This window comes from Euphorbia lathyris, chromosome 8 (assembly GCF_963576675.1).
Source record: "Euphorbia lathyris chromosome 8, ddEupLath1.1, whole genome shotgun sequence".
NCBI classification, from domain to species: Eukaryota; Viridiplantae; Streptophyta; class Magnoliopsida; order Malpighiales; family Euphorbiaceae; genus Euphorbia; species Euphorbia lathyris.
In genome coordinates, this window is record NC_088917.1 from 56242190 (window position 1) to 56314278 (window position 72089).

The following is a 72089-nucleotide window of genomic DNA, read 5'->3' on the forward strand; positions in this document are numbered from 1 at the left end:
AATGCTAAAATCATTACTTAGGTAGATAACTTAAGAATTGAAGGCATGTGATGTTAAACTTGAGTTTGGGGAGAACTAGTAAACACAAAATTGAAACCCAAAGAATTGTGAGTTGAATTTGAGCCCAAGAGCGAACATCAAAAAGCTCTTTTTCTTGACATTTTTGTGTGAATGCTTTGACTTGTGGAAAAATTACAGATTTTGCACCTAATACTGTGTTGAACCTACATGCAATGATTTGAGATGGTAGACGATGAAATCAGCCTCATTAGAATTAACCATTTTCTTTACCTTATTTTCTCTTTTTCATCCACTCTAGGAAGCCCCTTTGAGCCGATATTTTTGTAGTTTATAGATTTTTCTTTCATTCTAACCCAATTTTTGCAAACCATCACTTGGTTTGTTACTTAACCCTAAGTTTTTGCAAAGCTCACATCGAGCCTTTGTTGTTTCTAGCGCTTTATCTTTGTTTATGGCATCATAGTAGCAAGCCAAAAGGCTAAGAAGTGAATGAGCATCACTATCCCAAAAAGAAAAAAAAAAGAAAAAGAAAAAAAAAAAAAAGAGAAAAACAGAAAAAGAAAAGAAAAGAAAAGATACGAACAAAAGAAGGAGAACTCTATCTCCCAGTTCTTAAAATCAAAACGTCTCAAAGAAAATATAACGAATAAAAAGCTCAGTCACTTCATACTCGCTAAAGCCATTTTAACTTTGTTTTTCTAGCGCTAGAACTATTAACCCTTGTTGTACCTTTAACCCTCTAACCGCATTACAACCCCAATTCGAGGCTGTTTTTGATATCATCGGAGTCATATAGCATAGTAGAGGAACTCGGATGAACGTGCAAAATCAACGTAATCCTAAGCAAGAACATAAGCCGAGAGTAAACACTTTAGCCACCAAAATTGTGTGAATGAGTTGGACTGTCTCAACTCTTATGAGAATGCTAAACTTTACAAGGAGCAGGTGAAGTGATGGCAGGACAAAAAAAAGGGTGCAAAAGAAGGTTTTTTAAAAGGGGGATCTAGTTCTTTTGTACAACTTAAGGTTGCGGTTCTTTCCTGGAAAATTGAATCGTAGATGGTTAGGACCCTTTGAGGTGGAAGAAGTTCATCCATCTGGAATGGTCAAGATTAGAGATAAAGATGGGGTAGTCCATAAGGTAAATGGTCATTATCTTAAGGTTTATTTTGGTGTTAAGGACACATATAAACACGTTCTGCACCTTCGGGACGATTGAATTAAAGCGGTAAGAAAGTCAAGCTTTTTCGATTATAAACATAGCATTTATGGGTTTTCTAAACTCACACCTTATATACTAATGTGTTCTTTTTAACGTTTTTGTGTTTTGATTCAATTTTATTTTTATTTTAGAGTCAGAATCGAGAAATTTTTTAACATTCAATTTGAGCTGGTGCAATTGAGGTAAGGAATTAGGGATGACATTTCTACCTCCTAGCTTGATGAGTTGAAATTCTAGCTCGTTGAGCTGGCGACCAGGATGCAATTGAGGCATCCTAAAAAAAGTCGGTGTTTCTCTGCCCCCCAGCTCGACGAGTTGGCAAGCATGGAATCGATACAAGGAAGTTTTGCCTCAGCTCGACGAGCTAGAATTTCCAACTCACCGGCCCGAGGTCAATCATTCACGACTATTAAAAAGTCGTGAATGACTGACATTGGCACCCAAAACCCTCCCCAAATCAATTCAAAGCCCCAAAAATCCCCAATTCCTAATATAAAACCCCTTAACCTAGATCTTTCACAAATCAATTGTTATTTTCCTCTTTCAATTTCTTCTCCAAAGGGATTCTAGGTTTTTAAGATCCAACCTCTTCTCTTCATCTCCAACCCTTACTCTTCCACCATTGTTGAAGAAGTTTGAAGCTATGGGGAAAAAGCTATCTTAAACAAGGGAAAAGGTAAGAATATGGCTATGACGAAAGGAAATGACTCTGAAGAAGAGCTAACCTTCAATCCTGCCTTGAAATAATATTATGGTACAAATTTTGACCTTATAGATGATAAGAAATGTGATTTATTTCAGTATTTTTCAACATGTTTTTTATATCGGCTGCCCATAAATACTCAAGTTAGACACTGAGACATCCTTAAATTTCAAGGATGCTCGAACTCGTAACCAAACATGTTCTGGCCTATGATTCCATAACCTTAGAGTTTCTATATACTCTAAAAAATAACCCTATCAAAATTGTCAAAATTTACTCCTTCTGTTAGAAGGCTCAATATTTTAATAACATGAAAGCTACTTGGATAGCATTTTTTATGGAGGTTGAGAAAGATAACCATGCTCAGGTAATTTGGCCCCAAGACATGAGTTGTATAAAATCATGGCTTGAGCTCATGAATAATATGGATTATCATGCTAATATGTCAAGTTGATGTGTTTTAATTGATATGATCCTTGTGCTTATTCATAAGTTTATTGCATTTAACTTAATGGGAAAGGGGGAAAGTAACAAAGTTAATAAAACTAGGTTGTTCCTGCTTTGGTGCTTGTCAAAGTGGATTAAAACTGATGGTGTATGGGAAATTTTTTACTTCATTTTATGATATGATTCCTAAGAAACGTAAACATGAGGTTTGTGCTACTTAGTAACCGATTTTATGAAAACTTTTTTCAAGAAGGTCCATTTTGAACTAAATCCCATCCCGCCTAATGTTATGACTAAGGGATTTCTTTAAAATTCCACTTTTAAAGTTGTTTTTCAGGTGACGCAAGAAGGTTCCAAATGAACCATGGAGCAAGGATAAGGAACCCAACCCTGAAAGAAGAAAAGACCCCGAAATCACCCCATGTTAGAGTAACCCGTAGAGGAGGATGATATAGAGGGAGGATATGAGGAAGAAGAAAGTCAATAAGATGAACCGGCAATGAGAGAGAGAATGAAAAAGGTAAAGAAGATGACTTTAGAGATGCATAACTTGAATTTCAATAGGACCAATTGGTCTAATCCATGAGCCTCGGAAGCTCTTCTGTTTACTTCTGTCTTAAGTAAACATTTGAGAGTGATAGATATTTGAGTGTGGAATGTAAAGAAAGGTACTTTATAGAACCATTGTATATATTGTAAAGGTTTGTGTTCTACCGTTGAAAGAGTTCATTAGTGGATTAAAACCCAGAAGAAGATATTCTGGAAACTGGATGTAGGCAAGAGGTCAAACCAGTATAAATCGCTAAGTAACTTTTTTCTAACCCTTTCCTTTACTTACTTCTGATAATTGCTTGCTCTAAAATTAATCTCATAAGTAACGTTTCCGACTATTGTGCATCAATATATTGCATAACATTAATTCTTCAATATAAGCTCTTCTGTGCGAGCTATCTTTTGTGTAGTAAAATTAAAAGCAGAATCAGGCTCTGTTAACTTACTAACTCAATAAACGGAACTTGCCTTTGATTCCGAGCTTGCCTCTGTGCTGTGCTATTGAACTAGAAGTGAGAAAATTTAAAAGGGTTAAATTAACCCAATAGCTCCATTCACCACCACCCCTTTGGAACTAATTCTATCTCACAAGAGACCAACAAGTGGTATCAGAGCCTAAGCTCTATTTATTAAGATAAAACTATCTTGCTAAATTGCATCCAATAGAACACGTTTCCTTTCTGGGAATGAGACAACTCAAATCCTCACGGAAGGATTGTCCACCACCAGACCTCCTTTCTTCTTTGAATTAAACTATACATTCTAGAAAAACAGAATGAAAAACTTCATCCAAGCACAAAACATAAGTGTTTGGTTGGCAATTATAAAAGGCCCATATGTACCATATGAAACAGTTGATGGGGATCAAATCCTAAAAATTGAGGATAAATGGTCAGAAGATGACTTAAAGAAGCTACAAAATAATGCCTTGATTATCAATATGCTTCACTATGCTCTGGATGCTATAGAGTACAATAAGATTTTAGGTTGTGAATCAGCACATGAGATATGGAACAAGCTGGAGGTCAACTATGAAGGAACCAACAAAGTCAATGAGTCAAAAGTAAATTAGAACATGAGACCCTATAAGCTGTTCGAAATGAAGGAAGGTGAAGGCATCTCTGATATGGATGCCAAATTCACCAACATAATCAAGGAGCTCAAAAGATTGGGAAAAGTCTTCTCGGAAGAGGAGCAAGTAAAGAAGATCCTCAGGAGCCTTCCGAAAGGCTGGCAGCCCAAGAAAACTGCCATTAAGAAAGCTCAGGATCTAACAAAATACAAATATGATGAGCTCATTGGATCCCTTCTGACATATGAAATCTCCATGAAAAATTTCGAAGCAAAGAAACAAAAATCAATAGTGTTGAAGGTTGTCTCTTGAGAAGAAAGCACTATTGATGATGAAGAAAAGACAATTTTCACCCACAAGATGAAGCAGATGTTTAGAAAGAACGGTCAATGCAAAAAAGCCATACAAAAGGTCTAACAGACCAAGAAGGGAACACGGTGATAATAAATTAAAAAAAGAAGTCTTCCAAGCACATCACCTGTTTTGAATGTCACCAGTCTGTGCATATCAAGTCAAACTGTCCAACGCTGAAGAAAGACAAGAAGCATCGCAAAAAGGCCATGGTAGCTACATGGAGTGATAGCGATGAATCCTCCTCCTTTGAATGTGATGTTGCTGAAACAACCAACATATGTTTTATGGCTACAGAGACAAAAGAGCGAAGTGCTGCTGAAGAAGCTGAGCCCTCAAATGCTTTTGATAATGATGGTCAAAATGTTGAGGTAATATCCCTTCTTCTCTTTCGAAACGAAATGATAAATGTCTTATGCGATAGTGTTGACCGATTGTACACTTCAGTGGGAGATTATCAAAATGTTGTGCACTTTTGTATGTAAAATTGAAGGTTGCACACCAAAATGTGAAAACATTCTCTTTCTACTTCCCCTTCTCATCGGTCTCAACCTTATTGCTACCTTTTGTGCGAAGTACACAGATCTTACAATCTCCTCACGAACCACGACTTCTCCTCCCGACACCACTTCATTTTAAAATAAATTATGGATTTATGAACATTTATCATATGAAAGAACCAGATCCATGCAGTGAAAGAACCCATGTCAATCTAATTGTTTATGTTTGTGCTCGTTTTACCACTAGTTAGGTGTCTGATAAATGAGCTTAGATTGATAGGCTTTTGGCTCTGGGAGAATTTATCAGTCATTTTTTTTTTTTTGCTCTAGGAGTCTCATAAATGAGAATAGATTGATAGACTTTTATATATTACTTTGATTAACACTTCATTATCGCTTATTAATCTGTAAATGAGGTATCTTTGATGATATTTATGGTTTTTGTGGCAACAAAAATAAAAAATAAAAAATTGATGGGTATGTTTTAATTTGTGTGAAAATGTTGATTTGGGTTTTTTTATGGTTAATCAGAGAATACAATCTTTTTTACAATTGGAGATTGCAAAACCTTCATTCCCTCAATTTATAAACTTCCAAAACAAATCAGACATTGTACAAGAAAAGAATTCAGGCTTGAAAACAACTCAAATGAGAGATAGCAGAGCCAAAATTCCTTTCTTTTTCCTTTTAGAAGCCAAACCAACTTCTGTGTCCCATGAGAAAAGATAACTATTCAATGGTGGTCGCCAACTCCCGCTTAGCCATCCCCGTTGTCTTAAATGGTGTCATCGGAAAAACACAAGAAGCTGAGTGGTGGTTTTGCATATTGAGAGAGAAGAAACGGAGGAGAAACTGTAAACTGAGTTCTTGTTATAACTCATCTAATCACTTAAATTAAAATGTTAAACATTTATTTAATTTAAGTACGATAACGATTATTTCTCCACCACTTAAATTAGTTAATTAAGTTAAAAATCACTTATTTTGATTAAGTTAAAATATTTAACTTAACATTTTAAGTTAAACTTCTTCAAAAAAAAAAAAAAAAACATTTTAAGTTAAACATTATCGACTAGTATTTTTATAAAAGTTACATTTAATATTTTTAGCACTTAAAATTCAGTACTTATTTTTTCAATACTTCATTTTCAGTTTTATCAAATAACACCCGAGTTTATCCGAAAAACTTGATTGGCCACCTGAACTTTCAAAGTGTCCCGATAGCCTCTTTAACTTGCATACAATGTTAAGTTAGCCCCTAAACTTGAGTAAATGTAATCAATTGATCATTCGATTGCAAAAAAGTAAGTTAAATGCGGAATATGTATTCCACACGTCTTAAAATGTTAATATATAATTCAAGAATAGATTAAAAATGAAGTTATTACTTGCTTAACTATTAAACATTTCTTCTCTAATATTAGAACCGCATACGCCGATCTTGGTCGTTTTACTTTTTGTAAGACGCATGCAATTCATCTTTCGGATTTATTTTTTACTTTTTTTTTTTTTTGCAACCGGGTAATCAATTGATTATATTTTACGTAAGTTCATGAGGCTAACTGAACATTTTATGCAAGTTGAAAGGTTAGCGGCACACTTTACAAGTTTAAAGGCCAATTAAGCTTTTTTAACAAAAGTTAAAGTAACGAATGATGTATTAAGCCAAAGAATAAATGTCTAAACTCATGCGAACATATCAAAGTGGAGAAAAACAATTTTAATTTCGTCAAAGGATGAACATAATGTTCTTTTATATAAAAAAGATTAGTTTAATTATAATTATATGTATAAGTGCATATATAGATTCTTCTCGGCATAAAAAAGATCAAGTAGTAGCTAGTGGGTTTTATAAGACCACTCAATTAGTATTTAGTCAATTTGAACAAATTTTACATGAGTTTAAATTGAGTAAAATTGGTGCAAACTACATTTTAAACATGTTTTGAACTCTAATATAATTTTTTATGAGATTTGATAGTTTCAATCATATTTCAGCCAATTCCAATTGATTGAAGTCAAATTCAACCGATTCAGCCAAGTCCGACCAAAAGTAAATCGGATAAAATTGGTGTGCACCTGCATTTAAACATGTTTAGATATAATTTTATGAGTATTTTAAAATAATTTCAATCAGCTTTATTTTCTTTACCATTGTTATTTTTTTCTACCACTTATCTCATTTTTTCTATTTTGTTATTGTTTTCCTTGATTTAATTATTTCAAATTATTCCTGTCCTATTTTTCATTTTTTATTTAATTTCTCCTAATTTCAATCAATTTCACCCTATTTCGGTCACTTTTTTTTGTCAAATTAATCACACATGACCTATTTTTCTTTTCTTTATTTATTTTTTGTTTTTAGCAAATTTCACTCAATTTCTCTCGATCACAGTCCATTTCACCTAATTCCAGTCACTTTATATCAAACTAGTAAATAACCATTGCTTCGCTGCGGGGGGAAATTAATTTAAATGGTATCAGATTAAAAATAGAAATTTAATTTGGATTATTTAAGTTATTTAGTAAGGCAAAGAATAAATTAAGAGGTGTTGTCATAAAGCTGTGATGAAAATCATCTTTTCAGTATATTCAATATCAAGTCATGCCTTACCTCATCTACATTCTTCTACATATATACACTCTAAAAAAGGAACAAAGAATAACACTTTTCCTATTTCTAACTTTACACGTGTATGGTTTGTATAATTAGGAAATGTTATGTGCACCCTTAGATTAATCAGACCATCATTCTTCTTTAATCACCAGGATTGATGATGTGTCTTGATCTCCTTCTTTCTCTTTTATTTCTTTTTCATTTCTGGGCTCATTGGAGATTTTGTGTGGTGTAACACCCCCCTTCAAACTCGGAGTGTATGGATCGAACAATCCGAGTTTGGATTTGAAATTGATGAAGGTTGGCAAATGCTGGGCTTTTGTAAACAGATCTGCAACTTGGTTGACTGACCGGATTGGGAGAAGACGAACTACGTTGTTTTGAACCTTTTCGCGGACCAGATGGCAATCAATGTCAATATGTTTGGTACGTTCGTGAAATACTGGATTATGCGCAATGTGGAGAGCTGCCTGGTTATCGCAAAAAAGCACCGGTGTCTTTGGGTTTTGCATGTGAAAGTCTCGAAGCAAATAGAGTAACCATTGGATTTCACACACTGCAGTGGCCATGGCGCGATACTCCGCTTCTGAAGAGCTTCGAGAAATGGTAGATTGCTTTTTGGACTTCCATGAGATAAGAGACCTCCCGATGAAAATACAAAAACCCGTAAGTGACTTCCTTGTTTCAGGGCATGACCCCCAATCTGCATCTGTAAACCCTTTTAATTCAATTGTATTATCTGCTGGATAGAATAGACCCTGGCCTGGTGACCCTTTAAGGTACCGTAATACCCTGTGTGCCCTTTGTACATCATCATCAGTGGGGGTGTTTAAATGTTGGGATAACTGTTGTACAATATAACATATTTCAGGACGAGTGTGAGTAAGGTACAAAAGTTTCCCAATTAGTTGTCTATACGCTGGTATGTTTTTGATTGGTTGATTTTGTGGTGATGGTTTGAAATTTGGTGTAGCAGGCGTTGTAACCGGTTTAGCATCGAGAAAGCCCTGATCTTGCAATAGTTCAAGACAGTACTTTCTTTGGTTTAGATGTATTCCTTTGCTGCTCCTTGCTATTTCAAAACCAAGGAAGTACTGTAATCTTCCAAGGTCCTTGATCTTGAATAGCTTGTGTAAATAATCTTTAATAGCTGTCACTTCTTTTCTGCTGTTACTAGTAACTAGCATGTCATCGACATAAACCAAAATAGCTAGGAAAGAATTACCTTTGATTAGGATGAACAGTGAAGGATCTGATGTGGTTTGACTAAACCCAAATTCTTTTAATGCAGCTGTAAGGCGAAGGTTCCACTGTCTTCCAGCCTGCTTCAGTCCATACAGGGACTTGTGGAGCCTGCACACTGCTTTGCTTTTCAAAATTGGAATGTTGCATCCCTGTGGAACTCTCATATACACCTCTTCATTGATCTGTCCATGCAGGTAAGCATTATTTATGTCTAGCTGATCTAGTATCCACCCACTCAGGCTTGCTAATGCTATAAATAATCTGATAGTGGTAATTTTGGCAACAGGCGCAAAGGTTTCAATGAAATCTATACCAGCACGTTGAGTGAATCCCTGAGCCACCAGCCTGGCTTTATATCGTTCAACGGTTCCATCTGCCTTGAATTTTGTTTTGAATATCCACCTGCACCCTATTTCTGTCTTCCCTGGAGGTAATGTTGTGATTTCCCATGTGTTGTTCAAGTGTAAAGCTTGCAATTCTGCTTGAATTGCATCCCTCCAATGTTGATACTGAATGGCTTCTTGAAAGGTGGCAGGGTCTTTGTGGCTGGAGATGTTTATTGAGAAGACCTTTTTGACGGGTGAAAGGTTCTCATAAGACAATTGCTTGGAGATTTTGTGAGGAGAACAGTTACCTTGCTTTTTCACAATGGAATTCATCAACTGGTGATGATAATCCTGCAGATAATGCGGAGCTTGTCTGACTCTGGTGGATCTCCTCAAAGGAAGAGGATTATCTTCTAATTGCTGCTCCTGATCTTGTAAGATTGCCCCCTCATTCAAATTGTTGTTTGCATTATTCTGTATCTCTTCTGTCTCTTCTATAATTGGTAAATCGTCATCTTTTGGTGTTATATGTAAACAGTCAGTATGAATTGGTGAATTGTGTTTGTTTTGGCTTTGGTCTTTGTATGGAAAATTGGATTCATAGAAGTAGACATTTCGTGATATAGAGATTTTGTTGGTTTGAAGGTCCATGACCTTGTATCCTTTTACCCCAGGTTTGTATCCTATAAAAATACACTTAGTGGCTCTGGGTGTTAGCTTTGTTTTCCCTCTATCAAGGGTGGATGCGAAACAAAGGCTTCCAAACACCTTTAAATCATTCCAATTTGGCTTGTGTTTGTAGAGAGTGGTGTAAGGTATTGAGTTGTTTGTTGCACTAGTGGGTAATCTATTCATGAGGTAGACTGCATGAGAAACTACCTCTGGCCAGAAATTTTTAGGAATATTACTTTGATATATGAGAGCCCTGGCTATGTTGAGAATATCCTGATGTTTTCTCTCTATAATACCATTCTGCTGGGGTGTCTCTGTGCAACTGGTTTGGTGTATGATTCCATATTGTGCATAGAATTCAGGCATGTTGAATTCAGCCCCATTATCAGTCCTGATTGTTTGAATTTTTGCTTTGAATTGTGTCTCCACATATGTGTTGAACATCTGTATTGCATGCCTGGTTTCTGATTTGCATTTCATTAAATATAACCAAACAAAACGGCTATGATCATCAACAATCGTCAGAAAATAATGAGTTCCATTAAATGAATTCAAAATAGGTCCCCAAATATCCATATGGATTAATTGAAAACAACACGATGCTCTACTTAAACTGAGAGAGTAATTTTTCTTTTTCTGTTTTGATAAGTGACACACATCACAAGCTATGTGCCTTTTGTTGATAGGTATTTGAGGTTGAATAGTGTGCAGAACACTGCTTCTCAGAAGAGATGGATGTCCAAGCCTCATGTGCCAGATAGTAGTACTTGCATTCACTGATGCAGTGAAATGAAAATGTTGTGTGATTGTGGGATCCAAGTAGTAAAGCCCTCCTACCATGTTAGCAGATCCAATCCTCTGGTAACTCCTCATATCCTGTATTGTGCAACTCTGTGATGTAAAACATAGACATAAGTTTGATTTTTCTGTGAGCTTGCTACTGGAGATAAGGTTGTAATTGAATTGTGGAACATATAGTGCATTGTGAAGAATGAGTTTAGGGCTAAGTTGTACAGTGCCTATGTGTGTCACAGGCACAATCTGATTATTTGGTAATTGCACTGATATATTGTCTGTTGGTTTGTAGTCCTTAAAAAACGCTAAATTGCACACAATGTGATCTGTCGCTCCTGTGTCAACAATCCAATTGTTTTGACTAGTGCTACAATTAGGTAAAGAAGAATTTATACCAGAGTATGCATTGTCTACTTTGTGGTGATTGTTTGCCGATGCAATATAGTGTCTCTTTGATGATGTAGGGGTTGCATCATGTCTTTGTGGAATGAGGCTTAGAATTTCTTGGTACTGTGCCTTTGTGAAAGTGAACGGTCCTTCATCACGATCACTTGAGCCATCTCCCTGCTCCAATTCCTGCACCTCAGAAGTATTTTGTTCATGTTGCACATGAACTTGATTAGCTTTAGAAAACCTTTGTTGATTACCCCTGTTTCCGTATCCTGGAGGAAATCCATGCTTTCTGTAGCATATATCCTCAGTGTGCCCCTCCTTGTCACAGAAGGTACAAGTCATAGATGACTTATTCCATCCCTTTTTCTGGTTATAATTTGTGTTGACCTTCTTGGTTTGGCCTTTGTAAGTGTTGTTTTGGTTTTGGGTAAAGGCGACGAATGATGTGGGTTCTGGAGAATTTGTGATACTGTTTGGCTGAACTGTGAGGTTATTTTGTCTCTCATGCTGAGTTGTGAGATTAAACACACGATTGAGATTAGGTAAGGGTTCTATCATGAGTATTTGTGAGCAAATTGCAGAATAGTCTGCATTCAAACCTCTCAGAAAAGTAATAACCTGATCTGAGTCCTGATAAGCCTTAAAACTAGCTATTGCACCACAATTACAAGCAGGTTTACAAGAGCACTTAGGTAAGGGTCTGTAATTAAGCAGTTCATCCTATAAGATCTTCATCTGAGTAAAATAGTCAGTAATATTGAGATTACCTTGCGTAAGAAACTGGATCTCTCTTTGTAGTTCTGAAATGCGCACATTATCTCCCTGAGAGAATCGATCCTTGAGATCTTGCCATACTGCCTCTGCATTATCAATCCAGATAACGCTTTGCCAGATCTGCGGTGAGACGCTATGCATTATCCAGGATAAAACCATTGTGTTACAGCGTTCCCAGTTGTCGAACAATGTTTCTCCTTGAGTGAGGGGTTTAATGGTTCCATTAACGAAACCATACTTGTTTTTGGCGATTAATGCCATCCTCATGGATCTAGACCATTGATGATAATTTGGTCCAGTTAAGATTGAATTGACAAAAACTAACGATGGATTTTTGTTTGCAGGTAAGAAATAAGGGCTGGAAGGAGTAATCGGTGAAGGAGTAATCAGTGTTGCTGCCATTTTGTTTTGGAGATCTTGAAAATAACTGTGAATGAAAGATAGATCTACGAAAAGAATTTTGCAGATGAAAGAAAAACTGAAAAAGGAGATTGTATCATTCAGATTTGTGCGGAAAAACTTAGAGGAAAATCTCTGATACCATCATAAAGCTGTGATGAAAATCATCTTTTCAGTATATTCAATATCAAGTCATGCCTTACCTCATCTACATTCTTCTACATATATACACTCTAAAAAAGGAACAAAGAATAACACTTTTCCTATTTCTAACTTTACACGTGTATGGTTTGTATAATTAGGAAATGTTATGTGCACCCTTAGATTAATCAGACCATCATTCTTCTTTAATCACCAGGATTGATGATGTGTCTTGATCTCCTTCTTTCTCTTTTATTTCTTTTTCATTTCTGGGCTCATTGGAGATTTTGTGTGGTGTAACATGTTGTGGAACTAAGTGTAGGATTTGGTTTCGATTTTGTTTAAAATTATAACATTTTTTCAAAAAAAATAAATATAACATAAAATAAAATATTAGAGAGTTAATAAAGGTTTAAATAAAATAGTGTTGGGAATAAAAAGCTTGGAGGAGTTGTGCTTGATCATTTGTGTGTATGCAAATGATTTATTTGTGTAATTGTCCAAAATTTGAGTTGGAGAGACAACGATTTTTTAGAAATTAATTGTACTCTCTGGATTAAGGTGGATGTTCGGTTACCTACTTTTTACATTCTATTTGCATTTTTACTTTAAAATGGAAAGTTTTAGGTATTTGTTTAGACACATCATATAAGTAGTTTTTTCTAACCACAAACAACAAACCGCAATAGCAAAAGTAAACAAACAACAAATAACAACAGTAAGAATAAACATCAGTAAACCAAACGACCCTAAAGAATAAAAGACAAAACATTGATTAATGCAATTTTTTTTTATTAATGTAATTTGGTTATACACATTCTTCCTCTTTTATCATTGTTTTTAGGGTAAATAATTTATTAGTTCCCGTCTTTTTACCTAACATACTATTTAGTTCCCTATTTGAAAACCACATTATAAAGTTTCTATGCTTTGTCAATATTATAAAATCTAAAAAAAATAGATAAAAGGATCAAAGAGTTAATATTAATAAAAGATAAAGATCTTATAATGTGTTTTTCAAAAATAGAACGAAGATATTGTGTGTTAGGTAAAAAGAGAGGCTAATAAATTAGTTACCGTTTTTTATATTTCTTATCATTTTAATTTTAATTCATCTTTTCCTAACAAAGTTCGGATCTTTCTGTCCTATGCTTCGCAAACTAAATGAAGCTAGACAACTGTCAAAATGTGGTATAGACACAGATAGACATATGGTAAGTTTTGGTGATTGCCTTGAGATCCACCAAGTAGTTGAAGGGCATCAACAAAATAATGGCGGTGAAACTCCGGTGACCCCTGTTTCTTGTTTGGAGACTCCGGTGGCTGCCGATACCGGTATTGATGTTGCTGCTGCTGTTGGTGGGGTGTATTTTGAACTTAATTTGATTAGTAACATTAGTTTTTGGAATCAAATTGCAAGAACCCCCAATTCAGGTAATGGAATCCTAAGAGAAAGTCCAGTAACTCGGGACACAATCTCTTCCTCCTCCCGTTTCACTCACTTCAAACCCTGAAATCGATTTATTAAACGGCACAAATGCTCCTCGTTTGCTTCTGTAATTATTGCCCAATTGAATTGGACTCTCACAGGTATTCTTCACTTCTCTGAACACAAAAACTCCATCTTTATAAAAAAAAATCTCAAAAAGAAACAAAATTGCAGTTTTTAACCAAATAAAAATTCAATTCAATTAGCATACATGTTTGGCCTCTGATTTTGAGTCTTGTCTGTTGGAATTAGAGTTGATTTTGTTAGTATTTCAAAGCTGAACAGAGCTCATCCAGTTCTTTTTATCACTGATATCATTTCCAACTTTTCCGTCTCTATCTCCATCTCCGCCGGAATTTTCCTTTTCCGATACAATCTCCTCCTCTAACTCCTTATTACACTCCATTGCCTCTTCCTTCAATCGCATAACAACTTCAAACCCACAAAACAAAAAACAAAAATTCAACGACCCAATTCCCAAAACCCCTAAATTAATCAAAAGAAAAGAAAACACATATAAAGAGGGAACTCACCTTAAAAAGCATCAATCTTGCTTATGAGAAGGATGTGGAAAGCAAGTGAAAAAGAGAGGAGAAAGGCTTGGAATGGGGAAAGAGCAGGAAACCAATCAAAGAAGAAGCCTAAAACGACGACGTTTTGCTGCTAGCTTGATAGGGGCAATCTGGAAAAGAAATTAGAATAGGAAGGATAGAAAAGGAAGCCAAATTTAAGGGTACAATTGGAAATTTTTTTCACTTGATTCACTTTTATATATATATATAATTGCTCCTACATTACCTTTTTGTTTGTTTTTGCTCTTTCAATCAATTTCACCCAATTTCTGTCACCTTCATCCACTTTCAGTCAATTGCATCCAATTTTAGTCATTTTCACAAGATATATAGTCACAAATGGGTTTGAAATTGAGATACAAAAACAGAATTTGTCCAATGTCCTTCCTTGATTACAGTAGAATTTGCTCCCGATGCTACAAATTTACAACTACAGAGAAACAATAACATTATTAACTACTTACCTAGGCTACTTTCCAATTCAATTCACATAAATACATTATGCAACTTTTCTCAACATCTCCAGGATAGAGTCTGGAATCTGAGTCTCCTGACTGTCTTGAGAATCATCGTTTCCTTGTGAAAAATCAACACTAGTATATGTTCGGACCCCCGGACCATGACCACTGCAATACATTGTCCGTCCTTGCTGCTCGCGTCTCACTTCCTTCTGGTGCTCTGTTAATTCTAACCTTTTCCTTTTTGAACTACAACACAAATCATTCTTAGCATCCTGAACTAATTCAACTCTTTTTGAGCTTCTGTTATGAGTGGCACTGGCAGTAACCCTGTACTTTTTAGCAGTCAAATCTGTGATAGAATTACATTTTACAAGAAACGGTAGGCTTTTCTTCTGGAGGTTGATTTTTTTATTTCTCGACAGCTTGTCCAAGATATCAAGTAAACTCTCCGGGTAATCCAACTTAATTTGCTGGCCGTATGTTGAATTCCAAAAGGCGGTGGTCAGTTCTGAAATGGCGAAATCTGGATGATTAAGAGTTTTTTGTAGGAGGGGTGCCTGAAGTTTGAGGAAAACTGAATCAAACACTATTGGGGGTTGACTTCTCCTAAGACAGTTGAAGATTTCAGCCAGCAGGGATTGGACTTGATCATTACATCCATCATGTGACAGCCACATAAGTAGTGGACCAGTTATGATCTGCAAAAACAATTAAAAAATGTTTTTTTTTTTTACATTTCTTAATGTTACTAATTTGAAATCAACATTGAAGAATCTTTTCACTTCTTATCTTGAAGGATAACACTTTCTACTATTGTGGTATGCTCATAACCCGTCTTCGTTACTCTCCCTTTCAGAAATTAATTTGTTTATTTGTTTAGGGGGTAATAGCATTTTCAAATAAAGAATAGAACTAGATACATGATTAATTTTGAACCTATTTGTGCTGTCAGATAAGATTACAGGATTTAAGCAAAGAGCTAAATATTTTTTCGAAGCACATAATTTCAATTACCTAGCATAACTTTGAAAGAGAGATTCATACCTCAATAACTGAAAGAATAGTTTCCTTGGAATGAAGGCAACCAACCAGACGTATCAAAACAGAAAATACCCTACAATTCTCAGAGGTCAAATACATAGGAGATCAGCACAACACAAAACAAAAAAGTAAAGCATACTCGTGAAAATGAAGATTATAACAGTTTATGTAGCCTAACCTCGAAATTACAGGAAGGTTTGTGTGAGGATCTGCTTGCATTCTTGCGCATGATAACTTCAAGAATCTGCAAAGTGGCAATAGAAATAAGTGACTGGAGAAGAGAACCTTCAAGAAAATAAAACCATTCCTATACTCGGTCATTTGCAATATCAAATCAGTTAAGTATAGTGTGAACTTTTTGGTAGACATATCACACAAACAGAAATAGAACACACAATATGGAAACTGATGTTTATTTAGGGTCACTTCCATATTACTAAGCAACTGGAGAAACCAAAATACTGAAATAACAAGATAAATAGAGTTAGAACCAAGATGAACTAGACTCTCCTCTCTTCTTCACAATGAAGAGCCCTAATTAAATAATAGTTCCCCAGGCCCATGACCATCTCTATCACTTCTCAAATCATGTTTTCAACTAATTTATTTGGCCAAAAAACTTTCCGAAGACACAATGTAGTCAATCACAAGATTACTCCTCATACTGGCAATTTTTAGTCAATGTACCCAAGAATCTTAATCTGGTTGTCAGCCTACCTATACCTGTAGTCAGATGAATCCTTGCAACCTCACAAAAATTCAATCATTCACAGACAGTTTTAAGAAGTGCAGTTCATTCGAAAATTTACTACCTCACTGACTGGGCATTTAAAAAACAATTGTTGAACGTACCTAGAAGCAAATCCCAAGATGCTTCTCATGTCGCTGAACACTTGCAATTCAGCAAGATTATTTTTATTTCCATCCGAACTAGCTGCCAAAACGTCTTCCAATATACATGACGCAACATTGCCAGATAAAGAAAGTACGTCAAGATCCATACTACTTATATCTAGTTCAGTGCCACAATCTGTGATGCCTAGATTTTCATCAATGCACCAATTTAACATTGAGCACAAATCTAGTGAAATACTTCTTTTTGCAGGACACTTTGAGGCACGAAGCGCACTATAGACCGACTTCCATAATTCAGTTACATGGTCAAGCTCAAGGTTACTATCTGCTGAAACATGAGACTCTTCCAAGGATCCACTAACATTCTCAGGGGCCAAGAAATTTTGTGGGGAAGAAAATGCAACAAATGGATGGGACAACAGATGGCATATGCCAAGATAAGAATCACTGTCTGTCTCCATTCTTAGCAGCGAACGATCATTTACACCACCAAAGCAGTCTAGGAGAGCTTCAGCTATAACTATCCAAACGTGCAAGTTCCTTTTGTCCACACACTTGTACAATAAACCAACTGCAACTCTAAGAATTTCCAGAGTATCGCATGAATGTAGGATCAGTTTGAAAAATCGGTGCGAACTACCCTGTGGAATTAACTTTGTTCGAAGCATAATGGGAGTTGACTGGATCAATATACAGATGCCAAGTACAACTAGATAAACCATTGGTGAAACCATGTCCATATGGCCAATAAAGCTGATGCCCAGAAATTTTTCATATTTAATCTCATTAACTGACTGCAGATTCTCAACAAAAGTAAGGTCTAGAGCCACCTTGTAAAGAGGAGATTCCAAAATAGAAGGTTCCAGTTCATCAATCACAGCCTGTAGAAACTGGAAGGAATCATGCTGCAAATTATTATCACCATCACCACATTTTCTGCTTCCAAACATCTCTCGTAAAAACCTCAGTATTGTGTTCAAACAGAACATAATATCAGCATATTTTATGGATGAACTCTTCAGCTCCATATTTACACCCTTCAAAATAGATTTAAATATCCTTAACGCAGCATCACAAGCTGAACTTCTATTTTCAAGGGTGATTTCTGCACTTGTAGTATGGGTAAGGATAATATTTATCATCTTTATAAAGAATTCCAACTGGCTAATTCCCCAAGGCGACCATTTAATAGAATGTTGATTCACCAAGCATTTTCCAGATATTGAAGACCCTTGTACGGAATCTCTACCAGTTTGGCTTACCTGACTGCTTTGTTCGCAGTCTATTTTTCTAGATTTTTCTATTACATAATTATCAAGAAGATCTAGGCATAGACTCCATAACCAAATAGTCTTGAGACCAGGCCCCATCCTGAAAACTGCTTCAAAGACAGGATCCAACACCAGTTCAAGCACTAATGGGTGATTGATGGAGATATCAAGCTTATGTAGAAGATAACACCACGTCTTCAAGCAGGTTAAGTGGACAGATATATCACATTTGCTTGAGATGACGCCAATTAGAGGTGTCATTAAGAGTTTTATGCTTTTTGAAAATGCCTTTACTTGGACTCGATGGCCATTCTCAATAGATGTTTGCAATTTTCTGGAACCATTTTCAACTACTTCATTAATCTCGCAGTTCATCGCTGAAGGATGAATAAGCGCATCAATAAGTCCTTCCCATGCAACCTGCTAAATCAAGATGTTACTGAAAAAACAAAATGGTGCACCTATAAGGGAAAAAAAATACTATGAATATAAACAACCAATTAAAGTGTTTGTCATTATAAACACAATGCTGATATGGCTGGTTTCTTTACAATATAAAGGAAAAAATTTAAAATATCCCAGGCTGATGGAGGAACTTTAAATGAAAATTCAATTCCCAGGCCTCTTTGTAAACTTGGATATGGTAATTTCTACAAGGTTTCATGTTAGAATCAAAACCACCCAATGGCTGGTAGCCAAGTCACCTGTGAACACTGCAATTACTATTTGTGCCACATCAATAAAATCTTTTGAAAACCAATAAAATGGATTAGATTAAATAGGGAAGTATATGTAGACATTTTCTATCTCAGAATCATCAGTCACCAGTTATGAATGGATTCTAAGATGCATTAGCTATTGCAACTAAGAGCAGATCATAGCCACATAAATTATGCAGGTATTACCTGCGAAGCAACCTGAACTTGTGGATTACAATCAGAAAATGTCTTCTCAGGAATTTTGAGCATATCATTAATTAAACGCCTATTCTCCAAAGCATGACATCCTAGCAACCGAATAAACCATCCCCATGCTTGCAATGTTTGAATCTTCAAACCCTGGTTGAGAAGATCTTTCATCCCAGTGAGCAATTTACATTTCATATCTTTGATAAGTCCCTGCCAAAAGAAAGACAAAGATGTAATCAACAATCCTACACTACAGAAGTCTACACAATATTCCTCTAAAGCTTATGACAAAGGTTTTTAGCTCCACAAGTCCAGAAAGCTAAAGTCTACATGAAAGTGAAACAGACAAAAACAAATAAAAAGTCAAGTGTACACCAATGCACTCTACTCATAACAAAGATAGGGGACAAAACCATTAGATTTACTCACCTTAGGAAGAGCTGCAGGAGGAGGGATTATGACAGATCTAATCTTCAACAGACACCTTTCTGACATATCCCTTTCTTTCTTATCCATGCTGAGCATTCTTCTATATATTGGCGGAGCCCATATGTGTGAAGATTCTCTCATCCTTTCTCTCAATTGCGCTGCTAACTTTATGACAACCTTTCAAAAAGGTATCAACATATTTGATAAGAAGCAGAATGGTTGTCATAGGTCATCTTATTACAGCTCAAACCTCAATTAGTTTTTCCAATATCAAACACATAGATGTGATGTAATTTCATACTAAAGAAAATATCTTTTTCAGGTGATGAGTAAACAAAAATTATCAATTTACAGAAACAAGAGGGATATCAATTTTCATAATTCAAATAATAATACAAAAGGCGTAAACTGTTATAACTGATTATGAATTAGAACTGCTTGCATGATATTTAAAGAAAGTTACAAAAAAAGGGAACTGGTTTATGATTATGCTAAATTCACAACCAATAAGCAACCCAAGAAGTTGTTTACATTTACCGTGCTAATTGTAACTTTAAGGATTCATATTATAACAGAGTGTAGCATCAACCTGTAGAATTACATACTGCTCTATCTGTCAAATTCAGCAGCATAAACTAATCACAAAATTGCTTGGAGCATAACAAAACAAGCTTATACATGAAATAACATGCAACATTATCAACTTACTTTTCCCTGAAAAACCTGCAGTTATGGTTGAGTAACCAGTATGTGTTCCAAAACCTTCCAAAATGTATAAGTTATTTACATATTTAGAAGTTTCAGTATGAAATTAGATCCATCAACATGTTAAGGGATTCTATTAAAGAAAAAACTATCACAACTTGCTATTGAAATTGACATGTCCCAATGAATCAACACAAGGAACCCCTTGTTCAACAGAAATAATTAGCACTATTTTATACCTGTACAGCCTCAAATGTTGCAGATATGGAACCAAACGGGTTGTCAAGCGCATGTACAACTGCCGGCAGGACAGAATGGAAGTGATTATCTACAAGTGACGCATTGAATTGTTGCATAGATATGCACCACACACCTAAATTACAAATTGACTGCAGTTACCAGGTGAACATGTTAAATTCAAAATTAAGTAGAATATACATTGAGATTTATTACAATTCATGTATTCTACCTTTATCTTTGTGGCTACAATGACCTTAGCCAGTGAATTCAAGATCATGCTGGCATCACCATCTAAAACACCAATAACAGAAAAATTAAACAATAAAGCACTTTATCTTTGCAATCAACATCTTATAATTGGAAAAAAAGCAATAAGGACCAATAACAATAAAAATTCAATTCCAGATGGCTGCATTCTGTAAACACTTGAAAGTTTAGAACCAAAGATTCACCAGTCAAATGATTGTATATATTTCTGCTGTTTTTAGTTAGAATAAGTTTTTGCCTAAACCATCCGTTTGTTGAGACTCCATAGTCAGTGTTAAAGGACGTTCTATTACAGAAATTTCGAACCTTTTGTTCCCTCCATTTCTTATGAGAATTATACTTTGTGCATATGGGACTAAATCAAGGGATTGAAAAACTAGACTGGCCAGTAAGCCCCTATTCCACCTAGATAAGAACCAAGATCTCAAATCAAATTTTGCGCAGGATTGTGAAATTGAATCGTATCTTTCCTCAAAATTAAGAGAAGTAGCAACTTATGAAGAAAATTCAGACTAAGCTAGATAACTTAGCAGGCCTTCTTTTTTTTATCAAGTTGCACAGAAGGTTTTCAATAAGTCACTCTAACTTTTGTTACAAAATTTTACATTCCTCAGCATTGACATGATGCTGTTAAATTCAATAGAAACAAGTTCCCTTCAATTGGAGATCAATAAGAAAAACCAAAACGAGGCAAAAATTGAAGTATAAAGGAATTACTGAACTACAGACTTCACTACCTGAAATTGTGGCAACAATAGAAGGATGGTAAATCATGAATCCCAGACACTTCAAAGCCTGTGCAGCACTGAAAATATAACAACTCCAAAAGAAATTAATTCCTTTCCGAATATTTAGAAAGTACTGAAGTATGGAAAATAAATAAATCATGAATATCACAATTTACATAAAATCGAAAATCAAAAAATATAACATGCAGTAAGTTTTGAGACCTACATCTCTTCATCATCATTTGAGATTCCAACTGCAATCATAGAGATCAGAGTTTGAGAATTATTAGCTAGGGATTGAATTGAAGAGGGGTGGTTATCCGACTGCTGTTGAAGGTGGAGGAGAGTAGAATAACCGAGTGATTTGCTTGATTTTGAGTTTGAATGGATTAGAGTTCTGATTTCCTCTATCTGATCAGAGAAAGTCGCCATTGTCGTCATAACTTACAGAGAGAATAGAGAACCCTAAATTAAGCACAAAGAGTTCAGTGCAATTTTCGCGCCAAGAACTGTTTAGTTTATTGAAAAATACTCGTTTTTGCGCGAACGGAGCTGAAAGCCTGAAAGGAGCCGAGCCAAGCCTGCTCCAACTACTTGTTGAGTTGTGCCAAAAAAAAAATATATATATATTTTTATTTCTAGCTAAATAATTTATGAATTAAGGAATTAAGGTGCAACAATATTTCTAACGCTTTCGGTCAGGATGAATTTTACCTCTTATATTGGTAGCTAACAGCAATTTTATTCCGATAATTTGAAATAATTTTATCTTTATTATAAAACACAGATATTTTTGTTCCTTATTTTACACCAATTGCATATCAATTCGTTATAAAAAAAAGATTTCATGTTTTTTATAATTTAATAATAGAATTGGAGATTTGGCACAAAGAAAACTATTTCGGTGCAGGTGTTGTTACCCGCGATTTTAAAGGTACATATTTAATCGGCTTATGCAAGCACAATGAAGGAAAAATCCCAGCAAAACTTGAAGAGGCGTTAGCATTGAGGGAGAGTCTAATTTGGGCTCAATCACTCGACTATCACAACATAATCTTTGAGACAGATGCAAAGGTAGTAGTTGAAGCAATTTTCTCGTCTGCAAGAGATTTGACTGAATTCGGAAACGTGATTGCAGATATTAGGTCCATCCTGTATCCTCATTCAGGTTTCTTAGTAGTCTATGTTTCAAGATTAGCGAACGAAACAACACATGCCTTAGCAAGGAATGCTCGGACCTATACTAATTTTTTTATTCATTATTTTTTCTCTATATTTATTAGAGACATCCTAATTAGGGATGCTTCTGCTTGATTTTAATGAAGTTCTATTGCCTTTCAAAAAAAAAGTGATATCATCTATTAGTAATTAAGAAATTAAATATAATTTATTTTAACTTCATTTTTTTTACAAGGAATATTTTAACTTCATTTAATTATGACTTACTAATGTTTTCAGAAAATTTATATTGATATTATTTATTCTTTGCATTTGTTATTACAAGGCATAATATATCACCATCTCCTTGAATTTGTCTAAAATAGTATATTGGCTTCCTGAAATTTGCAAATATCTCACCAGCTCTCTAAACTTGCTTATTTCGTATCACCAGGTCTTTAAACTTGTCCATAAAAGTAGATTAGCTCCCTGAACTTTGCAAGTGTCTCACCAACTCCCCAAACTTGCTTATTCTGTAACAACTAAATACAAAAACCATAACACTAACTCTCGATCCTCATCCATTCAATCTCTCAAACATGCAACGGTAACTCTTATAACAAGTTGGAAGGTAGGAGAAGCGAAAAAATTACCTCTCGAATAGATGAAGAAGTATTTTTAGAATTTAGGTTTAATAAGTTTTTGTATTTAGTTGTTATAGAATAGGCAAGTTTAGGGAGTTGGTGAGACACTTGCAAAGTTCAGGGAGCTAATATACTTTTATGGACAAGTTTAGGGAACTGGTGATACGAAATAAGCAAGTTTAGGAAGCTGGCGAGACACTTGCAAAGTTCAGGGAGCCAGTCTACTTATTTGGACAAGTTCAGGGAGCTGGTAATGTATTAAGCCTTATTATAATCGTGTCTATCTACTCTTGTGGTCTTCTTTGGTCTTTCATTCTTAATGTAACGATCCGATCCGGAGTGGATGGCACCGGGGTAGAAGGCCTGAGTAAAGAGCGACCCTAAGGGATGGCGATGGGGAAATAATGAACCAAATCCGGCATCGAAAATGGAGAAAGAGTGACTGAGGCTTATTAGTAAAATGAAAATCCAATATATGCAGATGCGTTTTAAAGCGTAAGGCCCAAGGTGTGGATTTTGGCCAAAGAAAACAAAATCTACATGGTATTGGATCAGGGTGTTACAATTGGTATTAGAGCTGACTCTCCACGTATGATATGTGGTTCGGAAATGAACCAAACGGAAGTTGGTGGGCCTGTAACGATCCAATCCAGAGTGGGTGGCGCCGAGATAAAATGCTTGAGCAAGGAGAAGCTCTAAGGGATAGCGATGAATTGAATCCCACGTCGGAAAATGGAGAAAAAATGACTGTGACTTATTAGTAAGATGATAATCCAACACATGCAGATGCGACCGTGAGGCACTGAGGCCCAAAGTGTTGGATTTGGGCCAAAATGGAAATATCTATATGGTATTAGATCATGGTGTTACACTTAGATCTCTTATGTTGTTGACTAGACCCAGCCTGTCTTTCAGCAAAAGAGATGACCATCCCACTTAACAAAGTATCTAGCCCATCGCACGAGAACTAGGAATGTTTTAGGTCGTCGAGTCGTGAGTTCTTTTGATATGTCTTTCCTCTTGTAGTTTGAGGCCATGACATCAATAGATCCATCCATATTAAGTTTCTAAATCTGAATTATCGTCCTCTAAAATCTTTCAACCCATTCCCGAAGATCTTTATGTGGTTCTTGAACCAAATAGTTCAAATGTTGCATTGTTTAGCTCTCTAGTATGGATGTAATAAATGTTGGCCAAATTCATTCGGCATTTTTTGGTTGAAATTTTGGATAGATCCGGGCAAGATTTGTTCGAACTAGTAAACTATAGCCTCCTTTATATGAGAGCATCTATGGATGCATCCTCCTTTCCATTAATGTGTGGTAGGAAAAAGCATATACATGAGAGCATTTGTAATTGTCCTAGTTTCTAAATATTTGTGGAAATTTTTCACATGGACAATGGGATCTGTCAGTCCATTATATTATTTCAACGAGGGATATTTGAATCCATTTGGCATAGGTATGTCAACATATTTGCACAAATTGGTGAGATGGTGTCCGTTATTTTAGGGATCCTAGAAGCAATATTAGCATCCATTATGGTGTTCCGGAGTTCCTTACAAATAAGGTTGTAGATCTCGAGTTTTGCCATCTCCGGGTCTTTGAGCCGACTGTTGCTCTTTAAGTTGTAATCAATCCTTAGATCTTGAACTCAAAGTTCTTCCTTAATTCTCACTTTGATCTATGTAGTGAGATTTAACGGAGTTATGCCAGACAATCCTCTTACACTTAAGAGATATTGATTCGTCGAAGTAATGACAACGTCTTTAAGGTGGTGTCCTAGAATGATGACATCTTCGATGATAAGGGATGGTCTCTCTTCCTCTAGAGTTATCCATTTCTCCTACTAAGAATCTAGGGATAAATCCCTCTTTCGTAGGCAAGTTCAGATGATGTGGTGTCCGATAGAGCAAACAATGGAATCCTTCATGTCAATGCGTTTGTTGGATTCTCTTGCCTCTTTCAATTCCTCTCTAATAGATGCCATCTCTGTTGTGTATTTGGTTTTGATAATATAAATTGATTCTTGGATCGAACCCACATGGTAGATGGGTTACTTAGTGATTTTGTCCATTAACTTCATTTGTTCCGAATCTAGAGAACCCAAATAAGCCTCCATTCGCAAGTCGAACTCTGAGGTGATCTATAGAAGTTTGAGCGAGTTTTCGTTGCGTTTACAAAGGCTCTATTTCGTAGTGGTTGGGTTCATGACCAAAGGATGTTGGATGATGTAGGGATCACAAAGTTGTTCAACTAAGTCATGGCGTTGATCATTCTGATCCACGCTCACCCCACCAATTTGATGTGTGATAATCTGTGATGAGCTTTTGGAAGCCCTTTTAGTGTAAGAGATAATACATAAAAATGATTAAGAAGGGGCGACGATCCCACCCTGATGCCTAAGTCAATTGAAGGAGAATAAATACTGAAAATTATATAGATGAAATGAGCAAGAAGAATGTTACATGTTAGTGTACTGTGTACCTCTTATTTATAGGAGAATTGTATTGTAACGCTAGAGTGTCACGTGGAAGTTGCTGAAAATGATTTGTATCAGTTTAATTGTGGTCTCGTGAATCAAGGCGCAAGATCTAGGTATGAATGTGCATGACCCCGAGCCTTTCTTGGTTGGTTCAGGTGGCATTTGGCGGTTACTATTTGAGGATAAGATTTATCATTGAGCCACGTATAGTGTTATGATATCAATCGAGGACTCAAACTAATATGTAGTGTTTGGTTCATAAAAGATACATGTTGGAATGAGAATGAGAATGATAATTAGTTATTAGATTCAATCGTGTTTGAAGAGACTATTTGAATAGTGGAATAAGAATGTGATTCCTTCAAATAAGGGAATGACTGGTTTTTATTTTTCAGTAATTAGGTGTTAATTGCTTTTGATTGTCCTTGTAATAAAAAAAAACAATGTGTTATAATAGTTTCTATTTTCTTTATCAACTTTTTTATTCGTTTACTTATATGTAGACATGTTTATAGGTCGGGCCGGATCTACCACGCTTTCACGTAAAAATGCTCAATCCAAGCCCGTTTCTGTCCACTATTAATTTAGACGGGCTCTAGTTTAAAAATCCAATCCAAAGCCCAACACATATAAACTCATCTAAAAATATATACACAATTTTTAATTATAAAAAAAAATCATACTTAAAATTAAATATTTAATATATACATTAGTAATTAATATTAATAGGCGAACCAGGTTGGACCGGCCCGTGATATTTTTATCAATCTCAAGCCTGCCCAAAAAATAGACGAGCTTTAGCAGGTCTGAGTCGGATTAGGCCTATAATCAATTTTCATTATCCAAAACCCGGTGCAAGAGAAACAGGCTTGGAAGGGCTGGGCGGATAGCCGAGCCCATAGACCAGTCTACTTATATGTAATTTTTTTTGGGTTTTTATTCTTCATCTTGTTTATTTTCTAACTTTAAAAGTAATATTTTGATGTGCATAATGAATTTCAAATCATTCTAATAACATTCAATTCAAATACGGTTACCCTCAACATTTAAAATGGTGCAATTCTACCCTTAACATTGATAGTCAAGAGCAATTTTATCTAACATTGGTAATTAGGATCAATTTTACCCCTATTATAAAACACAAATATTTTTGTTCCTTATTCTGCACCAATTGCATATCAATTCGTTCTAAAAAATGGTTTCATGTTTTTTATAATTTAATAATAGAATTGGAGATTAATATTTATAAATTCGGTGAATTTTTTAAATTTTTTTATCCAATTCGTGCAAAAGACAATATATATATATATATATATTTTTTCACATCCCAACATATGTTTGTAATTTGTACCCATAAAATGACGCACATATGAAGTGTAGATCAAAAAGATTCATGACCGAGAAGATAGTTTGATGAATTATTTCTCAAATTGACCCAATTTATCAACCTTAGGGGTAAAATTGCTCTTGGCTTCCAACGTTAAGAGTAAAATTGCATCATTTTAAACATTAGGGGTAAAATTACTCCTGATCTAAAAAGTTAAGAGTATTTTTGCACCTTAACCCATTCAAATAATGCACAATAACTTTGCATGATATTTTTATCAAAATTTATTTTGGTTAAAAATTATTATTATGACTTAATAAATTTTTATTTTATTTTGTTTTCTATCCCATTGAAGCAAATAAAATAAATAAATTTTTATTCAAATTCTGATTCAGTTACATTTTTCGAAGTTTAAAACAAAATGCACGTTTGATTTATATTATGTTTATCGTTTGTTGTTAGAAATGCTGCTTTTCTAAATAGTAGAGATTTTCAGCTTTTAAAAAAAAACTACTTTTAAGATATAAAAAGTAAATATGAGAATCTAAAACTCACCAAATAGGAAAAAATAAAATAGTAGGTATGAAACACCCTAAATGCACAGTAGATGTGACGATAATTATGATGGGTAAATTACACACATGGTCACTGAACTTTACCAATTTTAACATTATTGTTACTTAATTTTAATTTTTAACAGTATGACTACTGAACTTATATTTTTTAACACTGGTGGTCACTTAACGCGTCAAATTGACAGTTGACGGTCATTTTGAGGAGTTAGTTAAAGTTGAATGGTAATCGATGTTAAAAAGTGTAAAATTTAATAGTTATACCGTTAAAAATTGAAGTTCAATTATCATAATATTAAAATGGTTAAGATTCAGTGACCATAGGTGTAATTTACCCTAATTAGGCTGCTCATTCATTCTCAATAAACAGAAACAATATCAGCCGTTGGACGGTTTGATTGTTGACGTGGGTTGATAGTGAGGAAGCAATTTGGTTTCCTTGAAGAAAGAAACGTCAAAAAGTGAGTACGTGGACACAGATAAGAAAAAGGATAAAGCCAATTATTGCCATAAATAAAAATGAAATAATAATCGATGAGAGATAATCCAAATTAACTGAATTTTTGAACGGATTATAAACGTGTCCATTATTTTATGGAACTAATGGATGAAGTGAAAAGAAATCTCATTGTGTGTTTATTTATAAAAAAAATATATCAGAAAATTAAGAAAAGCCGCAGTTCAAATAAAAAACAGGAGTTCAAACAATTTCCTTTTTTTTTCTATAATATATCTTAACTTTCTTTCCAAAAAAAAAAAAAAACACAATACAATAATTTATAAAAACATGAATATTCACATGGATCTTAATAATTAAGTGAATTTAGTCATTTACCGTTAAATCTAGGTTTATTAAATCTAAACCGCATGATACTTTAAATCCTTACCTTATGATTCTAATAAGTCTACATCTAATGACAAATGACCAAATAGTGCATGGCCATCAGGACCGTCTTAAACATTTTTTGCTGTACTAAATGAAAAAAAATTGGACCATATTCATTAAAAAAAATTAATACTTTCATATAATAATAATGTTTCTACAAAATGAAACACCAAAATACTTTTAACTTGATTTTTAATATAATAAATATAATTAAAATAATTAAATTATATATTGAATAATAATAAAAATTTGGCCCCCTAAAACTCTCAGAGTGTTAATGGATAAATTGATATTCATATAATAATTAATAACAATAATTTATTTAGATTTATTTAAAAAAATTAGATCATTTTAAATTTGGAGTCTATACAGAAAAACTCATTATATATTTTTCTCCTACTTCTCTGATGGCCATTAAGATCATGTGATTATATATAATAATCAGTTTTAATTCAATGGATATACCATGACAATCCAATTAGCCATCCGAAGTTGACAGTTGGATAAACTTAAAAAGATTGAGAACTCAGAAACTATACACAAACAATGGTGTGTTACAGTAGTAATCCTCATTCTACTAATCCAAATTAAGAAAATATGTAGTTGAAATTACGGAGTTCAAATCAATTAAGAAACGCAATACAATTATAATTTAATCAGTTATAATAATAACGGATCATACACAGAAGGAGCAGATAATTTTGCTTACGTGCGTCCGACGTGGTATTCCAATTAGCCGTCAGAAGTTGACAGTTGGATAAACTGGATTGGGAAATTTAAAAACAATGCCAATGGCCGATTATAATTCAGAAACTGTTTCTTACACCAACAATGGTGGTGTGTTACAGCAGTAATCATCATCATCATCATCATCCCTTTTTCACTATAAATACCACCCGTTTACCTCTTTTCCCATTTCACTTCACGCGTCCAAACTATCTCTCTGTTTCGGGTAATTATTTTCCTCTCTAGCTTCTCCAGAAAATTCGATTTCATACTTCTGATTCTCTTGTTCCTTCTTGGAGTTTGTAGGTACTCTTCCAATAAACCATTATATATATCGGCATTCAAAGTAAGTGATCACTCTTTCAAAAACAATTTCATCTTCTTCTCTTTGTTTCTATAATCTGGATTTGGTTGTAATTTTGTGATTGCAGCGAAGCCAATTAAGAAAGCAGGGTATAAAGGAAGAACAGGATCAATTGGGCAAAATGACAATCAAACCGGTGGTTAGGATCTCCGACGGAAAACTGATTGTCAAGGATCGTACAATCGTCACTGGAGTACCGGACAATGTGATAGCAACGTCCGCTTCCTCTTCCGGTCCGGTGGAAGGAGTATTTCTGGGAGCGATTTTTAACGAGGAAAACAGCAGACATGTGGTTCCTTTGGGTACTTTACAGGACGTTCGATTCCTTGCCTGCTTCCGGTTCAAACTCTTCTGGATGGCTCAGAAAATGGGGGATCACGGCAAGGATATTCCATTGGAGACGCAGTTTTTGCTGCTCGAGACAAAGGACAGTTCTCATCTCGAATCAGATGATGGAAACGAAGCTACTCAGGTCATGTATACAGTTTTCCTTCCTCTGATTGAAGGTTCTTTTAGAGCTTGTTTACAGGGGAACACCAATGATGAGCTCGAGCTCTGTTTGGAGAGCGGCGACGCAGATACCAAAACGTCTTCGTTTACTCACTCAATGTTTATTCATGCCGGCACAGATCCGTTTGGAACAATTTCAGAGGCGGTAAGAGCTGTTAAGCTTCACTTGAAAACGTTCCGTCAACGGCACGAGAAGAAATTGCCGGGAGTGGTGGACTATTTCGGTTGGTGTACTTGGGATGCTTTCTATCAGGAAGTGACTCAAGAAGGAGTGGAGGCTGGGATTAAAAGTTTAGCCGCCGGCGGGACTCCTCCGAAGTTTGTGATAATCGACGACGGATGGCAATCAGTTGGCGGCGATCCACAGCCACAAGAGGAAAACGACGAGCAGAAACAGCAGCCTTTGCTTAGATTGACCGGAATAAAAGAAAATTCAAAGTTCCAAAAGAAAGATGATCCAACGGTAGGGATAAAGAACATAGTAAACATAGCAAAACAGAAGCACGGATTGAAATACGTGTACGTTTGGCACGCAATAACAGGATATTGGGGCGGAGTCCGGCCAGGAGTTAAGGAAATGGAGGGATATGGATCATCAATGAAGTATCCAATGGTATCCAAAGGAGTAATGGAGAATGAACCGACTTGGAAAACTGATGTTTTGGCAGTGCAGGGATTGGGGCTGATGAACCCTAAGGATGTATTCAAATTCTACGACGAATTGCACAATTATCTAGCATCTGCTGGTGTAGATGGGGTTAAGGTGGATGTGCAGTGCATATTAGAGACACTGGGAGCCGGTTTGGGAGGAAGGGTTCAATTGACCAGGCAATATCATCAGGCCCTTGATGCATCTGTTGCTAGGAATTTCCCTGATAATGGCTGCATTGCTTGTATGAGCCATAATACTGATGCATTATACTGGTAAAGTTTCCTTCTTTACTTCTTCGAATCCGATTTTATTTGAATTTTCTTAGTTGGTTTAGTAATTGGGGATTTTCACATGTAACAGCTCCAAACAAACTGCAATTATTAGAGCATCAGATGATTTCTTCCCGAGGGATCCAGTTTCGCACACAATCCATATAGCAGCAGTGGCTTATAATAGTGTTTTCTTGGGAGAGTTTATGCAGCCTGATTGGGATATGTTTCACTCTCTGCATCCAGCTGCTGAATATCACGCATCTGCAAGAGCCATTAGTGGTGGACCTGTCTATGTTAGGTATTTTTGTGCTACTTTTCTTTACCAATTCTGCTATTACTCGTTTATTAAATGCAATTGTCAATACTTTCATGAATAGTGATGAGCCTGGGAAGCACGATTTCAATGTACTTAAGAAGTTGGTTCTGCCAGACGGTTCGATCCTCCGAGCCCGTTTGCCTGGTCGGCCCACCCGTGATTGTTTATTCTCTGACCCGGCCCGTGATGGTGTCAGGTATGGAAATCAAATCCTTGTTGCAAGAGTTAATGCTGTTCCATGCTGCTAATGATAATGATGATTAATAGTGCATTTTACTTGGATTTCAATGTTGAACTGATTGCAGCTTGTTGAAGATATGGAACATGAACAAGTACACAGGAGTATTAGGAGTATACAATTGCCAAGGAGCAGCCTGGAACAGCATTGAAAGAAAGAACACATTTCATGAAACCAAATCGGAGGCGATAACCGGGTTCATCAGGGGTCGGGATGTCCATCTCATTGCTGAAGCTGCCATAGACTCCAACTGGAGTGGTGATTGTGCTGTCTATTGTCAAAGCACTGGTGAACTCACCACTCTTCCTTACAATGCATCCTTGCCAGTCTCACTCAAAGTCCTCCAACATCATGTCTTCACCCTCACTCCGATCAAGGTTCTAGCACCCGGATTCGGCTTTGCACCGTTGGGTCTTATAGCCATGTACAATGCTGGTGGAGCCATACAGGGGCTTAACTACAAGACAATGGATGAAGATAGTGACAGAAGTGAATTGGTAGGGAAAGTTTGCTTGGATGTTAAAGGATGTGGCAAGTTTGGTAGTTATTCATCCACTAAACCAAAGAGATGCATTGTGGACTCCATTGTTACAGAGTTTGAGTATGATTCTTCTTCTGGGTTGGTTACTTTTAGTTTGGATAGCTTGCCAGAAGAGGGTAAACTTCATGTTATTGAGGTCGAATTATAGATTTAGATACCATTAGAGTAGAAATAGAAAGGGCTTGATTGGGAGATTATTTGGGAGTGAAAACCCCTTTGATTTGCTGCTTCTGTTCTAGAAGTAGAAGTTATGATGTAATCTGGTATTTTAATAAGAGAGTATTTTAACAACTTGTTTTCACACATTTTCTTCCAAATTAATTGCGTTTTTACCAATTGCTTTTCGATATAATAAATTTTAAATAGAAAATAAATATTTATTGGCATGATTTTGTTCATTGAGTAACTTTACAGTTACACACCAGCATGCCAGAAGCAAATTAAATTGTGCTTTGCCCTTATAATTTGCAGAGATTTACAGATTTAAACCCAACGATGCAAAAGAAATGACATCGAAATTCTAAGAATACGTATAAGAAACTTAATTATCAGAAAAGAAAAAAATTGGGACAGAAGCCCTAAGAGAAGCTTTCAAAATATTTTGATGCAAGTACTTCAAATTAAATCAAAAAAACATTCTTCCCAATTTTTTAGGATAACTTACACCCGTAACCCCTAACTTTAACAATGAAAATGAAAAAGTTAGAAGAATTAAATTGTTAATAACTGCATTTTTAATGCAACAGTTTTCAAAATTTCAATGACCATTTTCAGAGTTTACTAACTCATTTCTCTCTCTTAACCAAGTAAAACTCAAATAACCTAAAAAAAAAAATTCATGAATTAAAATTATGATAAAGTAAAAAAAAAACAGATACTTTCACTTTTGTCAAACTGACAGCTGTAATTTTTTTTTATCCAAACGATTACTGAGGTTTTCATTTGCGCCCAACAGATGACTAATGTTTTTCGCTTTACTAAAAACAAAAACTCAATTAAAAAGAGCGTTCATAACCTCAAACTTAAAAAAAAAAAAAAATCAGACTTAATAACATTCTAAACATTTATTTTTCAACTTTTTAATTTCAAAATCATTTAACTGTTAGTTTGGTAAAAACAAAAAAAAAATTAATTTCATACTAAATGTAGTACTAAGCTTTAATTTTTGAAAATTTTCATTTTAAAATCGTTAACGGTCATTGTCATAATATCAAACTAAACAATCCTTGTTTTTAATAAAATGAAAACCTCAGTATTTGTTTGGACCAAAAACAAAATTACATGTACCAATTTTACAAAAAGTAAAATCACTAAGGTTTTTTTTTTACACCTTACACTTCAAATTGCTTAGAACATCATTTTTACAACTTTGCTAACTTTGCAATGAAAGGTTACCTGTGATTAGAGTCCATAATTTTAGTAAAGTACAAAGTTCAAGGGTCATAATGTCCAGTTTTAAATTTCAGAGACCACAATGAAAGTAAGAGCAAAGTTTAGAGACTACAATGAAAGTAAGAGCAAAGTTCAGGGACCATAAGTGTAATTTACCCATTTCTCTTCTATACATCCCTCTTCGTGCAACTACATTGATACCAACTCAGACCTCTCAGAAAAGAATTGAGCTTTCTTAACAGGTGTGAACACAAGCATTCATCAGAAAATTCTTCCCTGAATCAACAACCACTTCCATCAGCAAAGTGTCTTCGATCATGTTTTTGTGATCTCGAGTCTGGATTCATAATCGGTAATCCTAGTCAGCCATGCCTTTGTGAATAAATTCATCATCTTTCTCTTCATGATCTTTGCTCATTCCCATTCATGACTAAATTCCTCAACCTCTTCCTTCTGCTGTGACTCTTCTTCAAATAGTTGCATTTCTAATTCACGACCAAAATCTTCGTTATCGTCATCTTCTTTATTTTGGTCTTCATGCTGTTGAAGCTGGTGTTCTCGTTCTTGAGCTGCATTCCGGTTAGACCCAGTTTTTTTATAGAACGACTGTTTCTGGACATTCCAGTTCCCAACAGTGTTCCCTACTGACTCTCCAATCGTTTCCTTACCATTTGCTATGTGCTGTATGTTTTGGACGTCAATCTCCTTGCTCGCTTCTTTGGAATGCAAATTAAGAAGAAAAGCCGACACAAATGAAATAAGAAAAACTGAGAAAAGTTTTTACGAGGAATGAGAACAGGACGAAGCAAATATATCAGAGCTCAAATGTGGGTGTGCCATAAAAATAACTAAAGAGAAATAAGCATAGCAGATATTACAGAATAAAAAGAAAAGAATGAATAATCCTAGATCACACACAGAAAAACCAGGGGATTCAAAATTCCTGAAGTTATAGAGTAAGAACAATTTAGAAATTCACCACCAAAATAAAGCCAAATGAAATCAGAAACTATCACAAAAACAACCAACTCATAAAGCTGAGATATGTGCAACAGTTAGTAACTTTGATAGGCCACATTAACTTAACAGTGGTCTTTTTAACCTAAATCTACCATACTGGAACCAGAGTTTGAAAAGAGGGAAACATTGGGATAGGATTGAAAGAAAAAAGGATTTACCTTCGACAGCTTGCTTCTTGACCTCTGCATACTCCGTTGACATCGTTTTTAGTGCATTAAGATCCAATTCCCTACCCTGTTAAATATGCGCATGGGAAAGGAAATGAGCCACGACTGACTGCTTTACCAACAAGCTTATTTGAAGAAAAATTAGGAGGATAATCATGGGATTGACTGGTAGTATTAGAAAATCATAATTTGGTGTACTTACTATAATAAAACAGAACACAACCTCTTTACTTTTGCAGTTAGTATTCAGTTACGAGTAGTATCTATTCAAGCAGTTTATGAGCAAATTATATTGTCATGGGCATATTGACTGGAAATTGTTTTGCAAACTGAAACTTAAAGCAGACAGATTAGTTTGTAGAGGGATCAGAAAAAATACATACCAAACAATGTAAAATAAGAGCAATATTAAATTTAATCGAGAATAAGCTGACATCTTTTTTTTTTTGGTAACATTGGAATAAGCTAATATAATTTCACTTGCTGACATCAACAATTGCTACTATATTCTTAAATGCATGACAGCAGCTTGGAGGCATCTATATTGAATCGATTCTTGCTTACGTTAACACATTGTCTCTCCAAAGGAACTTAATTTCGTGTTTTTTATACAATGAAGTTATTTAACTTACCATGTCCATGTGCAGGAATTGTTCAATGCGGGTATCTGCAAATAACCTGTCAAGATGAAAGCAATAAAACAATAAGATGCAGAGACGATTAGATACAATAACTTAAGTATTCTTGCCAGGGAGTAGATATCAGAGGTTACTTCTTATTTGCTTGCTGCACACGGGCATTCTGCACCTCTGTCAGTTGGTTAACTGTCTCAGTAACAGACCCTTCATTTAAGTCTACAACCCCAAAAAGGAACATGTTCTTCTCTAGCATTCTGTTGACCAAAGTAGGAACAACTTTTATACCCTGCTCTTTTGCTTCAACAACAAGGATCTTAAGTTTTTTTAGTTCTCCTGTCAGATGAATAATTGAAATGAGATGACAAGAAAGGGAAAAAAATAGTATTATTGGTAAGCAATCAATAGACTTAGAATGTCTCTACATCTTTGAAAATAGAAATTCTATTCAATTAGATTATATTGGCTCAATTCATAAATCAGAATTACCTTTACTAGTCCAATTCATTTAGCATTGAGAAAAAACAGGAATCTAATGTAGAAAAGCTAGATATACTCATTTTATTTTTATTTATTCTAGATAACTCAATCAAATTGAAAAGTACAACATAAATAGGAAAAAAACAAAAAGCCACCGAAATGGATTTTAACATAAGAAAACCCTTCAAGTATGTATATGCAGCATTAAAGAACCTAAAATTATCCATGAAAAAGGAGTTAGCCAAATGGTGTCATAAATATGGTGAGAAGACATTGTTATTTCCCAATTAATATGCGTAACAAATTAAAAAACGGCTAAGTTGAAGTAGTCAATGTGAAGAAAATTGTTGATCAAATATGCAATATAATTCCAACATCACTGTACCAACCAAATGGCACATGAAGAATCCATAATTAAAATAACAACATTCAAGTCTAACATAAATAACCCTGAATCAATCAGAAAGCCAAATCATATTTAATTTGACCTTTCCACCAAGAGAAAGGAAATGTAAACAAATCACTTAGCGATATGCATTACACAGACTCGTACATATACAGTATTGATTCAAACTGAAGTTTGTACAAGATGAGCAGCATGAGATAATGGTCAAAAACATACCAAGAGAGAGATATATTTTAAAAGGAGGCTTAAATGGTTGAGCCTCATATAGGCAGTAGAGGCAATATAGCCCACCAAGTCTTTGAGAAAAAGTAGTACTCACCATATAACCTGTACAAGAAAGAACATAAAAATAATGCATATCAAAACTTCCAAGGTAAAATAATAAATTATATTCCCTCCATTCCACGATGGATGTCGATTTTTTTTTTGTTCCATAATACATGACTCTTTTGAGGGCGAGCCTTGGCGCAACGGTAAACGTTGTTGTCGTGTGACCAAGAGGTCACGGGTTCGAGTCTTAGGAGCGGCCTCTTGCCAAATAAATTGGCAGGGAAAGGCTTGCCCCCAGTACACCCTTGTGGTGGGACCCCTCCCCGGACCCTCGCTCAGCGGGGACGCGTAGTGCGACCGGGCCGCTTTTTTTTTTTTTAATACAGGACTCTTTTGATTCAATCCATGCACATTAATTGATTTTTACCAAATATACCCCTATTTTAGTTGCTCTTAACCTTAAAAGACATCTATTGTGGAACAAAGGGCGTAATACATTAAAAAAATTGCCAAGGATACAAGGAAATAATTCAATAGTCTAACAAAATATACAGTAATTCAAGCAAACACATAGAATTGGAGGGGAATAAACTTGGATGTATGGTTATCATTTATTCACCAGCAAATTAAGAATAATATTATTTTGCAGTTTGATTAAATACAACATTTACAGTTATCCTCCAAAAAAGAGAAAGATAAGAATATCATATTCATCAAAGTTCAAGTAATGAAATTCAAACCATGCACCTACATTTTAAAATAAAGAAAATGAAAAGAGAGGAAGAGCTTACCAATTGCATAAGCATACAATGACTGCATAAACAAGGCCAACTTTGTAGAAGGTATAGCATCATAGATGCAAGTAAATTTCCGCAAGAGCCAGACCCTCTTCATATCGGCAAAAGTTGTTGACTCACACTAGCAGTACAAAAACAATTGAAAAGATCAGTCCAGAAATTCTCATCTTCCCTGATAACAAAGATAAAAAAAAACATAACTAGAGCAGCATATCACAGCGGTATTCACCTTAACAAATTCATGTATAAGCTCATCAATGTCCTGCTTGAAAGGAGACAAACTCATTGACAAAAGGAGATTCTTCCAAACTTAAGCACACTCTGTCAAATCAGCTGCGGTACACTCTCTGAAATCAATATCACTGAAGGGAAACAAAAGTAAGATTTTTTTTCGCCAATTAACAAAATCTTAAAAGATATAGATGACTGGAAGTGTAATCCTAATGGATAATGGGTTAAAGTAGGGGTGAGCATGATCCTGTTCGGTCTAAAACCGAACCGAACAGGACCAAACCGAATTAATGGTCTTTTTTTTTGGAACCAACCCGAAATATTTTGGTCTGGTTCGGTTTAGGACCGAACAGTAATCAATTTTGTTAATTTTTTATCTTTTGTTCTATTTTTTAACATTTACAACTATTTAAAAAAATATATATATATAATAAATCAATTAAACAACATAATATAAGTTTGGAATTGAAAATTATCAAATAAATATTCCAATTCCACAATATTGTCCTGAAGAAGAGTTCCTCCACCTACTTTCATCCAACACTTTCTCAATTTCCTCACTCTGCCCATTCTTAGTAAGAGCCTCCCTCACAAATTCCTTTAGTGCAGGAGGAAAACCAACAGGGTCTAGCAACGGTGCGGGGCGGGGACGGAAATGCATTTCTCATTCCATCCCCAATGTTTACGGGGAAGGTTTCGGGGAATCCCCATTAAATTATTTGGGGATTTTTTCATCCCGGTCCCCTCCCCATGCGGATCCCCACGGGTAACAGGGAATCCCCGTATCCAATAAAATAATAGTATTAATTTAAAGATATACTTAATTTTTATATATACAAAAATTTAATTATGATATTTAAAAAAAAATCAACCAAAAACATTTAATTACTATACTTGGTACAGATTAATCTGATCTTGGTTACAGATTAATATGTAATGAGCAGCAAACTGGTTACAGTTACAGATTAATATCTGTAACCAGTTAACCAGCAAAATATAAATTGAAATATGATAAGAAATAATATTAATGGTTTAACAATTTTTTAATTGCTTCTCCTGATACATATGATAATTGAATTGCAACACAAAACATTGATAGCTAAGCGTCGTCCCAACACAATATATACCTACCTTACATTTAGGTTATCATGTGACTCAGCTTCCATGACCAAAAAAGTAGATATAAAATCAGCAAAAGTTCAAAATAAAATCAGCATAAATAAAATCAACAGGAGCAATGCTGCTCGTTCAAAATATTGTGCAGAAATAAAACCAGCAGCAGCAACTACTGCACGTTCAAAATATTGAAAGCTAAGCGAAACCAGTGTGATAGAATCAAAATTACCAGTTAGAACTTCGAAATCAACGGAGCAGCAGCAGCAGACGCTGGGAGTTAGCGGGCGGACGGACGGAAGAGAGAGCAAGAAAACGCCAGGCGTATTGAGCGGACGGAAGAAAGAAAGCAGACGCAGGCAGAGTGAGAGAGCCAGGCGAGTGAATCGGAGGGATGGGAGAAGACACAGATGAGCGGCGCGGCGGAAGGGAAGAAGAAGTTGGTGTATGTATTCGTGTGTGCCAAAAGAAAGAAGTGAGAGAGCTGCTTGAATAAATTTTTAGATTATATGCAAACAAGGTTCAATATTGAGATGGGTGATCTCTTCGAAAGAAATATGTGAATGGTTTTTTTTTTTGTTTTGAGAAACATCAATTTAGATTTTATATATAAAATAACACCAATTATATGTTTAACATCAAAAAAAAATGTATCAATTTAGGTTTCGATAACGAAACGAGACATCATTGGTATTACTCCAATGACGTGTCTCGTTCCGTTATCGATGTCTAAATTGATACTTTTTTAAATGTTAAGTCTATATTGGTGTTATTTTATATGTGAGGCCTGAATTGATACTTTTCCAAAAACCATAAGTCTATTTTGGTACCTTATCCCAATTTAAAAAGATTTAATATTGCACGTATGTCCTTTATGAAATTTATTGGCATTACACCCATTCGGATCTCAAACTAAAGTTTTAAAGTCAACTAGGATCATAAACTATCAAATCATTAATAAGGTCTCTGAACTAAACAAAAGTCATTAATTGAGTCTCCATCATATCCTAAAATCAGAAACTGTAACTATTTGATAGCTATAATTTTTGTGTTGGTTTAAAATGGATTTGGGGAAGAGGGGCTGAAACTGTTCAACCGAATGATTTTCTATGAGGCCTCAATTGATGATTTTTGTTTAGAATGGAGACTAATTGATGTTATTTTTTGTTAGTTTAGGGATCTGATTGATTATTTTAATAGTTTATGGTCTTAATTAACTTTAAAGCCTTAGTTTAGAGAGCCAAATTGTCAAATTTATTTTAAATGATATTATAAAATAAAAATAATGGTTAGGTAGATAGAATAAAATGAATTTTTAATAATGAGTAATATTTAAAATTAATCTATATATAATATAAAACAATAACGATGGAACTGAGGTGTCACTTCCTCCTTTTTTAGTGATAAAAAATTTAATATATTAATTTTAATTTTATTATGTATATTTATTTATAAAAAGATTATTTTATCCCATATATCTAAGAGTACTACAGAATTTAAATTAATCCCTAAAATCTCTCTAATTCTCTACATATCTATATTATATAATATAAAACAGTAACGATGGAACTGAGGTGTCACTTCCTCCTTTTTTTACTGATAAAAAAATATAATATAATATATAATATATTAGTTTTTATTTTATTATTATATTTATCTATAAAAATATTATTTAAAGTAAATGTGAAAATGAAATAATAATATTTAATTTATATAACACATTTATGTCATTAATTATAATTATTAGATTGTATTTTTATTAATATTTATATATTAAGATGAATTCGTGCATCGCACGGGCCAAAAACTAGTAATTTTATTAGAGATCCTCTGTGGGGATTCACACGGTAACGGACGGGGATCTAGCAATCTCCATCTACATTCCCATTTAGGTTTTGGAGAATAAAAATTCTTTGTTCCGTCCCTATCCCCAATTTTTTGGGTTATTTTCATCCCTATTGGTTCGGATACCCGCGGTTTTCAGATATTATCACCCGATAAAACCAACATCATATTTCATCATTTGTTCTCGATGTCCAAAGCCCTTTGACTACAACATCATATACAAAGGGGTCTGGTTTAGGATCTCCCTCTCCCATTCTTAGTTGCATAACTTGCTACCACCCATAAGTTTTCGTGCATCATCATATTTAATGACTATAAGAGCATCTCCATAGTGTTAGTTGATGTGACATTTAGTTTGGTAACTTTTAAATGGTGCCTACTATTAAAGTGATGGTGGGTGCCAAAAAAGTTCCCAAAAGGTTGAAGCAAGGTTGCAAACATTTTTTAATATAAAAAATTGATTTACTTGAATACTATTAGTTCACCTTTTTGTGACTTTCTCTCTCATTTCACTATTGGTTGAGAATATTTATAATTAAATAAATTATATATTAAGTAATGATTTGTGGGGTTATTGTGACAACTTTTAAAGTTGATTTACTATTGAAGCATTTTTAAATAAAAGTTGCCTAGAGTGAGGTGGATTACTAAATTAATAAAATATTATATTTTAGTATGACGTATTAATTCTTGGCACTCTTTGGAGCAACCTCTATTGAGATGCTCTAAAGCACCATCGATCCTCTCCACCGTCAAATAAGCATCCATTAGTGTCCTATAACTTGTAACAGCCGGGGACAATGACTTAGACATCAGTTTTGTGAAGAATTGGTCTGCTTTAGGGGCTAATTTGCTCTCATTACAGAAAATATATGGAACCCTAACTAATTAAGTTTCGTAAATCTTAACTCTTACATCCATTATCCTCAACTCAATTGATTATGAAACCATATAAAAAAGCAAAACACACAAGTTAAAGAAAACATCCACACAAAAAATCCAACTGAGAGAATACTATTACATACCTGCCAAAATTGTGAAAGCTAGAGATGATTAGATCACTACAATAAAATGGATTTTTGGCAATGAAACAAGTTGTTGGAAAAAATATTTTAGCAACAAAATCGTATTTTTTGCAACGAAATTCGATTGTTGAGAAACATTCCGTTACTAATGGTTTCTGCAACGACTTTCTATTGTTGTGAAACATATATATTTGGCAACAACGCTCTTGTTGCAAAAAGTTAGTTGTTGCGAAATTTGAACCCCATCTGGGAGAATTAAATTTGTCTTATGCAACAACGGATGACGTTGCGGTTTGTTGTAACGTTTCGAACAAGCTTCGTTGCTATATATTTTGATTTTTTGCAACGACATATGTCATTGCTATATATTTTGACATTCCGCAACAATACATGTTGTTGCTATAAATTTTGATTTTCTACAACAACAGTTGTCGTTACTAATACTATATTAATCATAACAACGTTTATGTTGCCAAAATTTTAAATTTTTTATTTTATTTCCAAAAAATTCTAAAAATTATAATTTTTTTATTAATTTATTTGGATTGAAGAAAACTCTTTTATATATATATATATATATATATAAATAAAAAAATGTAGACCTCTGCACACTTAAACAAAATGTACAAACTTTTATAAAGAGTAATGAAAATGAGGAATGAAATTCCACCAATAAAGACAAAATGGAACAAAAATATCTATCATTGAAGTAACATTGAACTATTTTATAAAGAAAGTGTAAAATTGACTTGTATCCCTTACAAAAGCATAAGTAATTGCTCACTTCTAAGAGATATAGAACATAGATTAAATCATACACTATTCAGGATTTGATCTCATTTCAAAATGAAATTCAAATAGAGTCTGACCACTGGAGCTGGAGAGATATCGGACTCGGACAAAACAAGAGAGATGGATTTGGGTTGGTGTTCTTCGATGAAATGAGAGGCATGGGAAGGGGAGGCGGAATGAGAGAGAGAGTGTGTGTGTACAATTCTATTTAGTAAGGTCATGTTCTTTATTACTTAATTTCAGTAACAATCAGTTGAGTTCAGTTCAGTTCAATTCAGTAGCAATCAGTTCAATTCAGTTCAGTTCAGTTCAGCATTCAATTTCACATTCAATTTCAACATCCAGTTTCAGTATTCAATAATTTATCATTATTTATTATAGTTATAATTATTTATATATAATTTATTTTCATTATTATTATTATTTATCTATTATTTATCATTATTTATTATTATTATTATTATTTATAGTTTATCATTATCTATATAAATTAGATAAAAGTCAAGAAATTATAGTTTATTAAAGTATATATCGTTTAATAAAAAAAAGTAGAATTAAAGTATACATCCATATTTGAAAATTAGGAATTGCATTCATATTATGAATTATTTCTCAAATTTACCTAATTTATCAATGTTAGGGATAAAATTGCACCATTTTAGATATTGGGGGTAAAATTACTTCCGACCCAAAACGTTAGGGGTATTTTTACACCTTAACCCTTAATTGTAATAAAAAAAAGTTAAGAGTTTGTATTCATATGAAAATTTGTTTCATAGGCTTTAAATTATATGTAAATTTGTGTTTGTATATAATTTGTATTTTTAATTTAAATTAGACTCATTTTTATTTAATTTCATAGGCTTTTATCTATTCAAGATTTTATCAAGCCGAGCTTTTATTTGATATTCAATTTAGTTTTATCTTTAATAAAATATTTATTTATTATTGATATTATTATTAGAACCATTATTATTATTATTATTATTATAAGCTTATTAATGTCCAATATTATCATTAAAATTATTTTGAAGTCTAATATCATCATTATTGCTAAGTTTGGTAGCATTCAGTTAAGTTCAGTAGCATTCAGTTAAATTCAGTTCGGTTCAGTATTCAGTAGCATTCAGTTCAGTTCAGTTCAGTAGCATTAAGTCCAATTCAGTTTAATTCAGTTCAGTTTAGTTCAGTTCTTTTCAATGATAAAGAACAGAGCCTAAGTGTGTTACCAAAGTTTAGCCAATGTTCAACTGAGTCTGAGGTCACTAAACTTAAGTTTAACGAATGAACTTTGGTTCGGTTTCAATAAAGTTAGTTTGGCGCAAAAAGCATCCCTATTATTAGGGTTAAATTACAAAATTTCTTGATGCTCATTTATATATTTAGACTCATTACACCACCTATTACATATCTAGACTATTTCAATATGAACTTTTCCGAAATACCCTCCATATATGTATAACAAACTTAGTAATTTCTTCATCTTTCTTCTTTCTTTCTTTCTTTCTTTCTACGATTTCGAAGTGTGATAGGTTGTGTGAATACGAAGTATGGCTTGTAATTTCAAAGTGTTTCTTGGTGATTTCAATTACAAAAATCGGAAAGAAGATAAATATCTAACTGTTTTCAGCGATTTAGTTATAGGGTTAGGGTTTTGTTGGTTCGTTTTATCATTTTTTGCGATTTTGGTTTAGAGTTTAGGGTGTTTTATTATTTTACGTTATTTTTTGGATATATTTTGCATAATGTAACTTAGAAATGGCCTATATTAGAGTGTACATTGTTGTTTTGCCAGAAAACTACTTCGCGGTTGTCACAAACTGCAAAGCAAAATCATTGTCAATTGCTTCAACCACGAAGCAAACTCACAACAACGAAGTAGTTTTCCCTTCTCGGTTGGTGAAACCACGAAGATATTGAGTGAACTGCGGATTCACATTTTCACTCAACCGTGAAGGGAAATGCACATTATTTACTTTGCAGAAGTATCTCATACATCTGCGAAGTGATCTTTTCTAAGTGTTTCTGTAAAATTAGCTCCATTTTTTAAGGTTCATAATTTTAAGAAGCATTCAAAGAAGAGGAAGAGAGTAGCGGCTGATGATAGTGTGGAAGACATCAAATTCAAGTACCCTTTCCGCTTAAATACAAAGGCATCAATAATAATGAGGGATGGTTGAGATGTGATGAAAAAAGTAAAGAGCAAATTAACTAAATATCAAATAGTGATGTTTATGAACCATATCTGAAGAAATTTCTTTTAAGCATTTGGCCAATATGGAGATGTGTACGTTATCCACTCCTTTATGCCATGACGTCATTACTAGAGAGATTAATCCACCAATCCAAACATAGAGAGATATGGTTCAATGTCAAAGTTGAATTATCATCATTTGTTACCAAATACAAGCTAGACTCCAAGTACAGTAGCAAGTTCTCTAAGTTCTAAGACGTGATGAAAATTGAACTCATTCTACTCATTGTGAAAATTGTACTCATATTTCATTTTGTGTATATTTCAAAATGTAATTATGTGTGAAAATGGTATTTTATATACACATATTTGATTGTTCTCGTATTTGATTGTGTCAAAATTGTACTCACATGTGAAATGTCTGCAAATTGTACACATATTTCGCAGTGGCCTACACAACTTCGCAGTTAGTGCAACTGCGGATTAGCATTAACCTTAAACTACGTAACATATATTCAACTGCGGATCCATAAACTTCACAGTTAATACAACTGCGAAGTTGTATTTTAAACTGCAAAGTGGTATTTTATATAGTTCATGCACTTTGAAACCAAACAACATCAAACATGTATATACAAACAACATCAAACATGTATATACAAATAACATCAAACTTGTATATACAACTGTTAGCAATATTTTGTGAATACATTAATCTTCAATCTTATCATATGTGGTTAGGGTGCGGACGTGCCAGAGAAATTATTTCTCAATTAAAATGGAAGGTTAAGTTTATGGAATTGCGCGCCAAAACTTGAAATCTAACAAAGCGATTGACAATGGACGCAATGATTGAAAAATTCCATATTGGGTTTCTAGCGCCGTTATAAAAACTTTGCTAGATAAATTAATTTTATTTAAGTTAATGCGAGTAAACTAAAGACAGGTAAAATAAAGGAAATAAAAGTGCAAAATTGACACAAGATTTGGAAAAAAATTGGTATTTATTGATTGATATGGTAAGTAATACCATTTGGGTCTAAAGTAAAGGGCCCATGGCCTACTTTTGGGCCAGCCCATCTAGGGTCCTCAAAAGGGATTTAAAAGAAACAAGGCTTCGGACCTCAAATACACGCTGAAGCCATTTGGAGAGGAAATGTAGATTCCAAACCAATATGGCGATGACACGTGTATCTAGGCCTAAGCTCAAATGGTTATAAATAGGAACTAAACTCATGGAGAAAGGTACTCAATTCTATACACTCAAACTTGTTGTTCATGCTCTAAGCTTGGTATTCTCATACTAACTTAGGCATTAGAGAGGATTCGTCGGATTCCGACCCCTTGTCTAATTGTGTTCTGTTTTACAGGTCTCGAAGTGTTATATTCAGATATTCTGATATCATCAATATAAATATAGGTTTGAGTACATGTGTTCAAAGTAGAAATGAAATTGATTACAATTGAAATATTTCTATACTAAACATATAAATAAATCAATTGAATTAGGGGAAAAACAAATCAATACAAGGAATTAAAATTCAATGACAAACTCATAGCCACACTAGATAACTCGTCTAGACGTTGAATTTGGTGTCGGCTTGAGGTCATCGGAGCACCGCGGTCGATTGACAAGAGCGAAATTGATCTAGCAAACTTCTGATTTGTAGTAGGCAAATATGTGGCAGATTTGACCTTCGATTTTGGAGGGGTTGTATGAGGGCTTACGAATATAGATCAAGCAAAGTAAAATGCTAAATATAACTTCACAAAGTCAAGAACAAATGTTTAGAAGGGATCAAAAGCTAAAATGGATTCTAAATTGTCTAAAACGGGCTTGGAAAATAACTAGGCAGATTATTGGAAAAGCTAGAAACAGAATGTCTAAGGGATTTGAGGTGCAAAGATTGGCTTATAAATGGAGTTTCTGAATACGAAATTAGGCAAAATAAAAGGCTAAATTTAACTTCAGGAAGCCAGGAACAAATATTTAGAAGGGATCGAAGGCAAAAATGGACTTTAAATAGACGAAATCGGGCCTGGAATATAACTGAATGAATTATAACAAGAGCTGGAAAAATTAATTTGGAATGCAATTTTAACTAAGGAATTTAGAACTTTAGGCTTAGGAATGCTAAATTAAATGGAAAGAACTTGAAAATGAGTAATTAAAAAATTGAATTGAAGCTAAAACAAGCTAAAAGAAGGAATTAGAACTAAGAACTAGGAAGAACAAAAGCTAAAAACTTAAGAACTAAGAACTCAAAGAGAGAGCATTAGAAGGGACCTTTTGGAAGGGGTTTCGATATGTTGAATGTGTGAATATTAATGAAATATTAGGACATCTCCAAGGGCACTCTAAATATAGAGTGCCCTTAAAAATCCAGCTCCAATGGAGCTAGATAACCTTGCTGCATCTTTGCAGCAAGGCAAAATAATCATATTTTATTATTATTATTTTTTTAAAATTTAATTGTTTTATAAATTAATGTTTAGTTTTGTATAATGTTTGTTTTAAATATTTGTTTTTATTTCAAATATTAATTTCATGTATATTTATTTTTTCTACATGTATATTTATTATTTAGGTATTATTTTTTTAGAAATATTCATGTTATTTAATTTTTTAATTATAGTGTTATTTGATTTTTTATTGTGTTGTACATTTAAATATTAAATTATAATTATAAAACACTAAATACTACATAAATTATAAAAAACATTTAAATATTACACGAATCATAAAAACGTTACATGAATTAGAAAAACATTACACGAATTATAAAAACATTACACGAATTAGAAAAAAACGAAAACAAACTAGAAAAACAACAAGAAAATGAAGGAAAAAACTGCACATTTTGAACTTCGAAATGCTTTCGTGGAGCATTTATGTAAGTTTCGTGGCAATTCAATATAATTACTTCTTTGTTTTTTCATTAATGTTGTAATGTTTATTGTTTTTGAAATGTTTTACTTTTTTTAATGTACTTTCCTTTAGTGTTTTTTTATTGTTTTAGTTTTTTAAATGTAATTTCTCTTTAGTGTTATTGCAATGTTTTAATTTTTTTAATGTATTTCTTTGTTCGTGTTAAATCTTATATTTTTCAAATTTTATAAAATTATATTTCAAATTAATAATAATAATAATAATAATAATAATTAATTGAATTATTAATTATTGACTTTAATAATTATCATTTAATTATAAAACATGATAAATATTAATAAATGGATATATTTTGATTAATAATATAAAGAATATAAATGTTATATTTATTCAAAAAAAATTTGTTACGTGAAAAATGAATATAATAATAATAAAAGTTTAAAAGAGTGGGTAAAATAGAGTAGATGGTGGAGAACTTTTACTGTAGCAACTGTATATTTAAAGATAGAGTAGAGAAAAATGAAGATAGGGGAGGCTAAATAGAGAACACGGTTGGAGATGGCCTTAGAGCTCTATTTATAGCATTTTGTGATGACATTTGAGGTAATTAATCAACCTAATTTATTAATTTTCTTTCAGATTTTCACCACAAATTGACAAGTGTATAACATCTTCCTAACTTCTCTCAACTTCCATAACTTCCATGCCACATCACCCAACTACTTTATGGTTAGAAAGAGTTTTAAGACTAGGCATATGAGTGGGGAGGAGGTTAGACTTCATGGGTTAGCCTTTGGTGTCGTTCGGTGCGTGTTTGGAGAAGCCGAATGGACCGAAACGAACTCACGAAACTAAATTCCATGGGTAGGTCTCGGCGAGACGGGTATAGGTCTCGCCGAGACCTATACAAAATATAATTTTTTTCTTTTTTTATTTCTTTTCTTTTGTATAATTTTTATTCTATTAGGACTTTATTCTAAAATTAAATATAAGCTATTATTTCCATAAATAGATAAAATTTATTTATTGGGTTAACAATTGCCCATCTCCTTTGTGTATAAATTGACTAGGATTGAAAATTTGTACACAAAAGAATGTATTTAGGATTTTTAAACCATATTTTTTTAAATAATTTTTTATTTTTTTTATGTTGAAGGCCAGCTCGCCGAGTTGGCCCTCAGAAGCTTCCCGTGGCTAGGCTGGGCTCCAGCTCACCGAGCTGGAGGTCAGCTCATGTAAAAGTTTTTTTTTTCTTGCTAACTTTTTTTTTATCATAAGAGCCTCGTTTGAGCTCATGGATTTTTTATTATTATTGACAAGAATGCTAACTTATTTTGGCCACGAATGGTCTTATGGGCTTATGTTGTAAGTACAAAATTCTGTTATAGCCTCATACAATAAAACGCTCAATAACATTTCTGCAAGAGGGATGCGAGTTTCTATGTCGAGGATCTTATTTTCATGACTTTCTTTCTGCATAATAAAGTATAATTGTAAACTAGAGTCTAAATAAATAAACAAGGTTAAGAAGTTAAAACCTCGTGACTTGTCTGGATGGTAGGACAGTTGAAGTAGACTGACGAAAAGCAGAATCATGGTTTGCAAACTTGGTCTTCCTTTTGAGTTAACAAACTCTGTAATGATCATAAGTTGTAGAAAAACATGAGTTGTTGGAGGTACTTTCGGCGCGAATACTCATTGAATCTCTTGATCTTGACTGCCCCCCCAAACCATGATCATAAATGTTCTCTTCATCCTAGCTGACTTGCGAATTACAGTCGTAAAAAATATCTTCATGTCCTTCTTGAGTTTTTGAACCTTCTGTTGAAACACATTTCCACATGATTTTGATTGGATAAAATTATTTAACAAGAATTAAATCTCCATGATAAAAATATTCTAACACATTAAATTTAAATGCTTTGATTTATTTGTACTAATGTGTTTGTTCAATGTTGAGTTATTTAATTTATAAGACATTAAGTTGTAAGGCCCAAAGGCCCACAAGAGAAAGTCAAGCCCAAGTCAACGGATGAAAGCCACACGGCCCAAGCAGATCAAAACGCGGCTCGAACTAAACAAAACGCAAGCCCAACAATGAAAAGGATCGAGAACCCTTCGACCAAAAGCTTCAAGATGAAGCCGCTGAGTTGTGCGACAAGGAAGTCAGGTCAGCGGCTGACCTGAACTAACTTGGAGACAAAGTATTTCTACTTTGGATAAAGTTCAGAAGACGCAGGAAGCTGTCTGGAAGACTTTGCCAAAAATGTGGAAACATTCTGTCCACCCTGACGAAAAGCTGCTGAGCACTGCCGAAGACAGAAGATACAAGAATTTGATTGGCCGAGGACGTTGAGGACGTACTGAGTGAAAGCGACAGGAAGCCATTTCCCTCCAATGGTTATTTTGAAATTCGAAATTACTGGTGCATCAAGTGTCACTATAAATAGGCCACTCAAACGCTTCATTCAATGCAGATCTTCAATCAAGTCGAAACGCTGACCAAATTGATACTCGAAGTTCTGTTGAAAAAAGCAAAGCAAATCTTACACCAATTCTAATCTTGTGTAAAAGTCTAGGGTGATCTTATTCATCTAATATGTTCTTAGCAATTGTTGTTTAGAACAAAAACACTTATCATTTCTAGAAGTATAGAAAGGAGAAGCTGAGTACTCGGTCATAGTACTCAACGGTAGAAATAGGATTGAGTAGAGGAATAGAGGAAGGTACTCTTGTATACTCAGTTACTATTGTAAAATGTTTGTGCTCTACCTTTAAAAAGCTCAGTAGAGGATTCTGAAAAGCTCGGAAGGAATTTCGGGGACTGGACGTAGGCAGAGAGGCCGAACCAGGATACATCTGCTGAGTAATATCTTTCTAACCCTTATCTCCTTAACATATTGCTTGCTATAATACTACCTAGTTAAAGTACTAAAAAGAACATAAGCTGAGTTGAGTGAACTGTGAAGCTGAGTTCAGGAATAAACTCAAGTGTTATCTCTTGACTCAAGGACATATTCAGACTTAGTCACCTGTTGACTAAGCTTGTATCTAAAACTTACTCAGTATCACTGTGCTAAAAGACTTTGAAAAAGTCTAAGTTCAAATTAACAGTCAGTCCAACGTGAAAATTTTTAAATAGTTCCTAACCCCCCCTTGGAACTAATATTGTCACGTTACACGGGACCAACAAGTGGTATCAGAGCTTAACAGCTCACTGAACAAGATATAACTATCTTGAGCTGATCCCTACAATGGCTAAGAACAGCACTCGTTTTCTCCTAGGAAATCAGACAACTCAGATTCTTCATGAGGGACTGTCCATTACTAGGCCTCCTTTGTTCTTCGAGTCTAACTACACCTTTTGGAAGAACAGAATGAAAAACTTCATTTAGGCAACAAATATGAGTGCATGGCTTTCTATAGTCCAAGGCCCATTTGTTCCTATTGAAACTGTTGACGGACAAACGTCTGTCAAAGCTGAGGCTAAGTGGTCAGAGGATGACCTCAAGAAACTACAAAATCATGTCGCTGCTATAAATATGCTTCACTATACGTTAGATGCTGCAGAGTACAATAAAATCTCAGGTTGCGAGTCAGCACATGAGATTTGGAAGAAGCTGGAGGTCACCTATGAAGGAACCAGCAAGGTCAAGGAATCCAAGGTGAACCAGCACATGAGGCTGTATGAGCTGTTCGAGATGGATAATGGTGAAGGAATTTCTGACATGAACTTAAGGTTCACTAACATTATCAACGGACTGAAGAGGCTCGGTAAGAACTTCACTGAGGAAGAGCAAGTGAAGAAAATACTGAGGAGTCTTTCTCAAAGCTGGCAAGCAAAGAAGACAGCCGTTGAGGAAGCCCAAGACCTGACCACCTACAAGTATGATGAGCCCAAGACCAAGACCCATGAGATCTCAATGAAGAACTTTGAGGTGAAGGAAAAGGCTGAGGACAAAAAGCAAAAGTCTCTTGTCATGAAAGCTGACTCAACTGATGGTGACTCGTCAGACGATGAAGAAATGGCCATGTTCACTAGAAAGATGAAGAAGATGTTTCGCAAGAATGACAAATACATCAGGAAGCCATTCAAAAGAAATGACAAATACAAAGCTGAGTCAAGCGACAACAAATATAAGAAGGAAAGCTCAAAGCCCATCACATGCTTTGAATGTCATCAAACTGGCCATATCAAGTCAAGCTTGTTGAAACACCTTTCTACATGATTTTGATTTGACAAAATTATTTAACAGAAATTAAATCTCCATGATAAAAATATTCTAACACATTAAGTTTAAGATGCTTTGATTTATTTGTACTAACGTGTTTTTTCAATGTTGAGTAATTTATAAGACATTAAGTTGTAAGGCCCAAAGGCCAACAAAAGAAAGTCAAGCCCAAGTCTACGGATGAAAGCCACACGGCCCAAGCAGATCAAAACACAGCTCAAGCTGAAGAAAACGCAAGCCAAGTAACAAGAAGGATCGAGAAGCCTTCGATCAAAAGCTTCAAGACGAAGCTGCTGAGTTGTGCGATAAGGAAGTCAGGTCAGCGGCTGACCTGAACAAACTTGAAGACAAAGTATTTCTACTTTGGGTAAAGTTCAAAAGACGCAGAAAGCTGTCTGGAAGACTTTGCCAAAAATGTGGAAACATTCTGACCGCCTGAAGAAAAGTTGTTGAGTACTGTCGAAGACAGAAGATGCAAGAATATTATTGGCCAACGACGTTGTGTACGTATTGAGTGAAAACGACAGGAAGCTGTTTCCCTCCAACGATTATTTCGAAATTCGAAATTACTGGTGCATCAAGTGTCACTATAAAAAGGCCATTCAAACGCTTCATTCGATGCAGATCTTCAATCAAGTCGAAACGCTGACCAAATTGATACTCGAAGTTCTGTGAGAAAAGCAAAGCAAATCTTACACCAATTCCAATCTTGTGTAAAAGTCTAGAGTGATCTTATTCATCTAAAGTGTCTTAGCAATTGTTGTTTAGGATAAACAAACACTTATCATTTCTAGAAGTATAGAAAGGAGAAGCTGAGTACTCGGTCATAGTACTCAGCGGTAGAAATAGGAGTGAGTAGAGGAATAGAGGAAGGTACTCTTGTATACTCAACTTTCTATTGTAAAAGGTTTGTGCTCTACCTTTAAAGAGCTCAGTAGAGGATTCTGAAAAGCTCGGAAGGAATTCCAGGGATTGGACGTAGGTGGAAAGGCCGAACCAGGATATATCTGCTGAGTAATATCTTTATAACCCTTATCTCCTTAACATATTGCTTGCTATAATACTGCCTAGTTAAAACGCTAAAAAGAACATAAGCTGAGTTGAGTGAACTGAGAAGCTGAGTTCAGGAATAGACTTAGTCACCTGCCTAGTTAAAGTGCTATCTCCTGACTCAAGGACAGATTCAGACTTAGTCACCTGTTGACTAAGCTTGTACTAAAACCTACTCAGTATCACCGTGCTAAAAGATTTCGAGAAAGTCTAAGTTCGAAATTAACAGTCAGCCTAACGTGAAATTTTTTAATAGTTCCTAACCCCCCTTGGAACTAATATTGTCACGTTACACGGGACCAACAAGTGGTATTAGAGCTTAACAGCTCACTGAATAAGATATAATTATCTTGAGCTGATCTCCAAAATGGCTGAGAACAGCACTTGTTTCCTCACAGGAAATCAGACAACTCAGATTCTTCATGAGGGACTATCCATCACTAGGCCTCCTTTGTTCTTCGGGTCTAACTACACCTTTTGGAAGAACAGAATGAAAAACTTCATTCAGGCAACAAATATGAGTGCATGGCTCTCTATAGTCCAAGGCCCATTTATTCATGTTGAAACTGTTGACGGCCAAATGGTTGTCAAAGCTGAGTCTAAGTGGTCAGAGGATGACCTCAAGAAGCTGCAAAATCATGCTTCGGCTATAAACATACTTCACTGTGCGCTAGATGCTGCAGAGTACAACAAAATCTCAGGTTGCGAGTCAGCACAGGAGATTTGGAAGAAGCTGGAGGTCACCTATGAAGGAACCAGCAAGGTCAAGGAATCCAAGGTGAACCAGCACATGAGGATGTACGAGCTGTTCGAGATGAATGATGGTGAAGGAATCTCTAAAATGAACTCAAAGTTCACCAACATTATCAATGAGCTCAAGAGACTCTGCAAGAACTTCACTGAGGAAGAACAAGTGAAGAAGATACTGAGAAGTCTTCCCCAAAGCTGGCAAGCTAAGAAGACTGCCATTGAGGAAGCTCAGGACTTAACCACCTACAAGTACGATGAGCTTATTAGATCTCTGCTGACCCATGAGATCTCAATGAAGAAATTTGAGGTGAAGGAAAAGACTGAGGACAAGAAGCAAAAGTCTTTTGTCATGAAGGCTGACTCAACTGATGGTGACTCATCAGACGATGAAGAAATGGCCATGTTCACCAGAAAGATGAAAAAGCTGTTTCACAAGAATGACAAATACAGCAGGAAGCCCTTCAAGAGAAATGACAAGTACAAAGCTGAGTCGAGCGACAGCAAGTATAAGAAGGAAATCTCAAAGCCAATTACATGCTTTGAATGTCATCAAACTGGCCATATCAAGTCAAGCTGTCCTACTCTGAAGAAGGACAAGAAAAGTGGGAGAAAAGCAATGGTGGCCACGTGGAGCAATAGCGATGAATCATCCTCATCAGGAGCTGAATCCACTGAGTCAGCAAACATCTGCTTCATGGCAGATGAGTCTGCTAACCCCTGTCTTTCTGAGCAAGCCGACTCCTTATGTGCATCTGACAATGAGGAACAACCAACTGAGGTAACAACTCTACCTTTGCTCAGAAATGAAATGATTAACGCCCTGAGTGATCTCTACACACTTGTGAAAAAGTGTAACAAGAAAGTACGAGCACTCAGCAGGTGATGTGATGAGATTGAGGAGGTCAAACTCAGTGACCTTCAGCATCTTCTCCAGGACAATACCAGGCAAGATGAAAATCTGAAAATCTTGCATAGGTATATCACTGAGGTCCAATCATATTCTAAGAAACTAAGGAAGGATATTACATCCATTCAGAACCAGCTAAAGGTTCTGAATAAGAAAAGTTTCCATCATTATGCTGAGTACTCAAGTACTGGTCAGCGGAAATGGACTCCCCAGCGAAATGTCCAATGTGACTTTTGTGGGAAGAAAGGCCACACTACCAAGGTGTGCTGGCATACTCAGCACAATGGTGCTGACCCGCCAATAAAGCGTCCCCAAAGGAAGGTCCATTGTGACTTCTGTGGTAAGATTGGCCACACTACCAATGTGTGCCGTCATAAAATTAAAAAATGATGTATCACCTGCTGTGCCTAACAAACGAGGACCCAAAAAGACTTGAGTACCTAAAGATAACTAGCTATATTACAGTAAGGCCTGAGGTGTGCTGAGAAGTCAAAGTTGTGGTACATTGACAGCGCATGCTCAAGGCATATGACCGGTGATGAAACTCAGTTCATCACACTTGAGCTTAAACGAGGAGGAAGCGTAAGTTTTGGAGACAACAAAAAGGGTAAGATAGTAGGGTCAGGAACCATTGGTGGTAATCCTACTATTGAGTCAGTCTCCCTAGTCAGAGGACTTGAATATAACCTACTAACCGTAGCTCAGCTGTGTGACAGCGGTAGAAAGGTTATATTCGATGCCACTGGATGTAAAATACTCGAGGGAAAAACGAATGAGTTGATTTTAACTGCCCCTCGTGTTGACAATGTCTTTATGCTGAATTTAGAAATGAAATTTTCAAAAAATATATGCTTAGTGTCAAAGGAAGAAAATTCCTAGCTATGGCACATGAGACTTGGTCATGTAAGCATGGACCTCCTCGCCAAATTAGCAAGAAAGCAATTAGTTGAGGGACTGCCCGAACTTAAGTTCGAAAATGATCAATTATGCAATGCTTGTCAGCAAGGAAAACAAACCAAAAAATCTTTTCAAAGTAAAAACATTGTCTCAACCAAGCGTCCACTAGAGTTTCTACACTTGGATCTCTTCGGACCAGTCCAGCCGCTGAGCTTGGGTGGTAGGAGATTTTCCTTGGTCATCGCATATGACTTTTCTCGGTACACTTGGATCATCCTATTGAGTAGCAAGGATGAAACTTTTGAGATGTTTTCAACATTAGTTAGAAGACTTGAAAATGATAAAGACCTAAAATTAGCTCACATCTGAAATGATAATGGTGGAGAATTCAAAAACCAACAGTTTGTTGAGTTCTGTGAAGCCAGCGGCATTTACCATAATTTCTCTGCTCCTAGAAGTCCTCAACAGAATGGGGTAGTTGAAAGGAAGAACATAACCTTGGTTGAAATAGCCAGGACAATGCTGAGTGAGAATAGGCTTCCAAAGTACTTTTGGGGAGAAGCTGTCAACACAACTTGTTATATACTCAACAGGGCTTTAGTCAGACCCATATTGAAGAAGACCCCCTACGAACTTTGGAAAGGACGAAAACCCAACATTGGATACTTTCGTGCCTTTGGGTGTAAATGTTTTATTTTAAATACTAAAGACAACCTTGCTAAGTTTGATTCAAAAGCTGATGAAACTATCTTTTTAGGCTACTCAACAAACAGCAAAGCATATAGAGTTTTCAATAAACGAACTAATGTCTTAGAAGAGTCAGTACACATTGAGTTCGATAAAACTAACCCTGCAGGGAAGGTCAATCAACCGAATGAGGATGATCCATACTCAGCATCTGCTGACGAAAGTGGAGCCGCTGAGTTACCACTTCAAGGGCTGACCAAAGGTAAAAATGAAACTGAAATTGTTTTCACTGACCAATCTATACCTGCAGAGATTGTTGAAACACAACTAGCTCAAGACATTACACTGCTGAAAGAAATCAGAATCCCAAGAGGACACTCTGAAAGTGCCATTCTCGATGCTGCTGAGAATACCCTGATGACAAGAAATCAACTCAGGAGATACCTCAGTAATGTAGCATTCGTCTCAGTTTTGGAACCAAAGAACTTTTCAGAAGCTGAGAACGACGAGTTTTGGATGGGTGCAATATAAGAGGAACTTGATCAGTTCAAAAGGAATGAAGTTTGGGACTTAGTGCCAAATCCAAGAAGCCAGAAGACCATAGGAACAAGATGGGTCTTCCGCAACAAGCTAGATGAACAAGGGAATGTGGTCAGAAACAAAGCAAGACTTGTAGCTCAGGGCTACAGTCAGCATGAAGGTATTGACTATGGTGAGACCTTCACCCTAGTGGCAAGGCTTGAAGCAATTAGAATACTATGTGCATATGCCAGTTTTATGAATTTTAAATTGTTTCAAATGGATGTCAAAAGTGCATTTCTTAATGGAGTTATAAATGAGGAGGTCTATGTTAATCAGCCTCCAGGGTTTGAGGATCTTAAGTTCCCAAACCATGTTTATAAACTCAAAAAGGCTCTGTACGGTCTCAAGTAAGCACCACGTGCTTAGTATGAGAGGCTGACCTGTTTCCTACTGACTAGAAATTATGTCAGAGGTAAAGCTGATACAACCTTATTCATTAAGAGAAAGGGTAAAGATACCCTGTTAGCTCAAATATATATTGATGACATCATTTTTGGTGCTACTAATGAGTCTATGTGCAAGGAATTTAGTAAGCAGATGCAGACTGAGTTTGAAATGTCAATGATGGGAGAACTCAACTTCTTCCTTGGAATTCAAATCAAACAAGGCAAGAATGGCATCTTCATCAGTCAAACTAAGTATGCTAAGGAGATATTGAAGAAATATGAACTTGAAAACTGTAAGCCAATATCTACCCCAATGGGCACTGACACTGTCCTCTGTGCTGATGAAACTGGTAAGTCAGTAGACAGCAAATTATATCGAGGTATGATTGGCTCCCTACTTTACTTAACAACTAGTAGACCGAACATTCAGTTCTCAGTATGTTATTGCGCTAGATATCAATCTAACCCTAAGGAATCTCATTACATAGTTGTAAAAAGAATCCTTAGATATTTGCAAGGCTCAGTGAATGCAGGTTTATGGTATCCTAATACTTATGATTTCACACTCATTGGATACACTGACGCTGACTATGGATGAGACAAGCTTGAGCGAAAAAGCACTTCAGGAGGATGTCATTTCCTTGGAAGCTGTCTTGTGTCTTTGTTCAGTAAGAAGCAGTCGTCAGTAGCCTTGTCAACCACTGAATCTGAGTACATTGCTGCTGGAAGCTGTGTTGCCCAAGTCCTCTGGATCGAGCAACAGCTAGATAATTATAGTGTTCAGACTAAAATGATTGAAGTCAAATGTGACAACAAAAGTGCCATTGACCTATCAAAGAACCTAATCCAGCACAGCAGGATGAAGCATGTCAGCATAAGGCATCACTTCATCATAGACCATATACTCAAGGGTGAGATCAAGCTGACCTACGTCCCAATGGATGAGCAGCTTGATGATATCTTCACCAAGCCGCTGGCTCGTGAGCAATTCAACACACTTAGAGAAGCCATTGGTATGTTTAATCCTCTTCAATAAATTCTAAGTACTTTATATGCTGAGTGACTAAATGCATGCTGAGTTGTTTGTTATGCTGAGTTGATACTCATACTGGGTAAATCCTTCCTTACAACTCATAAATCTGTCTTACATACTCAGCATCTTAGCTGCTGAGTACCTCAGTTGCTGAGTAAAGCAACTTGCACATTAGGATTTGCACACGTAATTAAATAGCTACTAGGATGACATAAGCGCCATAATTAGAAAACCATGCGCCGTAAACTGTCATTAATGTCAGTAATGACTAACGTTAAGTGGTTCAAATTCCCACCGTTCTCTCTAACCTATAAAATCAACATTTACCGGCTATAAATTGTGAAAGAATTTTCACTATTTACCTTACGCTTGAATTTCGCACTAAAACTCTCTTTCTTCCAACTCTCAAAAGTTTTGCATTTCTCCTCAAGAACACCAAGAACATCATGTCTGACGATTCCCAGAACCACTCAAATGACCAATACGATGACAACTGCTCCAACATTAATCCTCCTTCTCCAGCTGAGCAGGAGTATCAAGAAAACTCTGATGAAGAAACACCAACCCATGGTCAGCACGACCAGCCAATGGGTGAGGTCAGCATTCTTGGTGAAAACCCTCGCACTGACCAATCAACTCCTTCAAAGAAAAAGAAGAAGGAAAAGAAAAACAAGAAACCCAGGGAAAGGAAGTTCTTTCCAGTTTTCAGCAGTATCAAGAACCTAAACGTTTATCATTCCCGATGGTTCTTTAAAAGCTTCGTCGAAGCTGAAAAACCCTTTTGCGACTGGATTTCAAAGAATGGATGGACTACCGTCTTCTCTCTCCCCAGAACAACTTACCCACAACTAGTGAAGGAATTCTACGCAAACCTAAAAGTTGCTGACGATGACGACGACTATCTGGTCACTAAGGTTAAGAATAAAGAGATCACCATCACCCCTTCTTATCTCGCCACACTACTAGATCTGGAAGAAGAAGGTGCAAAACTCAGATGCACAAATGATTATAAATGGGTTGAGTACCAAGCCGAGTTCTGTAAACCCAAAAACCACAAAGGTGAAATCTCCAGTACCAATTTGGGCCAGCCTCAAATACAAGCACATTACATCCTGACCAACTATCTCTTCCCCAAGGTCAACGCCACCTCCTCAGCCTCAAACTTCGAGCAGTGCTTCATCTGGCACATGCTGAATGTTGAGCGATTTCCGCAAGTGCACGGTATACGCTTGTAGTAATAAAAGATATCGAGCCCACAAGGAACACTTTTTAACTAAAACTTTATTTAATTCGGTTTTAATCACGTGTTTAGGTTTAATAAAAGAAATACGTTTAGTTGATGGAATTGGTTTTGGTAAATTAGGATTAGATAGAAGTATTATATCGAGTTTAGAGAACAGTTCTGCCTTGGGATTTTGATTACAAGACAGATACTACCGTAATTGGAATAAATAGAAGGTATAAAACTTATTTTCATAAAGCAAAGAAAACAACTTTAACTTTGTAAAGATTATGGACATGTAACAATATAGCGATTTATTCAATTAAATGGCTTTGAACCGTAGAAATCCCCCTGATGTTGAGGTGATTTCTACCTTAATCAAACTAGTATTTTATGTCTGATAAGCCGCGATCATGTCATCCATAAAAACTAAATCTGTCAAGTGTTCAACAAAGTTCTTATATGAATAAGATGGAATAGAACGTTTTAATAAAAACACCAATTTATCATTTTGAAAATCATTTTGTCAGAATAATATCAAAATAACAACAGTAAGAATGTATTGAATAAATAAGTATATCACTAATGAAATGTGAATTTTCACAAGTTAACAGAGAAGTAGAAACTTGGATAGCATTGTAACGAAAACTTTGAGATCCGGGTTGACAATCTTTCCCTCAAACTCCGTAGGTGCGTCAAACCTCATGCGCTTCAGCCGTCAATTCTTCTCGCTGGATCTTCAGAATAGAGACTGCTAGGTCCACTACCAGAATGAAAACTTGTCTCTGATCAACCTTGGAAACTAAACTGATACTGTGTTGATAACTAATCTAATAACAACTTATGTATAGCAAGTTTGTTTACAGAAATGAAATCTAACTTTCTGATTCTTTTCTGAATCAGAAACTCAACATAATAACTTTCTTCTCTAATTTCTCTAACTTTTCCAACCTCCTCAATTTCTGAAATGCATCACTTATTTATAGTTGTTGAAGGGTTGTAAATGAAGGGTCGTGTCCGTTGGTGAAGGGTCGCTTTTATCCAAACGAACAGACGCGTTTCTCGGATTAAAACATGTGAAAACTGTGCAGAATTCTTCGCTATCTCATATGAGATTCCGAGAATCTCAGTCACGACAGGGGGCGCAGAAAAAGGCTGAAAACTTCGACTTTGGCGTTTGAGATTTAGAAAGTCGCGACTGAGATTTTGAGAATCTCAGTCGCGACAGAGGCTTTTCTCCCCGTCTCTCGACTGCTTCTTGTCCTCCTTGAGCGTTCTTCTGACTGATACGTATTCTCGGTACGTTTTTTAGGTTTTTCCTCCATTTTAGCTCCGTTTTAGCTCCTATTTGGATTTAACCAAATAATTAAGTACCTTGCATCAAAGAAGTAAATAAAGACGTAAAAGTATTCCAAATGAATATATTTAGCATGATTTCAATGTAAATTTAATGTATTTATATATGATATTTTAGGTATATTTTGGGTTTAACACTGAACTACAAGCCGCTCAACATACCCGTCTTTCTCATTGGGGCTTTCCAACGCAGCATCGGGATCCTTCGGATGGGTTCTCTCATCACCAAAATACTTCAGGATCACCAGGTCAGCTTAAAAGGAGAAATCGACGTAGAGGGCACTGAGATCACCTCAGCAATCCTGTTCGAGTTAGCTCACAGCCTACCTTTCAAACCCAAGAAAGGTAAGGAAACTATGGTTGAACAAGCACCTACTGAGTCACCTCAGAAAGGAAAGAAAACCATGGTTGAAGAAGCACCTGCTGAACAACCCAGGAAGGACAAAAAGAGGAAAGCTGACCCATCCTCAACACCACAAACCAAAGATATCAACAAGGATGTAAAGAAGATCAGGGTGGTGGTTGGTGAGAAGAAAGTTGCACTTGCTGAGTCAGTGCAAAAGAAACCAGAGGCAGCTGAAAAAAAGAAGAAGAGAGCTGACCCTGAGGAAGAAAGTAAGGAGACTCTCGAGCAACCCCTAAAGAGGAAGAAGACCTCTGGGATGACACCTTTGGAAGCTTCCCCCCTTGACTTTATCATCACCAAGGATTCTCACTTCCCGTGAGCTCAAGAGATCGACCTAGCAAAGACACCTTGTGATCAAGAGGAAGAACAAGGTTGTACTGAGGAACAGGCCAACGCTGATAAGTCGAAATCTGCTGAGCCTAGTAACACAGCTACTGCTAAGCAAGCTGATGAGCAAGGAGCTGAGTCTCTAGTGAAGGACAAGGTTATTGAGAACCTTTATGCTGACTTCGGACTCAACTCTTCTCCCGAGTCCCCAGAACCTATTTCTGTTGTCCTTTCTCCTCCAGCTAAAAATAACAAGGAAAGCACTGAAAAACGGTTCAAGCGGTAGGCACAGAAGCCTAACTTCATAGACATCCTAGATGATGCTCCGCTAAGGGACCCCATCACTGACCTGACTGGGCTTGAATTCAACTTCTTTACCACCATTACCGAGCCCACTCCAAGTCAAGTGAAGGAAAAGCAAGCCTCTATTTCTCAAACCGAGGAACAAGCCGACCCAAAAGCTCCTAAGGGTCAAACTTCTGCCGACACCGCTGTTCCACCTTCAACTGAGCAAGTGCTCAAAGTTCCAGCTGCTCAACACACCGAGTTAGCTAAAGAAAATCCTCCTGCTAAAGACAGTTCTGAGTTGCCTCAACCTCAAGTTTCAACTCAACTTCAGACTGACCCTAAGCAGGTAACTAATACTGCTGAGCAAACACTTCCATCTTCTACTGAGCAGTTAGTAAGCCAGTCAGCTCCTGCTGCTGGCCTCAATAACAAGGATGCAGCTGCTGATCAAGCTGGCACCTCTACTTCTGGGCAGCACCAAAATACTCCACCATCTGCTGCTAACCAGAAAACGGCCCCTGAGACTTCACAAATTCATGCTAAAGATGATCCCTACAACTTTTTGGATGCCTCTGAGTCAAGCCGTAGAATCATCCATTCAGCTCATGCGCTTATCCAAGACATCAATCAATCTCAAGCCGATGTTGCTGGGTCCGCTCCTGCTGAGTCTACTTAACTTTCCTCCATCACGCAACTCTTGACCGAACTCAAAGGTGTTAAGGAGCTAATGACTGTTATGACATCTTTGGTCTCTCAGCAGCCTAAACAAGAATTTATGGTCAAGCTGGCGGTTCTTCAACTTATGATGGTTCATCACATGGACTCAATTGAAGGGAAAATCAATGCCCTATCTGCCATGAACGCATCATCCACAACTTCTGCTGCAGTCACTCAGCATTTCACCCAGCTGACCGCTGAGCTAACCGGAGCTCGTGAACTTATCTCCTTCACTTCTCAATGCTCCATCGAACAAATTGGTGAGGCTATACGCCTACTCAACCTGAGCAAAGAAGAAATGGACACTGACCAGGTAAAGACCAATGACATTCTGCACTGCACCCGATCAACTCTTGCGTATGTTCGGCACATCAACGCTCAGCGTCATACGTACGATGCCTCGATGATCAGGATGTACTATCAGTCATTTGCTAGGATGACCGACTCCATTACTTGGATTGGGAAGTCACTTGAGTTTTTACTCAGTATGCTCAGCGCTCACATTAAAATCCCCACATCAAGTATGGCCGATGGCATGAAGGTCTTTACGGGTCTTAAAGGAAGTACGAGTCAAATGCAACAGTATTCAACCATACTGGCTCGTGCTGTTCAAAAGGGGCAATTCTATGCTTTTGCCCCTCAGCCTAGTGATGCTTGTTGGGGTTTAATGTCCTATAGACAATTGTTCTAGGATACAAACTTAATGTAAATGAATTGTTCTTTATATCATTTGTTTAATGAGATATATGTTTTATAACTATATAAAGGCAATCCCTTTTAAGCACTAAATAAAGTCTAATAAAAGGAAATCCGTAAGTTTATTTAAAGTGATTATAAAGTGTTTATACAAGCATGAAGTGAGACAAAACTTTATAGTAAACTGATAAACTTAAAACCACCCCAAGTCAAGTGATATGTTTGGGATTGACATATCACTGTTGAGACTTGTATGTAACAATGTCTTCTGTCCGACAGAAAGCTGATCTCACAAGCTTCATATATATAGATATCTGGACAGTTACATAGATCCGATGAAACGTTGTTCATTAGGATTGGGGATCCGATTTGAGATAACAGGATGGGTAGATTCATCCTTGTCACCTGTTCATCTCATTGGTATTAATAGGTATAACTAATCCTCAGACTCAAAGGAATATTAATTGGTATTCTGGATTACGGAATGTGATGCTTTGACTCTGGTGTAACACGATCCTTAACAGAGATGACTCTAGGGTGTGAACAGTAGACGTTGGGTATCACAGGAAGTAATTGCGGAGTCGTTATATATTAGATTGAGCATTTATCACTCCCGATAAATGGGAGATACATCCACGGATCGCTTGTGGAAGACTCGACTCTAAATCCTTGCAAGGTGATAGCTTAAGAGTAAGAAATACAGATTTCACTTAACCTATCTTTTTGAGTTGACTCGGCCTGTACAAGTAAAATGAACGTCTCGCTATATGTGACTTGACATCACCCATAGTCATAAGATTCAGTTCAATGATGTAGTTGATAAAGGATCGAATTATACTGTAACTAATACGGAAAGGTTAACGACAGAATCAACATGTCTTCTTATAGCTCTGGGGGAATGATTACGGACTTGCTAATCACATACTCTGTACATCATTCCGTTATGCAAAGATTAAATATAATTCTTTGAAAATTAATTTAATAACGTTGCATACGGCTAGAAGCAATAAGAACCTAATGGATCACACATAAGACTTGGAACCTAAAAGAGAGATAGATGTTAATTAATTGATAGAAGCCCAATTGAGCCCAATAAGGCCCATGGACATAAGGGGGTCGAAATTCATGTAGTGATATACATGAATAATTAATTTGATTTTGTTAATCCTAATTAGATTAGGAATATGAATTAAATTAATTAAGAGATAATTAAGTTAGGAGTTTTAATTAGATTAATATACTCCTATTATTATCCAATAAGGTTATTATTATTATCCTTAATATATTAGATATATAGTGAGATAGTAATTAGGAATTCTATTCCGAATGGAATTCCTATTCAGTAACCTAATTTTATCTAACTAGGGATTAGATACAAGAGATTATAAATACCCCTTCCCTTGAGATTTTCGATATCCAAGCAAGCCATACCCTACTTGTGATTTTCGAAATTCACCTAGTCCAAGAGAGAGAAAATTCGACACCCCTAGTTCGAGGACGAGATTTCTCTACGGCTTCGTTTGATCAATTGATTTCATCTATTTCTTTTATCCTTGATCTTGTGTTGATTGATTAGAGGCAATCTACTTTGGTTGCTATTCAACAGTTGATACTAAATTAATCTTCCCGTGTTTTATTTCGTGTTTGGGAACTCGAAGAAGAAAAACAAACAAAAGGGAGAAATTCGTTTTACTACTCCTACATGAGGTCAGTTCACGATTTCGCGGATTTCCGGAGATTGAACCGTCGGATCGTCGCGATTTTTGGACAGGAGATTCTAGACATATTGCTCCACGTTTCCACCGAAGGGATTGTAGTTCAGAGGTCTGGAAGGTCTGTTTCGGATAGGGGAAGATTGGTAGATAGTTTCTATCTCTTTTGAAGTTGTGGGCACTTCGTTTGCAACGGTAGATAGAACTTCTAAAAGGTATTTCTTCTTATCCTTCTTTATATGAAATAACGGTTAACGGATCTTGTGGTTAAATGGAAATAGGTTAAAAAATTTATATTTCCGCTGCTATACCTTAGCCTAATTTTCAACAGTGGTATCAGAGCCATCGTTAAATCCGTTATTTCATATATGAAAATTTAGAAGTTTTCAATAGGATTGAATAAATATTTATAGTTAGGATTAATTAACAAATTGTTTTGATTAATTAATTCTAAAGATAAATAAGTTTTAATTAATTGTTAATTAAAACAGATTATGCGTATGTTCCTAATTATTTTGGTTGATAATCATTATAACAAAATCTATTAGTTTTATAGTTAGATTGATAAAATCAGTTTTATTAATTCTAAAGATAAAACGGAAATATATAGTAGTTTTTCCTATTTTCTGAAAATCGTTTTTATATATTTTAAATACATATGTTTCAGAAATTGATAGTTTTCTGTTTTGATTATCGAATGAAAAAAAATTCGTTTAAAAGTTTGTTTTATCAATTTGTAAATCAAAATGTTAAATGAATTAAAATCAAAATAATTGGGACGTGCATAATTAAAGTTTTGTATAGTTATATTAATCTAAAGATTAATATAAAAGATACGAAACTATTAGAAGTAAAATTGGATGAAAGTTAATTTGACGTGTTAATGTGATTAACATAAATATTACATAAGATAGTTATGTAATCAACCAATTAAATTTATTTAATTGAGTCTATGCATGTTTGGAGTTATGGACATATTTGGACCCTCTTTAGTCTTTTGGTATTTTTGAAATAGGGCCTGCGAGTCCTGTCTTTCTACTATTTATTGTAATTTCTCCTCTCATCTGATTCCCTTCAATTCAATTGAAGTTTTCTTTAGTAGTATAGAAATTAATATGTAATTTCAAGGCGCCATGGAGAAGACGGAGGACCTAAAGAGAAATATGTAATAGTTAGTATTTCCCTTTTATTCCGTCTCTGGCTCGACGGAATAATTTAGATGATATGTCCATAACGCCAATGTATGTGAATGTATGTGTCTGATGTATGCTAAAGCAAATCAAGACTAAGTTAGATTATGAGACCTAAAATAAAATCCCTCATTAAAAAGTTAAGTAAATAAACAAGTTATTAAAATCGGTTGCCCCTCCCTAATATTATAATTCAGCCGGCAGTGCTGAGGGCCTTTGGGTTGTTGAGTAAACTCAAGCTCGGGGTCCTTTCGGTAACACCTGAATTATCGAAAATCATTTTTCATGAATATGGGGTAATACTTAAATTAGATTATGATAATTGGATGAGTAAACTCATGTTGTCATAAACTAATGGGCAAGACGGTTGGGATTAATATGAATAGCATATTAGTTACTAATGTGGTTAGTAACCCAATAACCTAGGAATCACATTAAAGATGTGATTGATTACATGAATCTACCTAATGAATGAGACTATCTTGTTGAGTAAACTCAAGGCGAAATCTCAGGAGTTAGGATCCTAGCTCACTAAAGGATTTGTGAAATTCTTCGAATTAATATGGAGGGCTATTAATTTGGCAAAATAGTGGGAGCAATCTAAAATAAACTAAAAGGCCTATAATTTTAGATTGATATACTTTAAGCAAATGAATGACATACGTTTACTCTTTCTCACTCTCAGGTTTAATTAAACTCACTCTTATAATCATGACTAAAACCAATCTGCAAAACATTCTTACCGATAACAAATTGAAATGGTTCAAACTTCACCGACTGGTTTCGTAACCTCAAAATTGTTTTGAAGTTCGATAAAATAGGGTATGTACTTGATACATCGATACCCCCTCTCCCTGCTGATGATGCTCCCATTGAGGAAATTGATGCTTACCAGAAGCATAAGGCTGATGATGATCATGCCGGATGCATCATACTTGCATCGATGACACCAGAATTACAAAGGCAACATGAGGAAATGGATGCATATTCCATCATCATGCACCTGAAGGAATTGTTTGGGAAACAAACCAGGTGCGAATGCTACGAGATATCCAAGTTGCTATATCATAGTAGGATGCAAGAGGGCACATCTGTCATGACACATTGTGTCAAGATGATTGGCTACATTACCAAACTTTCTAGTATTGGATTTGCGGTGGATAACGAATTAAGTATAGACTTAATTCTTCAATCCCTCCCAGAAAGTTATTCACAGTTTATTATGAACTATCAGATGAATGACTTGCAAACCTCTCTTGAAGAGCTTACAAATATGCTCAAGTCAGTTGAGCCCAATATGAAGAAAGACAAAGCCATACCGACTCTTGTCATTGAGGGATCAAAGAAAAGGAAAGGGAGCTATCCCAATCCTAATTATCCCAAGAAAGGTAAGAAAGTCGTGCCCTATAAAGCTAAGGGAAAGGAAGTGAAGAAGCCCAAAGGAGAGTGCCACTTCTGTGGTAAAGACGGGCATTGGAAGAGGAACTGCAAGGAGTACCTAGCCTCCCTCAAGAAGGGAAATGGCGATGCTTCAACATCTGGTATGTTTTATATTGAAATAAATACAGTTTCACTGTCTGAATCTTGGGTATTAGATACCGGATGTGGATCTCATATTTGTACAAATATGCAGGAGCTAAATCAGACTAGGGAACTAAAGAAAGAAAGCATAAGCTTGCGAGTCGGAAATTGAGCAAGAGTTGCCGCCCTCGCAATTGGAGATTATGTTTTAAATTTGCCCTCTGGGCTTGTAATAGAATTAAGGAATTGTTTATACATTCCTCAAATGTCTCGCAACATTATTTCTATTAGCCGTCTTGTTGACGACGGTTTTCATATTTCAATAAAAGACAAGAGTTGCAATTTTTATAAAGATTCGATCTTTTATTTTCAGGAATTTCACAAAATGGGATTTATGTGTTAGATAACAAAATTCATGCTTTTGCAATTGATACCAAAAGACATAAGCTAGATAATTCAACTTACTTGTGGCATTGTCGTTTAGGCCACATAAACAAGAGACGCATGCTAAAGCTACATTCAGATGGGCTTATAGATCCAATCGATCCCGAATCATTGGAAACATGCGAATCATGTTTAAAAGGTAAAATGACAAAGACACCCTTTAGCAATAAAGGTGAGCGTGTATCAGACACTCTAGGACTCATTCATTCAGATGTATGTGGTCCTATGTCAGTCCAAGCAAGAGGAGGATTCAGATTCTTCATAAGCTTCATAGATGACCATACCCGATATGGGTACATCTACTTGATGAAGCACAAGTCAGAAGCTTTTGAGAAATTCAAATGCTTCAAGAATGAAGTAGAAAATCAATTAGGAAAGAAAATAAAGACGCTTCGATCTGATCGAGGTGGCGAATATCTTTCAGATGATTTTCTAAATTATCTAACTGAATGTGGGATATGCTCACAATGGACACCTCCCTATACACCACAACACAATGGTGTGTCCGAGAGGAGAAACCGTACCCTATTAGATATGGTACGATCCATGATGAGCATGGCCTTACTTCCAAAGATGTTCTGGGGCTATGCCTTAGAAACTGCCCTCTTCACCCTAAATCGAGTACCAACTAAATCCGCTAGTTCCACACCATATGAATTGTTCGTTGGTAGGAAACCCGTGTTTTCATTTATGAGAGTATGGGGTTGTCCAGCCTTTGTCAAACGCATTGCGTCTGACAAACTAGATTCGAAATCTGATAAATGTTTCTTCATTGGATACCCTAAGGAAACTATGGGATATTACTTCTATCATCCAGATGATAAAAAAGTAATCGTATCCAAGCACGCAACCTTCTTAGAGAAAGAGTTTCTTGAAGAAACACAAAAGGGAAGCATGATTGAACTTGACGAAGTTCAAGAAGAAGAAACACCGACTAAAACAACAGAGGCGGTTGAGGTACCCGAAGGAGTCCCATTAGATGAGACTCCAGTGCCACCTATTCGTAGATCACAAAGAGTTCGTGAACTCCCAGTTAGATATGGTTTTCTAGTGGGAGATGATAATGAGGTTCCCGTGTTAGACGACGAACCCAAAAACTACGAAGAGGCTCTTACTAGTCCAGATTCTAAAGCATGGCTTGAGGCCATGGACTCTGAAATGGATTCCATGTATACTAACCAAGTGTGGACTTTGGTTGATCCACCCGAAGGGATAATACCCATTGGGTGCAGGTGGATCTTCAAAAAGAAGACAGACATGGATGGAAAGGTTAGCACCTACAAAGCTAGGTTAGTAGCGAAAGGATATCGTCAGAAGCAAGGAATTGATTATGACGAAACTTTCTCTCCTGTGGCTATGTCCAAATCAATTAGAATCATGCTTGCAATTGCCGCTCACTACGATTATGGGATTTGGCAAATGGATGTGAAAACAGCTTTCCTAAACGGAAACCTGCTTGAGGATGTATATATGATGCAGCCTGAAGGTTTCATATCGAAGGATGCAAATAAAGTTTGCAAACTTTAGAGATCCATTTATGGACTCAAGCAAGCATCTAGAAGCTGGAATAAGCGTTTTGACGAAACCATAAAACAATTTGGTTTTGAACAAAATTGCGAAGAAGCTTGCATTTACAAGAAAGCAAGTGGGAGCTCTATAGCATTTCTCATACTATATGTGGACGATATATTATTAATGGGAAATGACGTTGCTCTCTTACAGTCAGTGAAAGTATGGTTATCTGGTAACTTCTCAATGAAAGACCTTGGTGAAGCAGCTTATATACTTGGTATAAAGATCTATATAGATAGATCGAGAAGACTGCTTGGTCTTTCACAGGCTACATACATTGAAAAGGTGCTAAATCGGTTTAGCATACTTGAATCAAAACGAGGTAACTTACCCATGTTACATGGAGTAAAGTTAAACAATCATCAATGTCCTAAAACCGATGATGATAAACGACGCATGGCTGTAGTCCCGTACGCCAGCACAATCGGTTCGATTATGTATGCTATGCTATGCACTAGACCTGACGTAGCGTTCACGTTATCTGTAACGAGTCGTTACCAAGGGAATCCGGGAGACGAGCATTGGATTACCGTCAAGAACATTCTTAAGTACTTGAGAAGAACTAAAGATATGTTCCTAGTGTACGGAGAAGGTGATCTGAAAATAGAAGGATTTTCAGACGCAAGTCATCTCACAGATGAGAATGATTATAAATCCCAATCAGGATACCTGTTTATCTTGAATGGGGGCGCGATCAGTTGGAAGAGTTCCAAGCAGGGAAGCGTAGCTTTCTCTACGACCGAGTCAGAGTATATCGCAGCTGCGGAAGCAGCAAAGGAAGCGGTTTGGATTAGAAAGTTCATTACAGAACTAGATGTGGTGCCTAACATTGTCAATCCCATTACACTGTAATGTGATAACAATGGAGCCATTGCGCAAGCAAAGGAACCACGGTCTCATAATGCATCCAAGCATTACCTTAAGCGATACCACATCATTAGAGAGATTGTGGCTAGAGGAGATGTGAGAATAGAAAGAGTACCTACAGAGGACAACGTTGCAGATCCGTTGACAAAGCCTTTAACCTAGAGAATACATGATCGTCATTTAATTTCTACTGGGATAAGTTTTAGAAACAATTGGCTTTAGTCCAAGTGGGAGTATGTTGGGGTTTAGTGTCCTATAGACAATTGTTCTAGGATACAAACTTAATGTAAATGAATTGTTCTTTATATCATTTGTTTAATGAGATATATGTTTTATAACTATATAAAGGCAATCCCTTTTAAGCACTAAATAAAGTCTAATAAAAGGAAATCTGTAAGTTTATTTAAAGTGATTATAAAGTGTTCATACAAGCATGAAGTGAGACAAAACTTTATAGTAAACTGATAAACTTCGAACCACCCCAAGTCAAGTGATATGTTTGGGATTGACATATCACTGTTGAGACTTGTATGTAACAATGTCTTCTGTCCGACAGAAAGCTGATCTCACAAGCTTCATATATATAGATATCTGGATAGTTACATAGATCCGATGAAACGTTGTTCATTAGGATTGGGGATCCGATTTGAGATAACAGGATGGGTAGATTCATCCTTGTCACCTGTTCATCTCATTGGTATTAATAGGTATAACTAATCCTCAGACTCAAAGGAATATTAATTGGTATTCTGGATTACGGAATGTGATGCTTTGACTCTGGTGTAACACGATCCTTAACAGAGATGACTCTAGGGTGTGAACAGTAGACGTTGGGTATCACAGGAAGTAATTGCGGAGTCGTTATATATTGGATTGAGCATTTATCACTCCCGATAAATGGGAGATACATCCATGGATCGCTTGTGGAAGACTCGACTCTAAATCCTTGCAAGGTGATAGCTTAAGAGTAAGAAATACAGATTTCACTTAACCTATCTTTTTGAGTTGACTCGGCATGTACAAGTAAAACGAACGTCTCCCTATATGTGACTTGACATCACCCATAGTCATAAGATTCCGTTCAAGGATGTAGTTGATAAATGATCGAATTATACTGTAACTAATACGGAAAGGTTAACGACAGAATCAACATGTCTTCTTATAGCTCTGGAGGAATGATTACGGACTTGCTAATCACATACTCTGTACATCATTCCGTTATGCAAAGATTAAATATAATTCTTTGAAAATTAATTTAATAACGTTGCATACGGCTAGAAGCAATAAGAACCTAATGGATCACACATAAGACTTGGAACCTAAAAGAGAGATAGATGTTAATTAATTGATAGAAGCCCAATTGAGCCCAATAAGGCCCATGGACATAAGGGGGTCGAAATTCATGTAGTGATATACATGAATAATTAATTTGATTTTGTTAATCCTAATTAGATTAGGAATATGAATTAAATTAATTAAGAGATAATTAAGTTAAGAGTTTTAATTAGATTAATATACTCCTATTATTATCCAATAAGGTTATTATTATTATCCTTAATATATTAGATATATAGTGAGATAATAATTAGGAATTCTATTCCGAATGGAATTCCTATTCAGTAACCTAATTCTATCTAACTAGGGATTAGATACAAGAGATTATAAATACTCCTTCCCTTGAGATTTTCGATATCCAAGCAAGCCATACCCTACTTGTGATTTTCGAAATTCACCTAGTCCAAGAGAGAGAAAATTCGACACCCCTAGTTCGAGGACGAGATTTCTCTACGGCTTCGTTTGATCAATTGATTTCATCTATTTCTTTTATCCTTGATCTTGTGTTGATTGATTAGAGGCAATCTACTTTGGTTGATATTCAACGGTTGATACTAAATTAATCTTTCCGTGTTTTATTTCATGTTTGGGAACTCGAAGAAGAAAAACAAACAAAAGGGAGAAATTCATTTTACTACTCCTACATCAGGTCAGTTCACGATTTCGCGGATTCCCGGAGATTTAACCGTCGGATCGTCGCGATGTTTGGACAAGAGCTTCTAGACATATTCTTCCACGTTTCCACCAAAGGGATTGTCGTTCGGAGGTC

General features: G+C 35.6%; 3 protein-coding genes across 9 annotated transcripts; 1 reads left to right on the forward strand and 2 right to left on the reverse strand.

The window, feature by feature from the left end:
• Positions 1-14621: 14621 nt before the first annotated feature.
• Positions 14622-21775, reverse strand: LOC136204094 (uncharacterized). 4 transcript variants are annotated; one of them, XM_065995287.1, is made up of 10 exons: positions 21423-21775; positions 21206-21273; positions 20431-20492; positions 20201-20350; positions 19257-19433; positions 18825-19037; positions 16646-18339; positions 15972-16037; positions 15797-15866; positions 14622-15450 (listed from the first exon to the last, which is right to left on the reverse strand). In XM_065995287.1, exons 1-10 carry the CDS (start codon positions 21635-21637, stop codon positions 14791-14793), a joined length of 3375 nt encoding a protein of 1124 aa, XP_065851359.1. In that variant the 5' UTR covers positions 21638-21775; the 3' UTR covers positions 14622-14790. The 4 variants fall into 4 exon arrangements, with proteins under 4 accessions (XP_065851359.1, XP_065851360.1, XP_065851362.1 ...); XM_065995288.1 differs by lacking the exon at positions 21423-21775 and having other exon boundaries at positions 20201-20334; XM_065995290.1 differs by lacking the exons at positions 20431-20492; positions 21206-21273; positions 21423-21775 and adding exons at positions 19794-19869; positions 19965-20018 and having other exon boundaries at positions 20201-20314.
• A 7250-nt stretch (positions 21776-29025) lies between these two features.
• On the forward strand, positions 29026-32189 carry LOC136202675 (probable galactinol--sucrose galactosyltransferase 6). 2 transcript variants are annotated; one of them, XM_065993441.1, is made up of 6 exons: positions 29026-29219; positions 29293-29339; positions 29425-30791; positions 30880-31089; positions 31169-31303; positions 31413-32189. In XM_065993441.1, the coding sequence occupies exons 1-6, from the start codon at positions 29099-29101 to the stop codon at positions 32032-32034; spliced, it is 2502 nt and encodes an 833-aa protein (XP_065849513.1). In that variant the 5' UTR covers positions 29026-29098; the 3' UTR covers positions 32035-32189. The 2 variants fall into 2 exon arrangements, with proteins under 2 accessions (XP_065849513.1, XP_065849514.1); XM_065993442.1 differs by having other exon boundaries at positions 29095-29219; positions 29300-29339.
• A 1074-nt stretch (positions 32190-33263) lies between these two features.
• On the reverse strand, positions 33264-38956 carry LOC136204090 (uncharacterized). 3 transcript variants are annotated; one of them, XM_065995283.1, is made up of 9 exons: positions 38630-38956; positions 38416-38443; positions 37283-37415; positions 37048-37174; positions 36203-36313; positions 35238-35436; positions 35098-35143; positions 34457-34532; positions 33264-33994 (listed from the first exon to the last, which is right to left on the reverse strand). In XM_065995283.1, the coding sequence occupies exons 3-9, from the start codon at positions 37337-37339 to the stop codon at positions 33693-33695; spliced, it is 918 nt and encodes a 305-aa protein (XP_065851355.1). In that variant the 5' UTR covers positions 37340-37415; positions 38416-38443; positions 38630-38956; the 3' UTR covers positions 33264-33692. The 3 variants fall into 3 exon arrangements, with proteins under 3 accessions (XP_065851355.1, XP_065851354.1, XP_065851356.1); XM_065995282.1 differs by lacking the exon at positions 38416-38443; XM_065995284.1 differs by lacking the exons at positions 36203-36313; positions 38416-38443.
• Between the last annotated feature and the right edge of the window lie 33133 nt (positions 38957-72089).

Coding starts and splice junctions, on each gene's coding strand:
- LOC136204094 (XM_065995287.1), bottom strand. CDS start 21,637: ATGACGACAATGGCGACTTTCTCTGATCAGATAGAGGAAATCAGAACT. Junction 18,340..18,824: donor AAGTTCAGGTTGCTTCGCAG/GTAATACCTGCA, acceptor TTGATTTAGCAG/GTTGCATGGGAAGGACTTAT. Junction 16,038..16,645: donor ATCTTGGGATTTGCTTCTAG/GTACGTTCAACA, acceptor GCCACTTTGCAG/ATTCTTGAAGTTATCATGCG.
- LOC136202675 (XM_065993441.1), top strand. CDS start 29,099: ATGGTGGTGTGTTACAGCAGTAATCATCATCATCATCATCATCCCTTT. Junction 29,220..29,292: donor AAACTATCTCTCTGTTTCGG/GTAATTATTTTC, acceptor TCCTTCTTGGAG/TTTGTAGGTACTCTTCCAAT. Junction 29,340..29,424: donor TATATATATCGGCATTCAAA/GTAAGTGATCAC, acceptor TTGTGATTGCAG/CGAAGCCAATTAAGAAAGCA.
- LOC136204090 (XM_065995282.1), bottom strand. CDS start 37,339: ATGAGTTTGTCTCCTTTCAAGCAGGACATTGATGAGCTTATACATGAA. Junction 37,175..37,282: donor TTATACATGAATTTGTTAAG/GTGAATACCGCT, acceptor TTGTACTGCTAG/TGTGAGTCAACAACTTTTGC. Junction 34,533..35,097: donor AATTCCTGCACATGGACATG/GTAAGTTAAATA, acceptor CATATTTAACAG/GGTAGGGAATTGGATCTTAA.